Raw genomic sequence first — 60948 nt, forward strand, 5'->3', positions numbered from 1 at the left:
CCAACCGTGATGGAATTTTAAAGCCCTGTTTCTTCTTGGGTGAAGAAAACTGGAGGCATTTGAGGCTGGGATGCAGGAGGACTTTATTGAGGCAAAAGAGTGAAAATGCAGGAGCACCATGTGGAGGGGAGCTGGTGTGAGGTGCAAAGAAGGAGGTGGGAGAAGAGGAGGAGGTGGATGGGCCATGTTTCCAGGCAGCCCGGGCAGGCCCCTTCCCTGCCTTCTTGCTTGGTGCCTTGAGCGGAGGAGCTGTGGACAGCAGGTCAACGTGCCAGGAAGGGCCCGGAGGTGCATCCTCAATCCATGCCGTGGCTTCCCGGATGTGGGTGGTTGGTGTCAGGGGTAGTGGCGAGGGCCCTTAGCAGGGGTAGCAGCCTCTCCTGCCACCGAAGCAGCCCAGGCCTCCAAAGCCATAGCCGTAGCCGAAGCCGCCGGAGGAGATGGGCACTCCCTGGGAGCTGAGGATGTTGCCGACGGCAGCCGATGAGGAGGATCCGACGGCGGTGTTCTGTGGGAAGGAGCTGAGGATGGGTCCTGGCAGGGTGACGAGCACGGCGGGAGGCTGGATGACGACGCGGGAGTCCTCGCACTGCCTGACACAGGGCTCGTTGCAGCTGTCAGCCAGCGGGGTGGGTCCGCAGGGGCGGCAGAGGTCGTAGCAGGCCATGTGTGTGGTGTGGAGGGTCCCTGGAAGAGAGGGTGTTGAGGAAGCGGAGGGGAATGGGGGTGCGAGGGGTGGTGTTGCAGGAGGGCGAGGGAGTGGGGAGGCGTGGTGTGGGGCTATGGGGCGCGTGGTGGTGGGGAGACATCAGGGCTGCTGAGTGTGGAGGCAGATCGTCCTGGAAGAGGCAGGCCAGCTGCGTCTGGAGAGCAGGGGAAGGGGTTTCAGGCTCACCTTTTTGACCGCAGAGGAGAAGGTGTCAGGCGAAGTGTGTGAGGGAGAGAGGCACTGGGCCGGCTTTTATGCTGGTCCCCAAGTGCCCAAGGGGTTAAGACAGCCTTTGCGCATGACGGTATTTTTCAGCAAGCAGGCGTTGCATGCCACAGCCTGGTGTGTAATGAGGTTGGACATGTTTTCCTTCCCACAGTTCCCCCTTTTTAATGTCCTCCTCTTGATTATGTGTCCACATGGCCCTGGCGGGAGCTTTTAAGTGAGAATAGGTATTTGGGAGGATTTGCATGGAAGGTGTGTGTCAGCGTAATTGGCAGACGTGTCCAAAGCGTGGGAGAGAGGTGGGGTGTTGTCCCTGAGGTCATCCCGTGGCACTCGTGTGGTGTGGTTTGCAGGTGTGTTTTGAAGAGGGGCCTCATTTCCTTGCGGCCCTGGAAGGCTGTTCTGAAAGGGTATGGAGCAGATCATCTTGAGTGCCATCACACAGCACATACAGGACAAGGAGGCAATCAGGCCCAGTCAGGATGGCTTTGGAAAGGCAGGTCCTGCTTGCCTCACCTGATCTCCTCCTGTGACAAGGTGAGCTGCTTAGTGGATGAGGGAAAGGCTGTGGACGTTGTTTACCTGGACTGTTGTAAAGCCTTTGACACCATTTCCCAAATCCTTCCAGTGGAGAAACTGGCTGCTCGTGGCTTGGACGGGCATACTGTTTGCTGGGTAAAAAACTGTCTTGATGGCCGGGCCCAAAGAGTTGTGGTGAATGGAGTTAAATCCAGTTGGCGGCTGGTCACAAATGCTGTACCCCTGGGCTCAGTATTGGGGTCAGTTCAGTTTAAGGATCTACAGAGGGCTGTGGACAGGCTGGGTCGATGGGCCGAGGCCAGTTGTATGAGATTCAATGAGGCTCAGTGCTGGGTCCTGCACTTGAGTGAAAACAACTCCATGCAAGGCTACAGGCTTGGGGACGAGTGGCTGGAAAGCTGCCCAGCGGAAAAGGACCTGGGGGTGCTGGTTGACAGCCAGCTGAACAGGAGCCAGCAGTGTGCCCAGGTGGCCTCGAAGGCCCATGGCATCCTGGCCTGTATCAGAAATGGTGTGGCCAGCAGGAGTAGGGAAGTGGTTGTCCCCCTGTACGCTGCGATGGTGAGGCCGCACCTCGAATACTGTGTTCAGTTTTGGGCCCTTAAGTCTACAAGAAAGAGATGGAGTAGCTGGAGAGTGTCCAAGGAAGAGCAACGGAGCTGGTGAAGGGTGCATAGAAGAAGACTTATGAGGAGCGACTGAGGGAACTGGGGTTGTTTATCCTGGAGAAGAGGAGCCTCAGGGGAGACCTTATCGGTCTCTGCAACTACCTGAAAGGAGATTGTAACAAGCTGGGATTCAGTCTCTTCTCCCTAGTAAGGAGTGATAGGACAAGAGGAAACGGCCTCAGGTTGCACCAGGGGAGGTTTTCATAGGATACTTAGAATGCTTTCTTCATTAAAAGGGTTGTCAAGCCTTGGAACAGGCTGCCCAGGGAAGTGGTTGAGTCACCATCCCTGGAGGTATTTGAAAGTCATGTAGATGTGGTGCTTAGGGACATGGTTTATTGGTGGACTTGGTAGAGTTAGGTTAATGGGTGGAGTCAATGATGTTAATTGTCTTTTCCAAGGTAAAAGTTTCTGTGATTGTATATGGGGCACCCTGCAAGGGCAGATGAGTTTCTGGAGAGCCCATGAGTGTGGCAAGAGGCAGAGGAGGAGTGGAGCCCTGGTGAGCGAGGGCCTTTGGGGTTTTTACTTGAGGTGAGTGCCGAGGGGTGAGATTCTTTCCCTGCATAGTGTTTGAGACGCAGAAAGAGAATTTGGAGATTGCCGAGGGGAGTTGTAGGTGAGCATGCAGCACGTGGCCGGAGAGCCGAGGCCCTGGTGGTGGTGGGTGCATGCCAAAGGGTTGATGAATGGCCAGGCCTGCCTGGATTGAACTGAGGTGAGTGTTTTTCAGGCTGTTTGTCAGGTGAGCAGTGCTTGTTGCTGAGGAAGATGAAGGGAAGTAAGACAGAGTGCTGTGCGACTGGGTGTCCGTAAGCCCACGGGGCCTGATGGGTTGCAGCCAGGAATTCCAAGGGAGAGGGCTGATGGCCTTGGGAGGCCGGTGCTCATTGTCTTGGAATGGTGATGTGCCTTGGAGCAGTTCCTGAAGACTGGTAGAGAGCTTGTATCTTGAAGAAGGTCAAGATGGAGGATCGTGGAAAGTAGAGGCTGGTGAGCTTGACCTCATTTCTGGGGAAGGTGATTGAGGAAATCCTTCCGGAAAGCCCTGCCAAGCCCAGAAAGGGCCAGAAGGTGCTGGAGAGCAGTCAGCATGGATTTATGAAGGGAAAATGGTGTTTGACTGAACTCTGTGCCTTCAAGGTTGAAGTGACTGGGTGTTGGATGAGGGGAAAGCAGTGGCTGTTGTTGAGCTGTACTGGAATGAAGCCTTTGTCAGTGTCTCCCACTACGTGCTCCTAGAGAAGCTGAGAAAGTATGGGTTGCGTAAGTGGCCAGTGAGGGGGAGTGCAAAGTGGCTGAAGGGCTGGGCCCAGAGGCTTGTCATCAGTGTCAGGAGAAGAGGCCATGTGCACAAGCGAAAAGAGATGGGACTCCATGGCCAAAGAAGGCAAGGCTTTTCCAGAGTGAGGGTGGTCCAAGAGTAAAAGAGGTGGTGGAGTCTCTGTCCTTGGAGATACTGAAAACCCGAGTGGCCATGGCCCCAGACAACCTGCTGTAGGGGGCCGTACTTGAGCAACGGGGTTGAAGCACATGATATCCAGAGGTTCCTGCCGAACTACATGATTCTGTGATTCTGTTGGCTGGGAGGGCGGGAGAGTCATTGTAGGGAAGAGAGTTAGTCAAGGGTGTGCTGGCCCGGGTAGAGTTTGTGAGAGGCGTACGAAGGCGAGCATTACTGCGTCAAAGCCTTTGCGCAAGTGGTGGGCTTGCATAATGTTCTGGAAGCCACGGGGCACCGATGTTGGTGGTGGCATATTTCGTAGGAGAGGTCTTGTTGACCCTTTCCTTCAACCCTGATGGAATTTTATGCCCTTTTTTTTCTTAGGTGAAGTTGGAATAGCCTTGGGAGAAGAAAGGAAGTGGAGGCATTTCACGCTGGGATGCAGGAGAATTTTATTGAGGCAAAAGAGTGAAAATGCAGGAGCACCATGTGGAGGGGAGCTGGTGTGAGGTGCAAAGAAGGAGGTGAGAGAAGAGGAGGAGATCCATGACAGACCCCTTCCTTGCTTGCTGCCTTGAGAGGAGGAGCTGTGGATAGCAGGTCGATATGCCAGGAAGGGCCAGAAGTGCATCCTCAATCCATGCTGTGGCTTCCTGGGTGTCGGTGTTTGGTGTCAGGGGTAGTGGCGAGGGCCCTTAGCAGGGGTAGCAGCCTCTCCTGCCACCGAAGCAGCCCAGGCCTCCAAAGCCGAAGCCGTAGCCAAAGCCACCGGAGGAGATGGGCACTCCCTGGGAGCTGAGGATGTTGCCCACGGCAGCGGATGAGGAGGATCCGACGGCGGTGTTCTGTGGGAAGGAGCTGAGGATGGGTCCTGGCAGGGTGACGACCACGGTGGAAGGCTGGATGACGACGCGGGAGTCCTCGCACTGCCTGACACAGGGCTCGTTGCAGCTGTTAGCCAGCGGGGTGGGTCCGCAGGGGCGGCAGAGGTCGTAGCAGGCCATGTCTGTGGTGTGGAGGGTCCCTGGAAGAGAGGGTGTTGAGGAAGCGGAGGGGAATGGGGGTGCGAGGAGTGGTGTTACAGGAGGGTGAGGGATTGGGGAGGCGTGGTGTGGGACTGTGGGGAGCATGGTGTTGGGGAGGCGTCAGGACTGCTGAGTGTGGGGTCAGAGCGTGCTGGAAAAGATGGGCTAAGTGGGTGAGGAGAAGGAGGGGAAGGGGTTTCAGGCTCACCTTGTTGACTGCGGAGAAGAAGGTGTCAGGAGAAGTGTGTGAGGGAGAGAGGCTCTGGGCTGACTTTTATTCTTGTCCCCAAGGGGCGTGACCATCTTTGCGCATGACAGCATTTTTCAACAAGCAGCTGTTATATGCCATAACCTCGTGATTAATAAGTTGGGACGCGTTTTCCTTCCTGAAATTCTGCAATTTCCTGTCCTCCTCTTGAGGACATGTCTGCTTGGCCCAGGCGGCAGCTTTTAAGTGAGAGTATTAGAGGCCAAAGGCTGGTGTTGATGGCACGTGTCAGGGCAGGTAGAAGTCATGACCAAAGCATAATAGAGGTGGGGTGTCGTCAGTGATGTCATCCCGTGGCACTCGTGTGGTGTGGTTTGCAAGTGCATTGTGAAGAGGGGGCCCCATTTCCTCGCCTCTCTGTCAGGCTGGTCTGGGCTTTGGGGGTGTGCCAGGCATGAGGCGCTGCCCCTTCCAATGTGTTCGGTCACTCCACACACTGCTGCCAACTCGCTAAGCCTGTCCTTAGGCCTGGCCTTTCCCGTTGGATGTGCTCTGTGGGTGCCTTGGTGCCCCTCTTGCTTGTAGGCTTTTAGGTGGGTGTGTTGGGTTTTCATGGCAAGGTTTTGGTAGCGAAGGGGCTACAGGGGTGGCTTCTGTGAGAAGGCTCCAGAAGCTTCCCCAGTGTCTGATAGAGCCAATGCTGGGTAGGTCCAAGATGGAGCTGCTAGTGGCCAAACGTGAGCCAATCAGCAACAGTGGTAGCGCCTCTGTGCTAAACATATTTACTAAGGGGAAAAATCTGCTGCGCTATATTAACTGGATGAGAGAAGGGAGAAGGCGCTGGAGCCAAGATTCCCTGCAGCCTGTGGTGAAGACCATGGTAGAGCAGTTTGTCCCCCTGCAGCCCATGAAGGTCCATGGTGGAGCAGACATCCACCTGCAGCCCATGGAGGACCTGACACCGGAGCAGGTAGATGCATCCGAAGGAGGCTGTGACCCCATGTATAGCTCTGCTGGAGCAGGTCTTCTAACCGGACCTGTGATGCCACGGGCGATCCATGCTGGAGCAGTCCGTTCCTGAGGGTCTGCACCTCGTGGAAAGGAGCCATGCTGGAGCAGTTTGTGAATAACTGCAGCCCGTGGGAAGGAGCCATGTTGGAGAAGTTTGTGAAGGACTGTCTCCCATGGGTGGGACCCCACTTTGGACCAAGGCGGGAGTGTGAGGAGGAAGGATTGGCAGAGATGAGTGATGACCTGACCACAACCCGCATTCCCCGTCCCCCTGCGCCGCTGGGGAGGAGGTGTTAGAGAATTTGGGAGTGAAGTTGAGGCCAGAAGAAGGGAGGGATGGCAGGAAGGTCTTTTAGGTTTTATTATTAAATTTGATTTTTTTTCTCATTATCGTACTCTTAATTACTATTGGCAATACGTTAAATTAATTTTTCCCTTGACGGTAATTGGTGAGTGATCTCCCTGTCCTTATCTCGACCCACGAACCCTTGGTGTATTACTTTTCTCCCCCTGTCCAGCTGAGGAGAGTCAGTGATAGAGCAGCTTGGTGGGCACCAGGCATCCAGCCCAGGTGAACCCACCACAGAGCCCCACCTTCCCAGCAGAGCAGGGTCAGGGGCTGGTTCCTGCACCTGGTGCTCAGTGCCCCATGCTGTGCCGCATGGTCCCCACGGTGAGGAGGATGGTGAGCTCACAGAGGGGGCTCTCTGTGTGACCTCAGAGCAGAGGGATGGTGGCTTGGGGTCCCCTGCACAGGTGGTCCAGGGACCCTGCAGCAGAGGGGATGGTGGTCCGGAGACTCTTGCATGGGACCCTGCAGTGAAGAGGGGATGGTGGTGTGGGGATCCCCCCAAGGGTTCATTTGGGGACCCCACAGCAAGGTGAGACCGTGGCCTGGGGACTCCCATATCGCTGGAAGCTGGGCACGGTGACACGGGACCCTGTGTGTGTGGCCCTGGCACCCCGCCGTGAAGGAAGATGGTGTCATGGGGACTGCCAGGAGATTGGTCTGGGGAACACAGCAAGGGGGGACAGGACAGGGGACCCTGCGTGGGTGTCCCTGGCACCCTGCAGCAAGGGCAAGAAGTGCAGGGTCTGTTGATGTATTTATTGATGTCAGCTTTTTTTGTGGGGTGTTATTTAATCAGGGCATTTTCCCTCCCTCTTGCCCCTCTGAGGTCTCTAACTTCTTCCGTGTGAGGGGTTTGGGTTGGGTTTTGGCAGCATTTCTACTCATTCATTCCCTCGTTCACCTCCCACCCCTCCCAGCAGTTGTTTTGGGGGCTGTTTTGTGAAGATTATCTATTTATTGGACTGGAGGTGTTGATTTTGGGGCGCTGAGAGTGGCCTTCTGGAAGCTTCCAGGAGCTTCTGCAGCAGCTGGTGCCTGTCAGCCATCCCCTGATTGGCAGGTTGTTAGCTGCCTCCCGATTGGCAGGTTGTTAGCTGCCTCCCGATTGGCTGGTCGCTGAGGGTGCTGAGGCAGTGCCTGGCTGTGGTGAGGGAAGGCTGCGGCCGCGGGGCTGAGGCTGGTGAGCTCTGGGAGAGCTGGTGAGGCCCGTGAGAGGCCCAGGGGGAGCGGGAGCGGCAGGCAGGGGAGGCTGGGAGTGACCGCCTGTGGGGTCTTTCTTTGGGCTGGGTGCCGAGATGTGAAGGGGGCAGGGGATGAAACCAGGCTGCCTAGAGATGAGCCTGGGGGTGGCGTGCCGATGTTGGGGGCGAAATCGATAGCCCAGCTCAAGTGCATGTACTCCAGTGCACGCAGCATGGGCAGCAAACAGGAGGAGCTGGACGCCGTTCTGCAGCAGGAGAGCTATGATGTAGTCGCCATCACAGAAACATGGTGGGACGACTCGCATGACTGGGGTGCTGCAATGGATGGCTATAAGCTCTTCAGGAGGGATAGGCAAGGAAGGAGAGGTGGTGGGGTGGCTCTCTGTATGTTAGGGACTGTTTTGATTGTAGAGAGCTCAACGATTGTGACGACAAGGTTGAATGTTTATGGGTAAGGATGAGGGGGAAGGCTAACAAGGCAGATATCCTGCTGGGTGTCTCTTGTAGACCACCCAACGAGGATGAAGAAGCCAACGAAGCGTTCTACGAGCGACTGTCAGAAGTCTCACGATCGCAAGCTCTTGTTGTTGTGAGGAAGTGAACTTACCGGACACCTGCTGGAATTATAACACAGCCGAGAGAAACCAGTCGCGGAGGTTGCTGGAGTGTGTGGAAGATAACTTCCTGACACAGCTGGTAAGCGAGCCCACCAGGGGAGGTGCCCTGCTTGACCTGCTGTTTACAAACAGAGAGGGTCTGGTGGGAGAAGTGATGGTCAGAGGCCGTCTTGGGCTTAGCGACCATGAAATGATAGAGTTCTTAATTCTTGTTGAAGTAAGGAGGGGCGGTCAGCAAAACCATTACCATGGACTTCTGGAGGGCAGACTTCGGCCTGTTCTGGACACTGATTGAGAGGGTCCCTTGGGAGATGGTCCTATAGGGCAAAGGGGCCCAGGAAGTCTGGACCTTCTTCAAGAAGGAAATCTTGAAGGCGCAGGAGCAGGCAGTCCCCATGTGCTGTAAGAAGGGCCGTCGGGGAAGATGACCGGCCTGGCTGAATGGGGAGCTTTTGCTGGGACTCAGGAAAAAAAGGAGAGTTTATCACCTTTGGAAGAAGGGGCAGGCAACTGAAGAAGAGTACAAGGCCCTCGTTAGGTCATGCAGAGAGGGAATTAGAAAGGCAAAGGCACAGCTAGAGCTCAATCTGACCATGGTTGTAAAGGAATAACAAAAAATGTTTCTATAAATACTTTAACAACAAAAAAGAGCCAGGAGAATCTCCATCCTTTACTGGATGCGGAAGGGAAGATTGTGACGAAGGATGAGTAAAAGGCTGAGGTGCTTAATGCCGCCTTTGCCTCAGTCTTTATTAGCCAGACCAGGTATCCTCAGGGTATTCGTCTCCCTGAGCTGGAAGACAAGGATGGAGAGCAAAATAAACTCCCCGTGATCCAGGAGGAAGCTATTAACAACCTGCTATGCCACCTGGACACTCCCAGGTCTATGGGGCCTGATGGCATCCACCCAAGGGTACTGAGGGAGCTGGTGGAGGAGCTTGCCAAGCCACTCTCCATCATTTATCAACGGTCCTGGTTAAAAGCGAGGTCCGAACGACTGGAGGCTTGTCAACATGATGCCCATCTACAAGAAGGGCCAGAAGGATGATCCGGAGAACTACAGGCCTGTCAGCCTGACCTCGGTGCCGGGGAAGATTATGGAGAGTTTCATCCTGAGGGCACTCACAGGGCACGTGCAGGACAACCAAGGGATCAGGCCCAGCCAGCACGGGTTCATGAAGGGCAGGTCCTGCTTGACCAACCTGATCTCCTTCTATGAGCAGGTGACCCACCTAGTGGATGAGGGGAAGGCCGTCGATGTTGTCTGCCTGGACTTTAGTAAAGCCTTCGACACTGTCTCCCACAGTATTCTCCTGGAGAAGCTGGCGACTCGTGGCTGGGACATGTGCACTCTTCGCTGGGTAGAAAACTGGCTGGACGGCCGAGCCCAGAGAGTCATGGTGAATGGAGTGAAATCCAGTTTGCGGCCGGTGACAAGGGGAGTCCCCCAGGGCTCAGTTTTGGGGACGGTCTTCTTTAATCTCTCTATCGATGATCTGGATGAGGGGATCGAGTGCTCCCTTGGCATGTTTGGAGACGACACCAGGTCGGGCGGGAGTGTTGATCTCTTTGAGGGTAGGAAGGCTCTGCAGAGGGATCTGGACAGGCTGGATGGATGGTCTCAGGCCAATTGTATGAGATTCAACAAGGCCAAGTGCCGAGTCCTGCACTTGGGCCACAACAACCCCATGCAAGGCTACAGGCTTGTGGAGGAGTGGCTGGAAAGCTGCCCTGCAGAAAAGGACCTGGGGGTGTTGATTGACAGTCAGCTGAAGATGAGCCAGCAGTGTGCCCAGGTGGCCAAGAAGGCCAACGGCATCCTGGCTTGTATCAGAAATAGTGTGGCCAGCGGGAGTAGGGAGGTGATCATGTCTCTGTACTCGGCAGTGGTGAGGCCGTACCTCGAATCCTTTGTTCAGTTTTGGGCCCCTCACTCCAAGAAGGACATTGAGGTGCTGGAGCGTGTCCAGAGAAGGGCGACGAAGCTGGTGAGGGGTCTGGAGCACAAGTCTGATGAGGAGGGCCTGAGGGAGCTGGGGTTGTTCAGTCTGGAGAAGAGGAGGCTGAGGGGAGACCTTATTGCTCTCTACAACTACCTGAAAGGGGGTTGCAGAGAGGTGGGTGTTGGTCTCTTCTCCCAAGTGAGTAGCAACAGGACAAGGGGAAATGGCCTCAAGTTGTGCCAGGGGCATTTCAGGCTGGATATTAGGAAAAAGTTCTTTACTGAGAGATTGGAGAAACACTGGAAAAGGCTGCCCAGGGAGGTGGTGGAGTCACATTCATTAGAGGTGTTCAAGGAACGTGGCATTGTGGGACATGGTTTAGTGGGCATGGTGGTGTTGGTTGATGGTTGGACTTGATGATCTTACAGGTCTTTTCCAACTTTAGTGATTCTGTGTGATTCTGTAATCCCGACTGGCCATGGCCCCAGACAACCTGCTGTAGGTGGCCCTGGGGTTGAAGCACATGTTCTCCAGAGGTTCCTGCCAAACTACATGATTCTGTGATTCTCTTGGCTGGGAGAGCAGGAGAGTCATTGTAGGGAAGAGCGTTAGTTGTGTGCTGGCACGGATAGAGTTTGTGAGAGGCGTACGAAGGTGAGCGTTACTGCGTCAAAGGCTTTGAGCAAGTGGTGGGCTTGCCTAACGTTCTGGAAGCCACGATGCACCAGTGTTGGTGGTGGCATAATTCGTAGGAGAGGTCTTGTGGCCCCTTTCCACCCACCCTGATGACCTATTAGGCCCTGTTTTTTCTTGGGTGAAGTTGGAAAAGCCTTGGGAGAAGAAAGGAAGTGGAGGCATTTGAGGCTGGGATGCAGAACTTTATTGAGGCAAAAGAGTGAAAATGCAGGAGCACCATGTGGAGGGGAGCTGGCGTGAGGTGCAAAGAAGGAGGTGGGAGAAGAGGAGGAGGTACATGGGCCATGTTTCCAGGCAGCCCGGGCAGGCCCCTTCCCAGCCTCCTTGCTTGGTGCCTTGAGAGGAGGAGTTGTGGATAGTAGGTTGACATTCCAGGAAGGGCCAGAGGTGCATCTTCAATCCATGCCATGGTTTCCAGGGTGTGGGTGGTTGGTGTCAGGGGTGGTAGCGATGGCCCTTAGCAGGGGTAGCAGCCTCTTCTGCCACCGAAGCAGCCCAGGCCTCCAAAGCCGTAGCCAAAGCCCCCGGAGGAGATGGGCACTCCCTGGGAGCTGAGGATGTTGCCCACAGCAGCAGATGAGGAGGATCCTACAGCGGTTTTCTGTGGGAAGGAGCTGAGGATGGGTCCTGGCAGGGTGACGAGCACGGCGGGAGGCTGGATGACGACACGGGAGTCCTCGCACTGCCTGACACAGGGCTCGTTGCAGCTGTCAGCCAGCGGGGTGGGTCCGCAGGGGCGGCAGAGGTCGTAGCAGGCCATGTCTGTGGTGTGGAGGGTCCCTGGAAGAGAGGGTGTTGAGAAAGTGAAGGGGCGTGGTGGTGTGAGGGGTGGCGTTGCAGGAGGGTGAAGGATTGGGGATGTGTGGTGTGGGGCTGTCGGGAGTGTGGTGTTGGGGAGGCTTCAGGGCTGCTGAATGTGGAGGCAGATCGTCCTGGAAGAGGCAGGCCAGGTGGGTGAGGAGAAGGAGGGGAAGGGGTTTCAGGCTCACCTTGTTGACCGTGGAGGAGAAGTTGTCAGGAGAAGTGTGTGAGGGAGAGAGGCTCTGGGCTGACTTTTATGCTGGTCCCCGAGTGCCCCAGGGTGTGAGGCAGCCTTTGTGCATGATGGTATTTTTCAGCAAGCAGCTGTTGCATGCCACAGCCTGGTGTGTAATGAGGTTGGGCGTGTTTTCCTTCCCACAGTTCTCCCTTTTTAATGTCCTCCTCTTGATTATGTGTCCACATGGCCCTGGCGGGAGCTTTTAAGTGAGAGTAGGTATTTGGGAGGATTTGCGTGGAAGGTGTGTGTCAGCGTAATTGGCAGACGTGTCCAAAGCGTGGGAGAGAGGTGGGGTGTTGTCCCTGAGGTCATCCCGTGGCACTCGTGTGGTGTGGTTTGCAGGTGTGTTTTGAAGAGGGGCCCCATTTCCTTGTGGCCCTGGAAGGCTGGTCTGGGCTTTGTGGGTGTGCCGGTCATGAGGTGCTTCACTTCACAGAATCACTAAGGTTGGAAAAGACCTGTAAGATCATCAAGTCCAACCATCAACCCAACACCACCATGCCCACTAAACTATGTCCTGCAATGCCATGTTCACACGTTCCTTGAACACCTCCAGTGATGGTGACTCCACCACCTCCCTGGGCAGCCTGTTCCAATGCTTCACCACTCTCTCAGGGAAGAAATTTTTCCTGCTATCCAGCCTAAAGCTCCCCTGGCGCAACTTGAGGCCACTTCCATCGCATTTGCTCTTCCCCTGGCTTGCTGCCATCTTGCTTATCCTGTCTTTAGGCCTGGCTTTTCCCGTTGGGTGTGCTCTGTGGGTGTCTTGGTGCCCCTCTTGCTTTAAGGTTCTATCAAACCAAGCCAATTCCAATCATTCGTGAGTGCTCATGGGTAACTGGGGAGGTCCCAGTTGACTGGAGGTTAGCAAATGTGACGCCCATCTGCAAGAAGGGCCGAAAGGAGGGTCTGGGGAACTCCAGGCCTGTCAGTGTGAGGTCAGTTCCATGAAAGGATATGGAGCAGATCATCTTGAGTGCCATCACACAGCACAAACAGGACAAGGAGGCAATCAGGCCCAGTCAGGATGGGTTTGTGAAAGGCAGGTCCTGCTTGACTCACCTGGTCTTCTCCTGTGACAAGGTGAGCTGCTTAGTGGATGAGGGAAAGGCTGTGGATGTTGTTTAGCTCGACTGTTGTAAAGCCTTTGACACCATTTCCCAAATCATTCCGGTGGAGAAACTGGCTGCTCGTGGCTTGGACAGGCAAACTGTTTGCTGGGTAAAAAACGGTTGGATGACTGTGACCAAAGAGTTGTGGTGAATGGAGTTAAATCCAGTTGGTGGGTGGTCACAAGTGGTGTTCCCCCGGGCTCAGTTTTGGGGCCAGTTCAGTTTAATATCAGTGATCTGGATGAGGGGATGGAGTGCACCCTCAGTAAGGTTGCAGATGACACCATGTAGGGCGGAGTGTTGATCTGCTTGAGGGTAGGATGGATCTACAGAGGGCTGTGGACAGGCTGGATCGATGGGCCAAGGCCAGTTGTATGAGATTCAATGAGGCTCAGTGCTGGGTCCTGCACTTGGGTGACAACAACCGTATGCAACGCTACAGGCTTGTGGAGGAGTGGCTGGAAAGCTGGCCAGCGGAAAAGGACCTGGGGGTGCTGGTCAACAGCCGGGTGAATAGGAGCCAGCAGTGTGCCCAGGTGGCCAAGAAGTCCAACGGCATCCTGGCCTGTATCAGAAATGGTGTGGCCAGCAGGAGTAGAGAAGCGATTGTCCCCCTGTACGCTGCCATGGTGAGGCCGCACCTCGAATCCTGTGTTTGGTTTTGGGCCCTGAAATCCACAAGAAAGAGGTGGAGGGGCTGGAGAGCATCCAAAGAAGGGCAACAGAGTTGGTGAAGGGTTGATAGAAGAAGACTTATGAGGAGCAGCTGAGGGAACTGGGGTTTTTTGACCTGGAGAAGAGGAGCCTCAGGGGAGACCTTATCGGTCTCTGCAACTACCTGAAAGGAAATTGTAACGAGGCGGTTTTCACTCTCTTCTCCCTACTAAGGAGTGATAGGACGAGAGGAACGGACCTCAGGTTGCACGAGGGGAGGTGTACATTGGATATTAGGAACAATGTCTTCACGTAAAAGGGTTGTCAAGCCTTGGAACAGGCTGCCCAGGGAAGTGGTTGAGTCACCATCCCTGGAGGTATTTGAAAGACATGTAGATGTGGTGCTTAGGGACACAGTTTATTGGTGGTCTTGGTAGAGTTAGTTTAACGGTCGGAGTAGATGATATTAAAGGTCTTTTCCAAGGTAAAAGTTTCTGTGATTGTATATGGGGCACCCTGCAAGGGCAGGTGAGTTTCTGGAGAGCCCGACAGTGTGGCGAGAGGCAGAGGAGGAGTGGGGCCCTGGTGAGCGAGGGCCTTTGGGGTTTTTACTTGAGGTGAGTGCCGAGGGGTGAGATTCTTTCCCTGCATAGTGTTTGAGACGCAGAAAGAGAATTTGGAGATTGCCGAGGGGAGTTGTAGGCGAGCATGCAGCATGTGGCTGCAGAGCCGAGGCCCTGGTGGTGGTGGGTGCATGCCAAAGGGTTGATGAATGGCCAGGCCTGCCTGGATTGAACTGAGGTGAGTGTTTTTCAGGCTGTTTGTCAGGTGAGCAGTGCTTGTTGCTGAGGAAGATGAAGGGAGGTAAGACAGAGTGCTGTGCGACTGGGTGTCCGTAAGTCCATGGGGCCTGATGGGTTGCAGCCAGGAATTCCAAGGGCGACGGCTGATGTCCTTGGGAGGAGGCTGGTGCTCATTGTCTTGGAATGGTGATGTGCCTTGGAGCAGTTCCTGAAGACTGGTAGAGAGTTCGTATCTTGAAGAAGATCAAGATGGAGGATCGTGGAAAGTAGAGGCTGGTGAGCTTGATCTCATTTCTGGGGAAGGTGATTGAGGAAATCCTTCTGGAAAGCACTATCAGGCCCAGGAAGGGCAAGAAGGTGCTGGAGAGCAGTCAGCGTGGATTTACAAAGGGAAAACGGTGTTTGACCAAACTCTGTGCCTTCAAGGTTGAAGTGACTGGGTGTTGGACGAGGGGAAAGCAGTGGCTGTTGTTGAGCTGTACTGGAATGAAGCCTTTGTCAGTGTCTCCCACTATGTGCTCCTAGAGAAGCTGAGAAAGTATGGGTTGCGTAAGTGGCCAGTGAGGGGGAGTGCAAAGTGGCTGAAGGGCTGGGCCCAGAGCCTTGTGATCAGTGTCAGGAGAAGAGGCCATGTGTACAAGTGAAAAGAGATGGGACTCCATGGCCAAAGAAGGCAAGTCTTTTCCAGAGTGAGGGTGGTCCAAGAGTAAAAGAGTTGGTGGAGTCTCTGTCCTTGGAGATACTGAAAACCCGAGTGGCCATGGCCCCAGACAACCTGCTGTAGGTGGCTGTACTTGAGCAGCGGGGTTGAAGCACATGTTCTCCAGAGGTTCCTGCCGAACTACATGATTCTGTGATTCTGTTGGCTGGGAGGGCAGGAGAGTCATTGTAGGGAAGAGAGTTAGTCAAGTGTGTGCTGGCACGGGTAGAGTTTGTGAGAGGCGTACGAAGGTGAGCGTTATTGCGTCAAAGACTTTGAGCAAGTGGTGGGCTTGCTTAACGTTCTGGAAGCCACAAGGCACCAGTGTTGGTGGTGGCATATTTTGTAGGATAGGTCTTGTGGCCCCTTTCCACCCACCCTGATGACCTATTAAGCCCTGTTTTTTCTTGGGTGAAGTTGGAAAAGCCTTGTGAGAAGAAAGGAAGTGGAGGCGTTTGAGGCTGGGATGCAGGAGAATTTTATTGAGGGGAAAGAGTGAAAATGCAGGAGCACCAAGTGGAGGGGAGTTGGTGTGAGGTGCAAAGAAGGAGGTGGTAGAAGACAAGAAGGTACATGGGCCATGTTTCCAGGCAGCCCGGGCAGGCCCCTTCCCTGCTTCCTTGCTTGTTGCCTTGAGAGGAGGAGTTGTGGACGGCAGGTCGACATGCCAGGAAGAGCCAGAGGTGCATCCTCAATCCATGCTGTGGCTTCCCGGATGTGGGTGGTTGATGTCAGGGGTGGTGGCGAGGGCCCTTAGCAGGGGTAACAGCCTCTTCTGCCACCGAAGCAGCCCAGGCCTCCAAAGCCATAGCCGTAGCCGAAGCCTCCGGAGGAGATGGGCACTCCCTGGGAGCTGAGGATGTTGCCCACGGCAGCGGATGAGGAGGATCCGACAGCGGTGTTCTGTGGGAAGGAGCTGAGGATGGGTCCTGGCAGGGTGACGACCACAGTGGAAGGCTGGATGACGACGCGGGAGTCCTCGCACTGCCTGACACAGGGCTCGTTGCAGCTGTTAGCCAGCGGGGTGGGTCCGCAGGGGCGGCAGAGGTCGTAGCAGGCCATGTCTGTGGTGTGGAGGGTCCCTGGAAGAGAGGGTGTTGAGGAAGCAGAGGGTAATGGGGGTTCGAGGGGTAGGAGGGTGAGGGAGTGAGGTGGCTTGTTGTGGGGCTGTAGGGAGCATGGTGGTGGGGAGGCATCAGGGCTGCTGAGTGTGGGGTCAGAGTGTGCTGGAAGAAGGGGCCAGGTGGGTGAGGAGAAGGAGGGGAAGGGGTTTCAGGCTCACCTTGTTGACCGTGGAGGTGAAGGCGTCAGGAGAAGTGTGTGAGGGAGAGAGGCTCTGGTCTGACTTTTATTCTTGTCCCCAAGGGGCGCGACCATCTTTGCGCATGACAGCATTTTTCTAGCAAGCAGCTGTTACATGCCACAACCTCGTGAGTAATAAGGTGGGACGTGTTTTCCTTCCTGAAATTCTGCAATTTCCTGTCCTCCTCTTGAGGACATGTCCGCTTGGCCCAGGCGGCAGCTTTTAAGTGAGAGTATTAGAGGCCAAAGGCTGGTGTTGATGGCACGTGTCAGGGCAGGTAGAAGTCGTGACCAAAGCATAATAGAGGTGGGGTGTCATCAGTGATGTCATCCCGTGGCACTCGTGTGGTGTGGTTTGCGGGTGCGTTGTGAAGAGGGGACCCCATTTCCTTGCATCCCTGGCAGGCTGGTCTGGGCTTTGGAGGTGTGCCAGCCGTGAGGCACTGCCCCTTCCAATGTGTTCGGTCACTCCACACACTGCTGCCAACTCGCTAAGTCTGTCCTTAGGCCTGGCCTTTCCCGTTGGATGTGCTCTGTGGGTGCCTTGGTGCCCCTCTTGCTTGTAGGCTTTTAGGTGGGTGTGTTGGGTTTTCGTGGCAAGGTTTTGGTAGCGAAGGGGCTACAGGGGTGGCTTCTGTGAGAAGGCTCCAGAAGCTTCCCCAGTGTCTGATAGAGCCATTGCTGGCCAGCTCCAAATGGAGCTGCTAGTGGCCAAACGTGAGCCAATCAGCAACAGTGGTAGCGCCTCTGTGCTAAACATATTTACGAAGGGGAAAAATCTGCTGCGCTATATTAACTGGATGAGAGAAGGGAGAAGGTGCTGGAGCCGAGATTCCCTGCAGCCTGTGGTGAAGACCATGGTAGAGCAGTTTGTCCCCCTGCAGCCCATGAAGGTCCATGGTGGAGCAGACATCCACCTGCAGTCCTTGGAGGACCTGACACCGGAGCAGGTAGATGCATCCATGTATAGCTCTGCTGGAGCAGGTCTTCTAGCCGGACCTGTGACGCCACAGGTGATCCACGCTGGAGCAGTCCGTTCCTGAAGGTGTGCACCTCGTGGAAAGGAGCCATGCTGGAGCAGTTTGTGAAGAACTGCAGCCCGTGGGAAGGAGCCATGTTGGAGAAGTTTGTGAAGGACTGTCTCCCAGGGGTCGGACCGCACAGTGGAGTAAGGAAGAATCAGCAGAGACAACGTGTGATGACCTGACCACAACCCGCATTCCCTGTCGCCCTGCGCTGCTGGGGAGGAGGAGGTAGAGAATTTGGGCGTGAAGTTGAGGCCAGAAGAAGGGAGGGATGGCAGGAAGGTGTTTTAGGATTAGGTTTTACTTCTCATTATTCTACTCTTAATTTCAATTGGCAATACGTGAAATTAATTTTTCCCTTGACGGTAATTGGTGAGTGATCTTCCTGTCCTTATCTCGACCCAGGAGCCCTTGGTGTATTATTTTTCTCCCCCTGTCCAGCTGAGGAGAGTCAGTGATAGAGCAGCTTGGTGGGCACCGGGCATCCAGCCCAGGTGAACCCACCGCAGAGCCCCACCTTCCCAGCAGAGCAGGGTCAGGGGATTGTTCCTGCACCTGGTGCTCAGTGCCCCATGCTGTGGTGCAGGGTCCCCACGGTGAGGAGGATGGTGAGCTCACAGAGGGGGCTCTCTGTGTGACCTCAGAGCAGAGGGATGGTGGCTTGGGGTCCCCTGCACAGGTGGTCCAGGGACCCTGCAGCAGCGGGGTTGGTGGTCCGGAGACTCTTGCATGGGTCCCTGCAGTGAAGAGGGGATGGTGGTGTGGGGATCCCCCCAAGGGTTCATTTGGGGACCCCACAGCAAGGTGAGACCGTGGCCTGGGGACTCCCATATCGCTGGAAGCTGGGCACGGTGACACGGGGCCCTGTGTGTGTGGCCCTGGCACCCCGCCGTGAAGGAAGATGGTGTCATGGGGACTGCCAGGAGATTGGTCTGGGGAACACAGCAAGGGGGGACAGGACAGGGGACCCTGCGTGGGTGTCCCTGGCACCCTGCAGCAAGGACAAGAAGTGCAGGGTCTGTTGATGTATTTATTGATGTCAGCTTTTTTTGTGGGGTGTTATTTAATCAGGGCATTTTCCCTCCCTCTTGCCCCTCTGAGGTCTCTAACTTCTTCCGTGTGAGGGGTTTGGGTTGGGTTTTGGCAGCATTTCTACTCATTCATTCCCTCGTTCACCTCCCACCCCTCCCAGCAGTTGTTTTGGGGGCTGTTTTGTGAAGATTACCTATTTATTGGACTGGAGGTGTTGATTTTGGGGTGCTGAGAGTGGCCTTCTGGAAGCTTCCAGGAGCTTCTGCAGCAGCTGGTGCCTGTCAGCCATCCCCTGATTGGCAGGTTGTTAGCTGCCTCCCGATTGGCAGGTTGTTAGCTGCCTCCCGATTGGCTGGTCGCTGAGGGTGCTGAGGCAGTGCCTGGCTGTGGTGAGGGAAGGCTGCGGCCGCGGGGCTGAGGCTGGTGAGCTCTGGGAGAGCTGGTGAGGCCCGTGAGAGGCCCAGGGGGAGCGGGAGCGGCAGGCAGGGGAGGCTGGGAGTGACCGCCCGTGGGGTCTTTCTTTGGGCTGAGTGCCGAGATGTGAAGGGGGCAGGGGATGAAACCAGGCTGCCTAGAGATGAGCCTGGGGGTGGCGTGCCGATGTTGGGGGCGAAATCGATAGCCCAGCTCAAGTGCATGTACTCCAGTGTACGCAGCATGGGCAGCAAACAGGAGGAGCTGGACGCCGTTCTGCAGCAGGAGAGCTATGATGTAGTCGCCATCACAGAAACATGGTGGGATGACTCGCATGACTGGGGTGCTGCAATGGATGGCTATAAGCTCTTCAGGAGGGATAGGCAAGGAAGGAGAGGTGGTGGGGTGGCTCTCTGTAGGTTAGGGAGTGTTTTGATTGTAGAGAGCTCAATGATTGTGACAACAAGGTTGAATGTTTATGGGTAAGGATGAGGGGGAAGGCTAACAAGGCAGATATCCTGCTGGGTGTCTGTTGTAGACCACCCAATGAGGACGAAGAAGCCGACGAAGCATTCTACAAGCGACTGGCAGAAGGCTCACAGTCGCAAGCCCTTGTTCTTGTGGGGACGTCAACTTACCGGACACCTGCTGGAATTATAACACAGCGGAGAGAAACCAGTCGCGGAGGTTGCTGGAGTGTGTGGAAGATAACTTCCTGACACAGCTGGTAAGCGAGCCCACCAGGGAAGGTGTCCTGCTTGACCTGCTGTTTACAAACAGAGAGGGTCTGGTGGGAGAAGTGATGGTCAGAGGCCGTCTTGGGCTTAGCGACCATGAAATTATCGATAGAGTTCTTAATTCTTGTTGAAGTAAGGAGGGGGGGTCAGCAAAACCATTACCATGGACTTCCGGAGGGCAGACTTCGGCCTGTTCTGGACACTGATTGAGAGGGTCCCTTGGGAGACGGTCCTATAGGGCAAAGGGGCCCAGGAAGTCTGGACCTTCTTCAAGAAGGAAATCGTGAAGGCGCAGGAGCAGGCAGTCCCCATGTGCCTTAAGAAGGGCCGTCGGGGAAGATGACCGGCCTGGCTGAACGGGGAGCTTTTGCTGGGACTCAGGAAAAAAAGGAGAGTTTATCACCTTTGGAAGAAGGGGCAGGCAACTGAAGAAGAGTACAAGGCCCTCGTTAGGTCATGCAGAGAGGGAATTAGAAAGGCAAAGGCACAGCTAGAGCTCAATCTGACCATGGTTGTAAAGGAATAACAAAAAATGTTTCTATAAATACTTTAACAACAAAAAAGAGCCAAGGAGAATCTCCATCCTTTACTGGATGCGGAAGGGAACATTGTCACGAAGGATGAGTAAAAGGCTGAGGTGCTCAATGCCGCCTTTGCCTCAGTCTTTAATAGCCAGACCAGGTATCCTCAGGGTATTCGTCTCCCTGAGCTGGAAGACAAGGATGGAGAGCAAAGTAAACTCCCCGTGATCCAGGAGGAAGCTATTAAGAACCTGCTATGCCACCTGGACACTCCCAGGTCTATGGGGCCTGATGGCATCCACCCAAGGGTGTTGAGGGAGCTGGCAGAGGAGCTTGCCAAGCCACTCTCCATCATTTATCAACGGTCCTGGTTAAAAGGGGAGGTCTGAACGGCTGGAGGCTTGCCAGCGTGACGCCCATCCACAAGAAGGGCCAGAAGGATGATCCGGGGAACTACAGGCCTGTCAGACTGACCTGGGTGCCAGGGAAGATTATGGAGAGGTTCATCCTGAGGGCACTCACAGGGCACATGCAGGACAACCAAGGGATCAGGCCCAGCCAGCACGGGTTCATGAAAGGCAGGTCCTGCTTGACTAACCTGATCTCCTTCTATGAGCAGGTGACCCACCTAGTGGATGAGGGGAAGGCCATCGATGTTGTCTACCTGGACTTTAGTAAAGCCTTCGACACTGTCTCCCACAGTATTCTTCTGGAAAAGCTGGCGACTCGTGGCTGGGACATGTGCACTCTTCGCTGGGTAGAAAACTGGCTGGACGGCCGAGCCCAGAGAGTCATGGTGAATGGAGTGAAATCCAGTTGGCGGCCGGTGACAAGCGGAGTCCCCCAGACTCAGTTTTGGGGCTGGTCTTCTTTAATATCTCTATCCATGATCTGGATGAGGGGATCGAGTGCTCCCTTGGCATGTTTGGAGACAACACCAGGTCGGGCGGGAGTGTTGATCTCTTTGAGGGTAGGAAGGCTCTGCAGAGGGATCTGGACAGGCTGGATGGATGGGCTGAGGCCAATTGGATGAGGTTCAACAAGGCCAAGTGCTGAGTCCTGCACTTGGGCCACAACAACCCCATGCAAGGCTACAGGCTTGTGGAGGAGTGGCTGGAAAGCTGCCCTGCAGAAAAGGACCTGGGGGTGTTGATTGACAGTCAGCTGAATAGGAGCCAGCAGTGTGCCCAGGTGGCCAAGAAGGCCAACGGCATCCTGGCCTGTATCAGAAATGGTGTGGCCAGCAGGAGTAGGGAGGTGATCGTGCCCCTGTCCACGGTGCTGGTGAGGCCGTACCTCAAATCCTTTGTTCAGGTTTTGGGCCCTTCACTCCAAGAAGGACGTTGAAGTGCTGGAGCATGTCCAGAGAAGGGCGACGAAGCTGGTGAGGGGTCTGGAGCACAAGTCTGATGAGGAGCGGCTGAGGGAACTGGGGTTGTTTAGCCTGGAGAAGAGGAGGCTGAGGGGAGACCTCATTGGCTCTCTACAACTACCTGAAAGGAGGTTGCAGAGAGGTGGGTGTTGGTCCCTTCTCCCAAGTGACGAGTGACAGGACTAGAGGAAATGGCCTCAAGTTATGCCGGGGGAAGTTCAGGCTGGATATTAGGAAAAATTTCTTTACTGAGAGAGTGGAGAAACACTGGAAAAGGCTGCCCAGGGAGCTGGTGGAGTCACATTCATTAGAGGTGTTCAAGGAACGTGGCACTGTGGGACATGGTTTAGTGGGCATGGTGGTGTTAGTTGATGGTTGGACATGATGATCTTACAGGTCTTTTCCAACCTTAGTGATTCTGTGTGATTCTGTAATCCCGACTGGCCATGGCGCCAGACAACCTGCTGTAGGTGGCCCTGCTTGAGGAGCGGGGTTGAAGCACATGGTCTCCAGAGGTTCCTGCCAAACTACATGATTCTGTGATTCTGTTTGCTGGGAGGGCAGGAGAGTCATTGTAGGGAAGAGAGTTAGTCAAGGGTGTTCTGGCACGGGGAGACTTTGTGAGAGGCATATGAAGGTGTGCATTATTGCGCCAAAGGCTTTGAGCAAGTGGTGGGCTTGCGTAATGTTCTGGAAGCCACGAGGCACCGGTGTTGGTGGTGGCATATTTTGTACGATAGGTCTTGTGGCCCCTTTCCACCCACCCTGATGATCTATTAGGCTCTGTTTTTTCTCGGGTGAAGTTGGAAAAGCCTTGGGAGAAGAAAGGAAGTGGAGGCATTTGAGGCTGGGATGCAGGAGGACTTTATTGAGGCAAAAGAGTGAAAATGCAGGAGCACCAAGTGGAGGGGAGTCGGTGTGAGGTGCAAAGAAGGAGGTGGTAGAAGAGGAGGAGGTACATGGGCCATGTTTCCAGGCAGCCTGGGCAGGCCCCTTCCCTGCTTCCTTGCTTGGTGCCTTGAGAGGAGGAGTTGTGGATAGTAGGTTGACATTCCAGGAAGGGCCAGAGGTGCATCTTCAATCCATGCCATGGTTTCCAGGGTGTGGGTGGTTGGTGTCAGGGGTGGTGACGAGGGCCCTTAGCAGGGGTAACAGCCTCTTCCGCGGCCAAAGCAGCCCAGGCCTCCAAAGCCGTAGCCGAAGCCGCCGGAGGAGATGGGCACTCCCTGGGAGCTGAGGATGTTGCCCACGGCAGCGGATGAGGAGGATCCGACAGCGGTGTTCTGTGGGAAGGAGCTGAGGATGGGTCCTGGCAGAGTGACGACCACGGTGGAAGGCTGGATGACGACGCGGGATTCCTCGCACTGCCTGACACAGGGCTCGTTGCAGCTGTCAGCCAGCGGGGTGGGTCCGCAGGGGCGGCAGAGGTCGTAGCAGGCCATGTCTGTGGTGTGGAGGGTCCCTGGAAGAGAGGGTGTTGAGGAAGTGGAGGGGAATGGGGGTGCGAGTTTTACTGTCGCATGAGTGCGAGCGATTGTGGAGTCCTGATGTGGGGCTGTGGGCAGCGTGGTGGAGGCGTCAAAGCTGCTGAGTCTTGGGGCAGAGCGTGCTGGAAGAGAGGGGCCAGGTGGGTCAGGAGAAGGAGGGGAAGGGGTTTCAGGCTCACCTTGTTGACCGTGAAGGAGAAGGCGTCAGGAGCAGTGTGTGAGGGAGAGAGGCTCTGGGCTGACTTTTATGCTGGTCCCCAAGGGGCGTGACCATCTTTGCGCATGACAGCATTTTTCAGCAAGCAGCTGTTACATGCCACAACCTCGTGAGTAATAAGGTGGGACGTGTTTTCCTTCCTGAAATTCTGCAATTTCCTGTCCTCCTCTTGAGGACATGTCCGCTTGGCCCAGGCGGCAGCTTTTAAGTGAGAGTATTAGAGGCCAAAGGCTGGTGTTGATGGCACGTGTCAGGGCAGGTAGAAGTCATGACCAAAGCATAATAGAGGTGGGGTGTCATCGGTGAGGTCATCCCGTGGCACTTGTGTGGTGTGGTTTGCGGGTGCGTTGTGAAGAGGGGGCCTCAATTCATCTCAGCCCTGGGAGGCTGGTCTTGGTTTGGAAGTGTGCTGCGCGTGAGGGTCTGCCCCTTCCAATTGCATTTAGTCCCTCCCTGTTTTGCTGCCAGCTCGCTAAGCCTTTACTAAGGCCTGGCCTTTCCCATTGAGTGTGCCCCATGGGTGCCTTGGTGCCGCTGTTGCTTGTAAGGTTGTAGCTGGGAGAAAGGAGGCTGCCTGTTTGGGGTTGTGCCTCCTTGGTGCCCTCCCTGGGAGTGTCTGCATGCAGGCAGAGGAGGGCTAATTGCAAGAGCATGTCATTGTCCTGTCAGCTACGGTTCAGAGCTCGCAGGCCCTGTGATGTGGGGAGCCCTGCCAGGCTCTCCAAAGGCTTGTGTTGGCCCCTCCATAGCGCTCCCCTTAGCTGGGGATGGTACATGTGCAGAGTCGGCTTTGGTGTGATGCAGTGCTTGGGCTATGGCATGATACAGTGCTTGGGCTCTGGTGTGACACATCCAAAGAAGAAGAATGAGAAGAAAGAGAATTTGGAGATTGCTGAGGGGAGTTGGAGGCGAGCATGCAGCACATGGCTGCAGAGCCGAGGCCTTGGTGGTGGTGGATGCATGCCAAAGGGTTGATGAATGCAAGGCATTCCCCAGTTGAGCTGAGGTGAGTGTTTTGCAGGCTGTTTGTCAGGCAAGCAGTGCTTGTTGCTGAGGAAGATGAAGGGAGGTAGGAAGGAATGCTGTGCATCTGGAGATAAGCAAGTCCATGGGGCCTGAGGCGTCATAGCCATGAATGTGGAGGGAGCTGGCTGATGCCCTTGGGAGGCCCCTCTCCATTCTGTTGGGAAGTTGGTGGTGCCTGGGAGTGGTTTTTGATGGCTGGAAAGAAAGCTCATAGCCCTTGTATCTTGGAGAAGATCAGGAAGGAAGATCTGGGAAAGTAGAGGTTTCCTAGCCTGACCTCGTTTCTGAGAAGGTGATGTAGTAAACCCTCTTGGAAGGCACTGCCAATCCCCGGAAGGACAACGAGGTGATGGGGAGTTTTCAGCATGGATTTACAAAGGGGAAATCATGCTTGGCCAACCTGTGTGTCTTCTACTTTGAAGTGACTAGCTTTGTGGACGAGGAGAGAGCCGTGGCTGGTGTTTACGTTGACTTTTCAGTGAAGCCTTTGACGCTTTCTCCCCTTGCTTTCTCATAGACCACCCAAGAAATTACGGGGTTGCGTAAGTAGCCAGTGAGGTTGAGTGCAAACTGGTTGAAGGGCTGGGCCCAGAGGTTTGTGCTCAGTGGCCCAAAGTGCAGTTGGAGGCAAGTCTCAGGTGGTGTAGGCCAGGACTTGGATTCGTGGGGCCAGCCCTGTTCAACATCCTCATCAATGGCCTGGGCAGTTGGACAGTCTGCCCCCTCAGCAAGTTGGCAGATGATGCAATATCTGGAGATGGTTTGCTGGCAGGACTTGTGACCCCATTGGAGACCCACACTGGAGCAGTTTGTGGAGAACTGCAGCCTGTGCGAAGGACTGACATTGGAGAAGTTTGTGGAGGACTGTCTCCTGTAGGAGAGACCCCACGCTGGAGGTGGGGAAGAGTGTGAGGAGTCCTCTCCCTGAGGAGGAAGACGTGGCAGAAACAAGGTGTGATGAACTGACCACAACCAGCATTCCCCATCCCCCTGCACTCTGGTGGGGGAAGAGGTAGAGAATTCAGGACTGAAGTTTAATGCAGGAAAAAGGGAGGTGGGGAGAAGGTGTTTTAAGATTTGGGGTTTTTTCTCATTATCTTACCCTGATTTGATTGGTAATAAGTTAAACTAATTTCCCCAAGTCGAGTCTGTTTTGCCTGTTTCATTAATCAGTGAATGATCTGTCCCTGTCCTTATCTTGACCCCTGAGCCTTTCTTATGCTTTCTCTCCCCTGCCCAGCTGAGGAGGGGAGTGATGGAGAGGCTTTGGTGGGCACCTGGAGTTGAGCCAGGGTCAACCCACCACAGGTGAGTGGACCAAGCTGAAAAGATGTGCCATATCCTTAGAAGAGAAGGCAAGCCTCTTCCAGTGTGAGGGTGGTCAATCAGTGGAACCGGAAGCGCAGAGAGGTGTTGGAGTCTGCATCCTTGGAGATACGGAAAACCTGGCTGGCCGTGGTCGTGGACAGCCTGCTCGGGCTGACCGTGCCTGAGCAGGCTGGGTTGAAGTAGATGATTTCCTGAGTTTCCTTGTGCCCTCACTGATTCTGTTTGCTGTGATTCTGCTTGCTGTGCTGGGCAGGGAGTCGTGCTGGGGAAGAGAGTTGGTCAAGGACGTGGTGCCATGGGGAGGTTGCGTCAGAGGCATGGGTAGAAGTGCGTTAGCATGTCCAAGCCTTTGTTTGTGCAAGTGAAGGGCTTGTGTCATGGGCTGGAAGCCCCCGTTTAGCGGTCTGTGTTGTTGTTGTTGTTGCTGGGGACGTAGTTCCTAAGAGAGGTCTTGTAGCCCTTTTCCACCCACCCTGAGGGCCTGTTGAGCCCTGGCTTTGTGCTGTGTGAAGTTGGAGGAGCCTTGGGAGAGAAGGGAAGTGGAGGCGTGTCATGCTGGGATGCAGGACATCTTTATTGAGGCAAAAGGGTGAAAAGGTAGGAGTGAAAAGTGGAAGAGAGCCGGTATGAGGTGCAAGTAGGGTGCCCGTCAGCCGAGGTCCCTTGTGTGAGATAGATCTTGTCAGAGCCTGACAAGGCTCTGCAGAGGGATCTGGACAGGCTGGATCGATAGGCCGAGGCCAATTGGATGAAGTTTAATAAGGCCAAGTGCCGGGTTCTACACTTTGGCCACAACAACCCCATGCAATGCTACAGGCTTGGGGACGAGTGGCTGGAAAGCTCCCCCGCAGAAAAGGACCTGGGGGTGTTGATTGACAGTCAGCTGAATATGAGCCAGCAGTGTGCCCAGGTGGCCAAGAAGGCCAACGGCATCCTGGCCTGTATCAGAAATAGTGTGGCCATCAGGAGCAGGGAGGTGATCATGCCCCTGTACTCGACTCTGGTGAGGCCGCACCTCGAATCCTGTGTTCAGTGTTGGGCCCCTCATTCCAAGAAGGACATTGAGGTGCTGGAGCGTGTCCAGAGAAGGGCGACGAAGCTGGTGAGGGGTCTGGAGCACAAGTCTGATGAGGAGCGGCTGAGGGAACTGGGGTTGTTCATTCTGGAGAAGAGGAGGCTGAGGGGAGAACTTACTGCTCTCTACAACTACCTGAAAGGGTGTTGCAGAGAGGTGGGTGTTGGTCTCTTCTCCCAAGTGACTAGTGACAGGACAAGAGGAAATGGCCTCAAGTTGCACCAGGGGAGGTTCAGGCTGGATATTAGGAAAAAGTTCTTTACTGAGAGAGTAGTGAAACATTGGAACAGGCTGCCCAGGGAAGTGGTAGACTCACCCTCCCTGGAAGTATTCAAGGAGCGTGTGGATGTGGCATTGTGGGATGTGGCTTGATTGGCATGGTGGTGTGTGGTGTGGGTGGGTTGTTTTGGTGTGGGCTGTGGTTTGTTTTGTGGTTTGTGGGTGGTTTTGGTTTTTTGTGTTGGGGTTTTTTTTTTGTTTTTTTTTTTTTTTTTCTTAATGGTTGGACTTGATGATCTTACAGGTCTTTTCCAACCTTAGTGATTCTGTGATTCTGTGAAAGCCGCAAGGTCTCCCTGGTCTCGGCTGGTCGTTGGCTTGCGAGAAGGTGTTTGCAGCAGAGAGTAGTGGACATAGCAGAAGGGGTGATTCAAAGAAGGAAGTGGGAGAAGAGAAGGAGGTACATGGGCCATGTTTCCAGGCAGCCCATGCTGGTCCCTTCCCTGCTTCCTTGCTTTTTTCCTTGAGAAGAAGAGCCATGGGTGCCAGGACCATGTCCCAGTGACATCCTGGCAGAAGCGTCATTCCTATGAGAAGAGGCCGAGGAGCTGGGATTCCTAATCTAGGAGGCAAAGAATGTGCAGGGGGTCTGTCATCAATGTGTATAAATCCCAGACAGGAGGGAGTGAAGTTGAGGGAGCGAAGTTGAGGGAGCGTGGTTCTTCTGAGTAGTACGCACGACCAGGACAAGAGTCCATGGGCACAAGTGAGAACAGATGGCATTCCATGGGCGAAGAAGGCAAGTCTTTTCCAGAGTGAGGGTGGTCAGAGAGTGGAAGAGGTGGTGGAGTCTCCCTCCTGGGAGATACTGAAAACCAACCAGCCATGGTCCCAGACAACCTGCTGTGGGTGGTCATGCTTCAGCAGTGAGTTGAAGCACATGATATCCAGAGGTTCCTGCCGAACTGCATGTTTCTGTGATTCTGTTGGCTGGGAGGGCATGAGAGTCATTGTAGGGAAGAGAGTTAGTCAATGGTGTGCTGGCATGGGGAGACTTTGTGAGAGGCATACAAAGGTGAGAATTATTGCGTCAAAGCCTTTGGGTAAGTGGTGGGTGGGATTGTGTATGTTCTGGAAGAGATGAGGCACCGGCGTTGGTGGTGGCCTGTTTCATAGGAGAGGTGTTGTTGCCCCTTTCCACCAACCGTGATGGGCTTTTAAGCCCTGTTTCTTCTTGGGTGAAGAAAAGTGGAAGCATTTGAGGCTGGGATGCAGGAGAAGTTTATTGAGGCAAAAGAGTGAAAATGCAGGAGCACCATGTGGAGGGGAGCTGGTGTGAGGTGCAAAGAAGGAGGTGGGAGAAGAGGAGGAGGTACATGGGCCATGTTTCCAGGCAGCCCGGGCAGGCCCCTTCCCTGCTTCCTTGCTTGCTGCCTTGAGAGGAGGAGCTGTGGACGGCAGGTCGACGTGCCAGGAAGGGCCCGGAGGTGTGTCCTCAATCCATGCCGTGGCTTCCCGGATGTGGGTGGTTGGTGTCAGGGGTGTTGGCGAGGGCCCTTAGCAGGGGTAGCAGCCTCTCCTGCCCCTGAAGCAGCCCAGGCCTCCAAAGCCATAGCTGTAGCCGAAGCCGCCGGAGGAGATGGGCACTCCCTGGGAGCTGAGGATGTTGCCCACGGCAGCGGATGAGGAGGATCTGACGGCGGTGTTCTGTGGGAAGGAGCTGAGGATGGGTCCTGGCAGGGTGACGAGCACGGCGGGAGGCTGGATGACGACGCGGGAGTCCTCGCACTGCCTGACACAGGGCTCGTTGCAGCTGTCAGCCAGCGGGGTGGGTCCGCAGGGGCGGCAGAGGTCGTAGCAGGCCATGTCTGTGGTGTGGAGGGGCCCTGGAAGAGAGGGTGTTGAGGAAGCGGAGGGGAATGGGGGTGCGAGGGGTGGTTTTGCAGGAGGTCGAGGGAGTGGGGAGTCGTGGTGTGGAGCTATGGGGAGTGTGGTGTTGGGGAGGCATCAGGGCTGCTGAGTGTGGAGGCAGATCGTCCTGGAAGAGGCAGGCCAGCTGCGTCTGGAGATCAGGGGAAGGGGTTTCAGGCTCACCTTGTTGACCGCAGAGGAGAAGGTGTCAGGAGAAGTGTGTGAGGGAGAGAGGTGCTGGGCCGGCTTTTATGCTGGTCCCCAAGTGCCCAAGGGGGTGACACAGCCTTTGCGCATGACGGTATTTTTCAGCAAGCAGGCGTTGCATGCCACAGCCTGGTGTTTAATGAGGTTGGACATGTTTTCCTTCCCACAGTTCTCCCTTTTTAATGTCCTCCTCTTGATTATGTGTCCACATGGCCCTGGCGGGAGCTTTTAAGTGAGAGTAGGTATTTGGGAGGATTTGCATGGAAGGTGTGTGTCAGAGTAATTGGCAGATGTGTCCAAAGCGTAGGAGAGGTGGGGTGTTGTCCCCGAGGTCATCCCGTGGCACTCGTGTGGTGTGGTTTGCGGGTGCGTTGTGAAGAGGGGCCTCATTTCCTTGCGGCCGTGGAAGGCTGTTCTGGGCTTTGTGGGTGTGCCGGTCATGAGGCGCTCCACTTCACAGAATCACAGAATCATCAAGGTTGGAAAAGACCTGTAAGATCATCAAGTCCAACCATCAACCCAACACCGTCATGCCCACTAAACGATTTCCTGCAATGCCACGTCCACACATTCCTTGAACACCTCCAGTGATGGTGACTCCACCACCTCCCTGGGCAGCCTGTTCCAATGCTTCACCACTCTCTCAGGGAAGAAATTTTTCCTGCTATCCAGCCTAAAGCTCCCCTGGCGCAACTTGAGGCCACTTCTATCGCGTTTGCTCTTTCCCCGGCTTGCTGCCATCTCGCTAAGCCTGTCTTTAGGCCTGGCCTTTCCCCTTGGGTGTGCTCTGTAGGTGTCCTGGTGCCCCTCTTGCTTTAAGGTTGTATCAAACCAAGCCACTTCCAATCATTTATGAGCGCTCATGTGTAACTGGGGAGGTCCCAGTTGACTGGAGGTTAGCAAATGTGACGCCCATCTGCAAGAAGGGCCACAAGGAAAGGAGGGTCTGGGGAACTCCAGGCCTGTCATTGGTGCTCGGTTCCATGAAAGGGTATGGAGCAGATCATCTTGAGTGCCATCACACAGCACAAACAGGACAAGGAGGTGATCAGGCCCAGTCAGGATGGGTTTGTGAAAGGCAGGTCCTGCTTGACTCACCTGATCTCCTCCTGTGACAAGGTGAGCTGCTTAGTGGATGAGGGAAAGGCTGTGGATGTTGTTTACCTGGACTGTTGTAAAGCCTTTGACACCATTTCCCAAATCATTCCAGTGGAGAAACTGGCTGCTCGTTGGTTGGACGGGCATACTGTTTGCTGGGTAAAAAACTGTCTGGATGGCCGGGCCCAAAGAGTTGTGGTGAATGGAGTTAAATCCAGTTGGCGGCTGGTCACAAATGGTGTACCCCTGGGCTCAGTATTGGGACTAGTTCAGTTTAATATCAATGATCTGGACGAGGGCATCGAGTGCACCCCCGGTAAATTTGCAGATGACACCAAGTAGGGTGGAGTGTTGATCTTCTTGAGGGTAGGAAGGCTCTGCAGAGGGCTGTGGGCAGGCTGGATCGATGGGCCAATGCCAATTGTATGAGATTCAACGAGGCTCAGTGCTGGGTCCTGCAGTTGAGCGACAACCCCATGCAACGCTACAGGCTTGTGGAGGAGTGGCTGGAAAGCTGCGCAGTGGAAAAGGACCTGGGGGTGTTGGTCAACAGCTGGCTGAATAGGAGCCAGCAGTGTGCCTGCATGGCCAAGAAGTCCAACGGCATCCTGGCCTGTATCAGAAATGGTGTGGCCAGCGGGAGTAGGGAAGGGATTGTCTCCCTGTCCTCGGCGCTGGTGAAGCCGCACCTCGAATACTGCGTTCAGTTTTGCGCCCTTAAGTCTACAAGAAAGAGATGGAGGAGCTGGAGAGCATCCAAAGAAGAGCAACGGAGCTGGTGAAGAGTTGATAGAAGAAGACTGAGGAGGAGTGGCTGAGGGAACTGGGGTTGTTTGGCCTGGAGAAGAGGAGCCTCAGGTGCGACCTTATCGGTCTCTTCCACTGCCTGAAAGGAGGCTGTAACGTGGTGGGATTCAGTCTCTTATCCCTAGTAAGGAGTGATAGGATGAGAGGAAAGGGACTCAGGTTGCACCAGGGGAGGTTTTCATAGGATATTTAGAATGCTTTCTTCATTAAAAGGGTTGTCAAGCCTTGGAACAGGCTGCCCAGGGAAGTGGTTGAGTCACCATCCCTGGAGGTATTTGAAAGACATGTAGATGTGGCGCTTGGGGTGACTGTTTATTGGTGGACTTGGTAGTGTTAGGTTAATGGTTGGAGTCGATGATGTTAATTGTCTTTTCCAAGGTAAAAGTTTCTGTGATTGTATATGGGGCACCCTGCAAGGGCAGGTGAGTTTCTGGAGAGCCCATGAGTGTGGCAAGAGGCAGGGGAGGATTGGGGCCCTGGTGAGCGAGGGACTTTGGGGTTTTTACTTGAGGTGAGTACCGAGGGGTGAGATTCTTTCCCTGCATAGTGTTTGAGACGCAGAAAGAGAATTTGGAGATTGCCGAGGGGAGTTGTAGGCGAGCATGCAGCACGAGGCTGCAAAGCCATAGCCCTGGTGGTGGTGGGTGCATGCCAAAGGGTTGATGAATGGCCAGGCCTGCCTGGATTGAACTGAGGTGAGTGTTTTTCAGGCTGTTTGTCAGGCGAGCAGTGCTTGCTGAGGAAGATGAAGGGAGGTAGGACAGAGTGCTGTGCAACTGGGTGTCCGTAAGCCCACGGGGCCTGATGGGTTGCAACCAGGAATTCCAAGGGAGAGGGCTGATGGCCTTGGGAGGCCAGTGCTCATTGTCTTGGAATGGTGATGTGCCTTGGAACAGTTCCTGAAGACTGGTAGAGAGCTCGTATCTTGAAGAAGGTCAAGATGGAGGATCGTGGAAAGTAGAGGCTGGTGAGCTTGACCTCATTTCTGGGGAAGGTGATTGAGGAAATCCTTCCGGAAAGCCCTGCCAAGCCCAGAAAGGGCCAGAAGGTGCTGGAGAGCGGTCGGCATGGATTTACAAAGGGAAAGTGGTGTTTGACCAAACTCTGTGCCTTCAAGGTTGAAGTGACTGGGTGTTGGATGAGGGGAAAGCAGTGGCTGTTGTTGAGCTGTACTGGAATGAAGCCTTTGTCAGTGTCTCCCACTACGTGCTCCTAGAGAAGCTGAGAAAGTATGGGTTGCGTAAGTGGCCAGTGAGGGGGAGTGCAAAGTGGCTGAAGGGCTGGGCCCAGAGCCTCGTGATCAGCGGCAGGACAAGAGGCCATGTGCACAAGCGAAAAGAGATGGAATTCCGTGAGCAAAGAAGGCAAGGCTTTCCCAGAGTGAGGGTGGTCCAAGAGTAAAAGAGTTGGTGGAGTCTCTGTCCTTGGAGATACTGAAAACCCGAGTGGCCATGGCCCCAGACAACCTGCTGTAGGGGGCCGTACTTGAGCAGGGGGGTTGAAGCACATGTTCTCCAGAGGTTCCTGCCGAACTACATGATTCTGTGATTCTGTTGGCTGGGAGGGCGGGAGAGTCATTGTAGGGAAGAGAGTTAGTCAAGTGTGTGCTGGCATGGGGAGACTTTGTGAGAGGCGTACGAAGGCGAGCATTACTGCGTCAAAGCCTTTGCGCAAGTGGTGGGCTTGCGTAATGTTCTGGAAGCCACGGGGCACCGGTGTTGGTGGTGGCATATTTCGTAGGAGTGGTCTTGTTGACCCTTTCCTTTAACCCTGATGGAATTTTATGCCCTTTTTTTTCTTAGGTGAAGTTGGAATAGCCTTGGGAGAAGAAAGGAAGTGGAGGCATTTGAGGCTGGGATGCAGGAGAATTTTATTGAGGCAAAAGAGTGAAAATGCAGGAGCACCAAGTGGAGGGGAGCTGGTGTGAGGTGCAAAGAAGGAGGTGAGAGAAGAGGAGGAGGTCCATGACAGACCCCTTCCTTGCTTGGTGCCTTGAGAGGAGGAGCTGTGGACAGCAGGTCGATATGCCAGGAAGGGCCAGAAGTGCATCCTCAATCCATGCTGTGGCTTCCTGGGTGTCGGTGTTTGGTGTCAGGGGTAGTGGCGAGGGCCCTTAGCAGGGGTAGCAGCCTCTTCTGCCACCGAAGCAGCCCAGGCCTCCAAAGCCATAGCCGTAGCCGAAGCCTCCGGAGGAGACAGGCACTCCCTGGGAGCTGAGGATGTTGCCGACGGCAGCGGATGAGGAGGATCCGACGGCGGTGTTCTGTGGGAAGGAGCTGAGGATGGGTCCTGGCAGGGTGACGACCACGGTGGAAGGCTGGATGACGACGCGGGAGTCCTCGCACTGCCTGACACAGGGCTCGTTGCAGCTGTCAGCCAGCGGGGTGGGTCCGCAGGGGCGGCAGAGGTCGTAGCAGGCCATGTCTGTGGTGTGGAGGGTCCCTGGAAGAGAGGGTGTTGAGGAAGCGGAGGGGAATGGGTGTGCGAGGAGTGGTGTTACAGGAGGGTGAGGGATTGGGGAGTCGTGGTGTGGGACTGTGGGGAGCGTGGTGTTGGGGAGGCGTCAGGACTGCTGAGTGTGGGGTCAGAGCGTGCTGGAAAAGATGGGCTAAGTGGGTGAGGAGAAGGAGGGGAAGGGGTTTCAGGCTCACCTTGTTGACTGCAGAGAAGAAGGCGTCAGGAGAAGTGTGTGAGGGAGAGAGGCTCTGGGCTGACTTTTATGCTGGTCCCCAAGGGGCGTGACCATCTTTGCGCATGCCAACATATTTCAACAAGCAGCTGTTATATGCCATAACCTCGTGATTAATAAGTTGGGGGCTGTTTTCCTTCCTGAAATTCTGCAATTTCCTGTCCTCCTCTTGAGGACATGTCCGCTTGGCCCAGGCGGCAGCTTTTAAGTGAGAGTATTAGAGGCCAAAGGCTGGTGTTGATGGCACGTGTCAGGGCAGGTAGAAGTCATGACCAAAGCATAATAGAGATGGGGTGTCGTCAGTGATGTCATCCCGTGGCACTCGTGTGGTGTGGTTTGCGGGTGCGTTGTGAAGAGGGGACCCCATTTCCTCGCCTCTCTGTCAGGCTGGTCTGGGCTTTGGAGGTGTGCCAGGCGTGAGGCGCTGCCCCTTCCAATGTGTTCGGTCACTCCACACACTGCTGCCAACTCGCTAAGTCTGTCTTTAGGCCTGGCCTTTCCCGTTGGATGTGCTCTGTGGGTGCCTTGGTGCCCCTCTTGCTTGTAGGCTTTTAGGTGGGTGTGTTGGGTTTTCATGGCAAGGTTTTGGTAGCGAAGGGGCTACAGGGGTGGCTTCTGTGAGAAGGCTCCAGAAGCTTCCCCAGTGTCTGATAGAGCCAATGCTGGGTAGGTCCAAGATGGAGCTGCTAGTGGCCAAACGTGAGCCAATCAGCAACAGTGGTAGCGCCTCTGTGCTAAACATATTTGCTAAGGGGAAAAATCTGCTGCGCTATATTAACTGGATGAGAGAAGGGAGAAGGCGCTGGAGCAGAGATTCCCTGCAGCCTGTGGTGAAGACCATGGTAGAGCAGATTGTCCCCCTGCAGCCCATGAAGGTCCATGGTGGAGCAGACATCCACCTGCAGCCCATGGGGGACCTGACACCGGAGCAGGTAGATGCATCCGAAGGAGGCTGTGACCCCATGTATAGCTCTGCTGGAGCAGGTCTTCTAGCCGGACCCGTGACGCCACGGGCGACCCACGCTGGAGCAGTCCGTTCCTGAGTGTCTGCACCTCGTGGAAAGGAGCCATGCTGGAGCAGTTTGTGAATAACTGCAGCCTGTGGGAAGGAGCCATGTTGGAGAAGTTTGTGAAGGACTGTCTCCCATGGGTGGGACCCCACTTTGGAGCAAGGCGGGAGTGTGAGAAGGAAGGATTGGCAGAGATGAGTGATGGCCTGACCACAACCCGCATTCCCCGTCCCCCTGCGCCGCTGGGGAGGAGGAGGTAGAGAATTTGGGAGTGCAGTTGAGGCCAGAAGAAGGGAGGGATGGCAGGAAGGTCTTTTAGGTTTTATTATTAAATTTGATTTTTTTTCTCATTATCGTACTCTTAATTTCGATTGTCAATACGTTAAATTAATTTTTCCCTTGACAGTAATTGGTGAGTGATCTACCGTGTCCTTATCTCGACCCAGGAGCCCTTGGTGTATTTGTCTCCCCCTGTCCAGCTGAGGAGAGGCAGTGATAGAGCGGCTTGGTGGGCACTGGGCATCCAGCCCAGGTGAACCCACCACAGAGCCCCACCTTCCCAGCAGAGCAGGGTCAGGGGCTTGTTCCTGCACCTGGTGCTCAGTGCCCCATGCTGTGGTGCAGGGTCCCCACGGTGAGGAGGATGGTGAGCTCACAGAGGGGGCTCTCTGTGTGACCTCAGAGCAGAGGGATGGTGGCTTGGGGTCCCCTGCACAGGTGGTCCAGGGACCCTGCAGCAGAGGGGATGGTGGTCGGGAGACTCTTGCATGGGTCCCTGCAGTGAAGAGGGGATGGTGGTGTGGGGATCCCCCCAAGGGTTCATTTGGGGACCCCACAGCAAGGTGAGACCGTGGCCTGGGGACTCCCATATCGCTGGAAGCTGGGCACGGTGACACGGGACCCTGTGTGTGTGGCCCTGGCACCCCGCCGTGAAGGAAGATGGTGTCATGGGGACTGCCAGGAGATTGGTCTGGGGAACACAGCAAGGGGGGACAGGACAGGGGACCCTGCGTGGGTGTCCCTGGCACCCTGCAGCAAGGGCAAGAAGTGCAGGGTCTGTTGATGTATTTATTGATGTCAGATTTATTTGGGGGGTGTTATTTAATCAGGGCATTTTCCCTCCCTCTCGCCCCTCTGAGGTCTCTAACTTCTTCCGTGTGAGGGGTTTGGGTTGGGTTTTGGCAGCATTTCTACTCATTCATTCCCTCGTTCACCTCCCACCCCTCCCAGCAGTTGTTTTGGGGGCTGTTTTGTGAAGATTACCTATTTATTGGACTGGAGGTGTTGATTTTGGGGTGCTGAGAGTGGCCTTCTGGAAGCTTCCAGGAGCTTCTGCAGCAGCTGGTGCCTGTCAGCCATCCCCTGATTGGCAGGTTGTTAGCTGCCTCCCGATTGGCAGGTTGTTAGCTGCCTCCCGATTGGCTGGTCGCTGAGGGTGCTGAGGCAGTGCCTGGCTGTGGTGAGGGAAGGCTGCGGCCGCGGGGCTGAGGCTGGTGAGCTCTGGGAGAGCTGGTGAGGCCCGTGAGAGGCCCAGGGGGAGCGGGAGCGGCAGGCAGGGGAGGCTGGGAGTGACCGCCTGTGGGGTCTTTCTTTGGGCTGAGTGCCGAGGGCTGAGGCCATTTCTCTGCGCAGTGTTCGTGGGGCCAGAGCGGGAGTGGACATGGTGGAGGGGAAATGGGAGGGGCGCATGCTGGGCTGTGCGCCTGAGAACCTCGAGGTGCTGTTTGTGTGCGGAAGGTTTGATGGAGCAGAATAGACTAGAGTAGAGCAGTCCAGTTGGAAGGGACCTACAAGGATCATCTAGTCCAACTGCCTGACCACTTCAGGGCTGACCAAAGGTCAAAGCATGTTATTAAGGTCATTGTCCAGATGCCTCTTAAACACTGACAGGCATGGAGCATTGACTGCTTCTCTAGGAAGCCTATTCCAGTGTTTGACCACGGTCTCTGTAAAGAAATTCTTCCTAATGTCGTCTGAACCAACCCTGATGCAGCTTTGAACGATTCCCATGTGTGCTGTCGCTGGGTCCAAGGGAGAAGTGATCAGCACCTCCCTCTCCCCTTCCCCTCCTCAGGAAGCTGCAGAGAGCAATGAGGTCACCCGTCGGCCTCCTCCAAACTAGGCAAACCCAAAGTCCTCAGCCCCTCCTCACAGGACATGCCTCCCAGCCCTGTCACCACCTTTGTTGTCCTCCTCTGGATGCTTTCAAGGACCTTCAGATCCCTCTTAAATGGTGAGGCCCAGAACTGCTCACAGTACTCAAGGTGAGGCTGTACCAGCGCTGAATACAGCGGGACAATCCCCTCTTTTGACCGGCTGGTTATGGTGTGTTTGACGCACCCCAGGATGGGGTTTGCCCCCTCGGCTGCCAGGGCACACAGCTGCCTCCTGTTGAGCCTGCTGTCAGCCAGCACCCCCAGATCCCTTTCTGCGGGGCTGCTCTCCAGCCTCTCCTCTCCCAGTCTGTGCTTGTGCCCGGTGTTACTGCGTCCCAGGTGCAGAATCTGGCATTTGTTCTTGTTAAATTTCATACCGTTGGGCAATCATCAATGCTCCAATCTCTCTAGATCCGTCTGCAAAGCCTCTTGTCCCTCAAGAGAGTCAACAGCACCTCCCAGTTTGGTATCATCAGCAAACTTGCTAGTGGTGCATTCATCTCCTGCATCCAGATGGTTGATCAGAATCTTGGACAGAACTGGCCCTAGAACGGAGCCCAGAGGCACACCCCTGGTGACTGGTCGCCAGCCTGATGTAGCCCCATTCCCTACAACCCTTTGAGCTCTGCCCTTCAGCCAGTTCTTCACCCAGGGCAGCGTGTACCTGCTCATCTCACAGCTGGACATCATGTCCAGAGGGATGCTGTGAGGGACAGGATCAAAAGCCCTCCTAAAATCCAGAAAAACTACATCCACCACCTTCCCTTCATCGACAGTGCAGGTGACCTTATTGTAGAAGGCTATGAAATGAAACAGGACGTTTCCTTAGTGGACCCATACTCACTGTTGCTGATTATTGCCTTGTCCTTTGAACGCCTTTCAGTAGCACCCAGTAGGATCTTCTCCATCATTTTTCTAGGTCCTGAGTTTAGACTAAGAGGTCTGCAGTTTCCTGGCTCTTCACTGACACCCTTTTTATAAGTTGGAATAACGTTGGCTGGCTTGCAGTCAGTGAGGACCTCTCCAGAGTCCCAAGACCTGCCCAAATTCAGCGTAACTGTGTCTTGGGGGTTCTTTGCCACGTGGGATGTGCTTGTTGGTGAGGAAGGCGAGGTGAGGCAGGAAGGGTATCTGTGCATCTGTGTTGATGGGTGCTGGAGTGCCTGGCAGGGAAGAGTCACGCTGGGCCAATTCAGGGCTGGGCTAGGGGTGCCAGTGGAATCACGTCTGCCCCCCATAAAGGGAGGGTTGTGTAAGTGGATGTGCATAAGTCCATGGGGAAAGATGGTTTGAACCCACGATTGCTGCGGGCGCTACCCGATGTCCTTGCACTGGACATAGAAGAATCTGCTGGAGTTGAGTAAGGGGAGGTGCAAAGTCCTGTTCCTGGGGAGGCAACATTCCAGGTAGCAGGAGTGGCTGGGGGCATATTGGATAGAAAGCAGCTTAGCAGAGAAGGCGCTTGTGGCCCTGGTGGAAAACAAATGTAGCAAGAGGTAGAAAAGGACCCTGCTGCAAAATGGGGCCACCAGCCTCCAGTGCGTCATTAGGAAAAGCGTTGGCAGTAGGTTGAGGGAGGTGACCCTTCGTGTCTCCTCAGCACTGGTGAGGTCCCATGTGGGGTGCTGTGTGCAGTTCTGGTGTTCCCAGTGGAAGAAGGACATGAACGTAGTGGAGCAAGACCAGTGCAGGGCCACCAAGATGCTGAAGTGGCAGAAGCGTCATTCCTATGAGGAGAGGCTGAGGAGCTGGCATTCCTAATCTAGGAGGCAAAGAATGTGCAGGGGTTCTGTCATCAATGTGTATAAATCCCAGACGGGAGGGAGTGAAGTTGAGGGAGCGTGGTTCTTCTGAGTAGTACGCACGACCAGGACAAGAGTCCTTGGGCACAAGTAGAGAACACATGGCATTGCATGGGCGAAGAAGGCAAGTCTTTTCCAGAGTGAGGGTGGTCAGAGAGTGGAAGAGGTGGTGGAGTCTCCCTCCTGGGAGATACTGAAAACCAACCAGCCATGGTCCCAGACAACCTGCTGTGGGTGGTCGTGCTTCAGCAGTGGGTTGAAGCACATGATATCCAGAGGTTCCTGCCGAACTACATGTTTCTGTGATTCTGTTGGCTGGGAGGGCATGAGAGTCATTGTAGGGAAGAGAGTTAGTCAAGGGTGTGCTGGCATGGGGAGACTTTGTGAGAGGCATACGAAGGTGAGAATTATTGCGTCAAAGCCTTTGTGTAAGTGGTGGGTGGGCTTGTGTCATGTTCTGGAAGCCCTGAGGCACCGGCGTTGGTGGTGCCATGTTTCATGGGAGAGGTGGTGTTGTCCTTTTCCACCAACCGTGATGGGCTTTTAAGCCCTGTTTCTTCTTGGGTGAAGAAAAGTGGAGGCATTTGAGGCTGGGATGCAGGAGAACTTTATTGAGGCAAAAGAGTGAAAATGCAGGAGCACCATGTGGAGGGGAGCTGGTGTGAGGTGCAAAGAAGGAGGTGGGAGAAGAGGAGGAGGTACATGGGCCATGTTTCCAGGCAGCCCGGGCAGGCCCCTTCCCTGCCTTCTTGCTTGGTGCCTTGAGCGGAGGAGCTGTGGACAGCAGGTCAACGTGCCAGGAAGGGCCCGGAGGTGTGTCCTCAATCCATGCCGTGGCTTCCCGGATGTGGGTGGTTGGTGTCAGGGGTGTTGGCGAGGGCCCTTAGCAGGGGTAGCAGCCTCTCCTGCCCCTGAAGCAGCCCAGGCCTCCAAAGCCATAGCTGTAGCCGAAGCCGCCGGAGGAGATGGGCACTCCCTGGGAGCTGAGGATGTTGCCCACGGCAGCGGATGAGGAGGATCCGACGGCAGTGTTCTGTGGGAAGGAGCTGAGGATGGGTCCTGGCAGGGTGACGAGCACGGCGGGAGGCTGGATGACGACGCGGGAGTCCTCGCACTGCCTGACACAGGGCTCGTTGCAGCTGTCAGCCAGCGGGGTGGGTCCGCAGGGGCGGCAGAGGTCGTAGCAGGCCATGTGTGTGGTGTGGAGGGGCCCTGGAAGAGAGGGTGTTGAGGAAGCGGAGGGGAATGGGGGTGCGAGGGGTGGTTTTGCAGGAGGTCGAGGGAGTGGGGAGTCGTGGTGTGGGGCTGTGGGGAATGTGGTGGTGGGGAGACATCAGGGCTGCTGAGTGTGGAGGCAGATCGTCCTGGAAGAGGCAGGCCAGCTGCGTCTAGAGAAGGAGGGGAAGGGGTTTCAGGCTCACCTTGTTGACCGCAGAGGAGAAGGTGTCAGGAGAAATGTGTGAGGGAGAGAGGTGCTGGGCCGGCTTTTATGCTGGTCCCCAAGTGCCCAAGGGGGTGAGGCAGCCTTTGCGCATGACGGTATTTTTCAGCAAGCAGGCGTTGCATGCCACAGCCTGGTGTGTAATGAGGTTGGACATGTTTTCCTTCCCACAGTTCTCCCTTTTTAATGTCCTCCTCTTGATTATGTGTCCACATGGCCCTGGCGGGAGCTTTTAAGTGAGACTAGGTATTTGGGAGGATTTGCATGGAAGGTGTGTGTCAGAGTAATTGGCAGATGTGTCCAAAGTGTAGGAGAGGTGGGGTGTTGTCCCTGAGGTCATCCCGTGGCACTCGTGTGGTGTGGTTTGCGGGTGCGTTGTGAAGAGGGGCCTCATTTCCTTGCGGCCCTGGAAGGCTGTTCTGGGCTTTGTGGGTGTGCCGGTCATGAGGGTCTGCACTTCACAGAATCACAGAATCATCAAGGTTGGAAAAGACCTGTAACATGATCAAGTCCAACCATCAAACCAGCACCGCCATACCCTCTAAACGATTTCCTGCAATGCAACGTCCACACATTCCTTGAACACCTCCAGTGATGGTGACTCCACCACCTCCCTGGGCAGCCTGTTCCAATGCTTCACCACTCTCTCAGGGAAGAAATTTTTCCTGATATCCAGCGTAAAGCTCCCCTGGCGCAACTTGAGGCCACTTCCATCGCATTTGCTCTTTCCCCGGCTTGCTGCCATCTCGCTAATCCTGTCTTTAGGCCTGGCTTTTCCCCTTGGGTGTGCTCTGTGGTTGTCCTGGTCCCCTCTTGTTTTAAGGTTGTATCAAACCAAGCCACTTCCAATCATTTATGAGCGCTCATGTGTAACTGGGGAGGTCCCAGTTGACTGGAGGTTAGCAAATGTGATGCCCATCTGCAAGAAGGGCCACAAGGAGGGTCTGGGGAACTCCAGGCCTGTTAGTGTGAGGTCAGTTCCATGAAAGGGTATGGAGCAGATCATCTTGAGTGCCATCACACAGCACATACAGGACAAGGAGGCAATCAGGCCCAGTCAGGATGGGTTTGTGAAAGGCAGGTCCTGCTTGACTCACCTGATCTCCTCCTGTGACAAGGTGAGCTGCTTAGTGGATGAGGGAAAGGCTGTGGATGTTGTTTACCTGGACTGTTGTAAAGCCTTTGACACCATTTCCCGAACCATTCCGGTGGAGAAACTGGCTGCTCGTGGCTTGGACGGGCATACTGTTTGCTGGGTAAAAAACTGTCTGGATGGCCGGGCCCAAAGAGTTGTGGTGAATGGAGTTAAATCCAGTTGGCGGCTGGTCACAAATGGTGTACCCCTGGACTCACTATTGGGGTCAGTTCAGTTTAAGGATCTACAGAGGGCTGTGGACAGGCTGGGTCGATGGGCCGAGGCCAGTTGTATGAGATTCAATGAGGCTCAGTGCTGGGTCCTGCACTTGAGTGACAACAACTCCATGCAAGGCTACAGGCTTGGGGAAGAGTGGCTGGAAAGCTGCCCTGCAGAAAAGGACCTGGGGGTGCTGGTTGACAGCCAGCTGAACAGGAGCCAGCAGTGTGCCCAGGTGGCCTCGAAGGCCCATGGCATCCTGGCCTGTATCAGAAATAGTGTGGCCAGCAGGAGTAGGGAAGTGGTTGTCCCCCTGTACGCTGCGATGGTGAGGCCGCCCCTCGAATCCTGTGTTCAGTTTTGGGCCCTTAAGTCTACAAGAAAGAGATGGAGTAGCTGGAGAGTGTCCAAGGAAGAGCAACGGAGCTGGTGAAGGGTCCATAGAAGAAGACTTATGAGGAGCGGCTGAGGGAACTGGGGTTGTTTAGCCTGGAGAAGAGGAGCCTCAGGGGAGACCTTATCGGTCTCTGCAACTACCTGAAAGGAGATTGTGACAAGCTGGGATTCAGTCTCTTCTCCCTACTAAGGAGTGATAGGACGAGAGGAAACGGCTTCATGTTGCACCAGGGGAGGTTTTCATAGGATACTTAGAATGCTTTCTTCATTAAAAGGGTTGTCAAGCCTTGGAACAGGCTGCCCAGGGAAGTGGTTGAGTCACCATCCCTGGAGGTATTTGAAAGACATGTAGACGTGGCGCTTGGGGTGACTGTTTATTGGTGGACTTGGTAGTGTTAGGTTAACGGTTGGAGTCGATGATGTTAATTGTCTTTTCCAAGGTAAAAGTTTCTGTGATTGTATATGGGGCACCCTGCAAGGGCAGGTGAGTTTCTGGAGAGCCCATGAGTGTGGCAAGAGGCAGAAGAGGATTGGGGCCCTGGTGAGCGAGGGCCTTTGGGGTTTTTACTTGAGGTGAGTGCCGAGGGGTGAGCTTCTTTCCCTGCATAGTGTTTGAGACGCAGAAAGAGAATTTGGAGATCGCCGAAGGGAGTTGTAGGCGAGCATGCAGCACGTGGCTGCAGAGCCATAGCCCTGGTGGTGGTGGGTGCATGCCAAAGGGTTGATGAATGGCCAGGCCTGCCTGGATTGAGCTGAAGTGAGTGTTTTGCAGGCTGTTTGTCAGGCGAGCAGTGCTTGTTCCTGAGGAAGATGAAGGGAGGTAGGACAGAGTGCTGTGCGACTGGGTGTCCGCAAGCCCACGGGGCCTGACAGGTTGCAGCCAGGAATTCCAAGGGAGAGGGCTGATGGCCTTGTGAGGCTGGTGCTCATTGTCTTGGAATGGTGATGTGCCTTGGAGCAGTTCCTGAAGACTGGTAGAGAGCTCGTATCTTGAAGAAGGTCAAGATGGAGGATCGTGGAAAGTAGAGGCTGGTGAGCTTGACCTCATTTCTGGGGAAGGTGATTGAGGAAATCCTTCTGGAAAGCACTATCAGGCCCAGGAAGTGCAAGAAGGTGCTGGAGAGCCGTCAGCGTGGATTTCCAAAGGTAAAACGGTGTTTGACCAAACTCTGTGCCTTCAAGGTTGAAGTGACTGGGTGTTGGACGAGGGGAAAGCAGTGGCTGTTGTTGAGCTGTACTGGAATGAAGCCTTTGTCAGTGTCTCCCACTACGTGCTCCTAGAGAAGCTGAGAAAGTATGGGTTGCGTAAGTGGCCAGTGAGGGGGAGTGCAAAGTGGCTGAAGGGCTGGGCCCAGAGCCTTGTGATCAGTGTCAGGAGAAGAGGCCATGTGCACAAGCGAAAAGAGATGGAATTCCGTGAGCAAAGAAGGCAAGGCTTTCCCAGAGTGAGGGTGGTCCAGGAGTAAAAGAGGTGGTGGAGTCTCTGTCCTTGGAGATACTGAAAACCCGAGTGGCCATGGCCCCAGACAACCTGCTGTAGGGGGCCGTACTTGAGCAGCGGGTTTGAAGAACATGTTCTCCAGAGGTTCCTGCCGAACTACATGATTCTGTGATTCTGTTGGCTGGGAGGGCAGGAGAGTCATTGTAGGGAAGAGAGTTAGTCAAGGGTGTGCTGGCATGGATAGAGTTTGTGAGAGGTGTACGAAGGTGAGCGTTATTGCGTCAAAGGCTTTGAGCAAGTGGTGGGCTTGCGTAATGTTCTGGAAGCCACGGGGCACCGGTGTTGGTGGTGGCATATTTCGTAAGAGAGGTCTTGTGGCCCCTTTCCCCCCACCCTGATGACCTACTAAGCCCTGTTTTTTCTTGGGTGAAGTTGGAAAAGCCTTGTGAGAAGAAAGGAAGTGGAGGCGTTTGAGGCTGGGATGCAGGAGAAGTTTATTGAGGGGAAAGAGTGAAAATGCAGGAGCACCAAGTGGAGGGGAGTTGGTGTGAGGTGCAAAGAAGGAGGTGGTAGAAGACGAGAAGGTACATGGGCCATGTTTCCAGGCAGCCCGGGCAGGCCCCTTCCCTGCTTCCTTGCTTGGTGCCTTGAGAGGAGGAGTTGTGGACGGCCGGTCGACATGCCAGGAAGGGCCAGAGTTGCATCCTCAATCCATGCTGTGGCTTCCCGGATGTGGGTGGTTGGTGTCAGGGGTGGTGACGAGGGCCCTTAGCAGGGGTAACAGCCTCTTCTGCCACCGAAGCAGCCCAGGCCTCCAAAGCCATAGCCGTAGCCGAAGCCTCCGGAGGAGACAGGCACTCCCTGGGAGCTGAGGATGTTGCCCACGGCAGCGGATGAGGAGGATCCGACGGCGGTGTTCTGTGGGAAGGAGCTGAGGATGGGTCCTGGCAGGGTGACAACCACGGTGGAAGGCTGGATGACGACGCGGGAGTCCTCGCACTGCCTGACACAGGGCTCGTTGCAGCTGTTAGCCAGCGGGGTGGGTCCGCAGGGGCGGCAGAGGTCGTAGCAGGCCATGTCTGTGGTGTGGAGGGTCCCTGGAAGAGAGGGTGTTGAGGAAGCAGAGGGGAATGGGGGTTCGAGGGGTAGGAGGGTGAGGGAGTGAGGTGGCTTGCTGTGGGGCTGTGGGGAGCATGGTGGTGGGGAGGCATCAGGGCTGTGAGTGTGGGGTCAGAGTGTGCTGGAAGAAGGGGCCAGGTGGGTGAGGAGAAGGAGGGGAAGGGGTTTCAGGCTCACCTTGTTGACCGTGGAGGTGAAGGCGTCAGGAGAAGTGTGTGAGGGAGAGAGGCTCTGGGCTGACTTTTATGCTGGTCCCAAAGGGGCGCGACCATCTTTGCGCATGTCAGCATTTTTCAGCAAGCAGCTGTTACATGCCACAACCTCGTGAGTAATAAGTTGGGACGCATTTTCCTCCCTGAAATTCTGCAATTTCATGTCCTCCTCTTGAGGACATGTCCGCTTGGCCCAGGCGGCAGCTTTTAAGTGAGAGTATTAGAGGCCAAAGGCTGGTGTTGATGGCACGTGTCAGGGCAGGTAGAAGTCATAACCAAAGCATAATAGAGATGGGGTGTCGTCAGTGATGTCATCCCGTGGCACTCGTGTGGTGTGGTTTTCGGGTGCGTTGTGAAGAGGGGGCCCATTTCCTCGCCTCTCTGTCAGGCTGGTCTGGGCTTTGGAGGTGTGCCAGGCATGAGGCGCTGCCCCTTCCAATGTGTTCGGTTACTCCACACACTGCTGCCAACTCGCTAAGCCTGGCCTTAGGCCTGGCCTTTCCCGTTGGATGTGCTCTGTGGGTGCCTTGGTGCCCCTCTTGCTTGTAGGCTTTTAGCTGGGTGTGTTGGGTTTCCGTGGCAAGGTTTTGGTAGCGAAGGGGCTACAGGGGTGGCTTCTGTGAGAAGGCTCCAGAAGCTTCCCCAGTGTCTGATAGAGCCAATGCTGGGTAGGTCCAAGATGGAGCTGCTAGTGGCCAAACGTGAGCCAATCAGCAACGGTGGTTGCGCCTCTGTGCTAAACATATTTACAAAGGGGAAAAATCTGCTGCGCTATATTAACTGGATGAGAGAAGGGAGAAGGCGCTGGAGCCGAGATTCCCTGCAGCCTGTGGTGAAGACCATGGTAGAGCAGATTGTCCTCCTGCAGCCCATGAAGGTCCATGGTGGAGCAGACATCCACCTGCAGCCCATTGAGGACCTGACACCGGAGCAGGTAGATGCATCCGAAGGAGGCTGTGACCCCATGTATAGCTCTGCTGGAGCAGGTCTTCTAGCCGGACCTGTGACGCCACGGGCGATCCATGCTGGAGCAGTCCGTTCCTGAGGGTCTGCACCTCGTGGAAAGGAGCCATGCTGGAGCAGTTTGTGAATAACTGCAGCCCGTGGGAAGGAGCCATGTTGGAGAAGTTTGTGAAGGACTGTCTCCCATGGTTGGGACCGCACAGTGGAGCAAGGAAGAATCAGCAGAGACAACGTGTGATGAGCTGACCACAACCTGCATTCCCTGTCGCCCTGCGCTGCAGAGGAGGAGGAGGTAGAGAATTTGGGCGTGAAGTTGAGGCCAGAAGAAGGGAGGGATGGCAGGAAGGTGTTTTAGGATTAGGTTTTACTTCTCATTATTCTACTCTTAATTTCTATTGGCAATACGTTAAATTAATTTTTCCCTTGACGGTAATTGGTGAGTGATCTCCCTGTCCTTATCTCGACCCAGGAGCCCTTGGTGTATTATTTTTCTCCCCCTGTCCAGCTGAGGAGAGGCAGTGATAGAGCGGCTTGGTGGGCACCGGGCATCCAGCCCAGGTGAACCCACCACAGAGCCCCACCTTCCCAGCAGAGCAGGGTCAGGGGCTTGTTCCTGCACCTGGTGCTCAGTGCCCCATGCTGTGGTGCAGGGTCCCCACGGTGAGGAGGATGGTGAGCTCACAGAGGGGGCTCTCTGTGTGACCTCAGAGCAGAGGGATGGTGGCTTGGGGTCCCCTGCACAGGTGGTCCAGGGACCCTGCAGCAGTGGGGATGGTGGTCGGGAGACTCTCGCATGGGACCCTGCAGTGAAGAGGGGATGGTGGTGTGGGGATCCCCCCAAGGGTTCAGCTGGGGACCCCACAGCAAGGTGAGACCGTGGCCTGGGGACTCCCATATCGCTGGAAGCTGGGCACGGTGACACGGGACCCTGTGTGTGTGGCCCTGGCACCCCGCCGTGAAGGAAGATGGTGTCATGGGGACTGCCAGGAGATTGGTCTGGGGAACACAGCAAGGGGGCACAGGACAGGGGACCCTGCGTGGGTGTCCCTGGCACCCTGCAGCAAGGACAAGAAGTGCAGGGTCTGTTGATGTATTTATTGATGTCAGCTTTTTTTGTGGGGTGTTATTTAATCAGGGCCTTTTCCCTCCCTCTTGCCCCTCTGAGGTCTCTAACTTCTTCCGTGTGAGGGGTTTGGGTTGGGTTTTGGCAGCATTTCTACTCATTCATTCCCTCGTTCACCTCCCACCCCTCCCAGCAGTTGTTTTGGGGGCTGTTTTGTGAAGATTACCTATTTATTGGACTGGAGGTGTTGATTTTGGGGTGCTGAGAGTGGCCTTCTGGAAGCTTCCAGGAGCTTCTGCAGCAGCTGGTGCCTGTCAGCCATCCCCTGATTGGCAGGTTGTTAGCTGCCTCCCGATTGGCAGGTTGTTAGCTGCCTCCCGATTGGCTGGTCGCTGAGGGTGCTGAGGCAGTGCCTGGCTGTGGTGAGGGAAGGCTGCGGCCGCGGGGCTGAGGCTGGTGAGCTCTGGGAGAGCTGGTGAGGCCCGTGAGAGGCCCAGGGGGAGCGGGAGCGGCAGGCAGGGGAGGCTGGGAGTGACCGCCTGTGGGGTCTTTCTTTGGGCTGAGTGCCGAGATGTGAAGGGGGCAGGGGATGAAACCAGGCTGCCTAGAGATGAGCCTGGGGGTGGCGTGCCGATGTTGGGGGCGAAATCGATAGCCCAGCTCAAGTGCATGTACTCCTGTGCACGCAGCATGGGCAGCAAACAGGAGGAGCTGGACGCCGTTCTGCAGCAGGAGAGCTATGATGTAGTCGCCATCACAGAAACATGGTGGGACGACTCACATGACTGGGGTGCTGCAATGGATGGCTATAAGCTCTTCAGGAGGGATAGGCAAGGAAGGAGAGGTGGTGGGGTGGCTCTCTGTATGTTAGGGAGTGTTTTGATTGTAGAGAGGTCAACGATTGTGACGACAAGATTGAATGTTTATGGGTAAGGATGAGGGGGAAGGCTAACAAGGCAGATATCCTGCTGGGTGTCTGTTGTAGACCACCCAACGAGGACGAAGAAGCCGACGAAGCGTTCTACGAGCGACTGTCAGAAGTCTCACGATCGCAAGCTCTTGTTGTTGTGAGGAAGTGAACTTACCGGATGTCTGCTGGAATTATAACACAGCCGAGAGAAACCAGTCGCGGAGGTTGCTGGAGTGTGTGGAAGATAACTTCCTGACACAGCTGGTAAGCGAGTCCACCAGGGGAGGTGCCCTGCTTGACCTGCTGTTTACAAACAGAGAGGGTCTGGTGGGAGAAGTGATGGTCAGAGGCCGTCTTGGGCTTAGTGACCATGAAATGATAGAGTTCTTAATTCTTGTTGAAGTAAGGAGGGGCGGTCAGCAAAACCATTACCATGGACTTCTGGAGGGCAGACTTCGGCCTGTTCTGGACACTGATTGAGAGGGTCCCTTGGGAGACGGTCCTATAGGGCAAAGGGGCCCAGGAAGTCTGGACCTTCTTCAAGAAGGAAATCTTGAAGGCGCAGGAGCAGGCATTCCCCATGTGCCGTAAGAAGAGCCGTCGGGGAAGATGACCGGCCTGGCTGAACGGGGAGCTTTTGCTGGGACTCAGGAAAAAAAGGAGAGTTTATCACCTTTGGAAGAAGGGGCAGGCAACTGAAGAAGAGTACAAGGCCCTCGTTAGGTCATGCAGAGCTGGAATTAGAAAGGCAAAGGCACAGCTAGAGCTCAATCTGACCATGATTGTAAAGGGATAACAAAAAATGTTTCTATAAATACTTTAACAACAAAAAAGAGCCAAGGAGAATCTCCATCCTTTACTGGATGCGGAAGGGAACATTGTCACGAAGGATGAGTAAAAGGCTGAGGTGCTCAATGCCGCCTTTGCCTCAGTCTTTAATAGCCAGACCAGGTATCCTCAGGGTATTCGTCTCCCTGAGCTGGAAGACAAGGATGGAGAGCAAAGTAAACTCCCCGTGATCCAGGAGGAAGCTATTAAGAACCTGCTATGCCACCTGGACACTCCCAGGTCTATGGGGCCTGATGGCATCCACCCAAGGGTGTTGAGGGAGCTGGCAGAGGAGCTTGCCAAGCCACTCTCCATCATTTATCAACGGTCCTGGTTAAAAGGGGAGGTCTGAACGGCTGGAGGCTTGCCAGCGTGACGCCCATCCACAAGAAGGGCCAGAAGGATGATCCGGGGAACTACAGGCCTGTCAGCCTGACCTCGGTGCCAGGGAAGATTATGGAGAGGTTCATCCTGAGGGCACTCACAGGGCACATGCAGGACAACCAAGGGATCAGGCCCAGCCAGCACGGGTTCATGAAAGGCAGGTCCTGCTTGACTAACCTGATCTCCTTCTATGAGCAGGTGACCCACCTAGTGGATGAGGGGAAGGCCATCGATGTTGTCTACCTGGACTTTAGTAAAGCCTTCGACACTGTCTCCCACAGTATTCTTCTGGAAAAGCTGGCGACTCGTGGCTGGGACATGTGCACTCTTCGCTGGGTAGAAAACTGGCTGGACGGCCGAGCCCAGAGAGTCATGGTGAATGGAGTGAAATCCAGTTGGCGGCCGGTGACAAGCGGAGTCCCCCAGACTCAGTTTTGGGGCCGGTCTTCTTTAATCTCTCTATCGATGATCTGGATGAGGGGATCGAGTGCTCCCTTGGCATGTTTGGAGACGACACCAGGTCGGGCGGGAGTGTTGATCTCTTTGAGGGTAGGAAGGCTCTGCAGAGGGATCTGGACAGGCTGGATGGATGGGCTGAGGCCAATTGGATGAGGTTCAACAAGGCCAAGTGCTGAGTCCTGCACTTGGGCCACAACAACCCCATGCAAGGCTACAGGCTTGTGGAGGAGTGGCTGGAAAGCTGCCCTGCAGAAAAGGACCTGGGGGTGTTGATTGACAGTCAGCTGAATAGGAGCCAGCAGTGTGCCCAGGTGGCCAAGAAGGCCAACGGCATCCTGGCCTGTATCAGAAATGGTGTGGCCAGCAGGAGTAGGGAGGTGATCGTGCCCCTGTCCACGGTGCTGGTGAGGCCGTACCTCAAATCCTTTGTTCAGGTTTTGGGCCCTTCACTCCAAGAAGGACGTTGAAGTGCTGGAGCATGTCCAGAGAAGGGCGACGAAGCTGGTGAGGGGTCTGGAGCACAAGTCTGATGAGGAGCGGCTGAGGGAACTGGGGTTGTTTAGCCTGGAGAAGAGGAGGCTGAGGGGAGACCTCATCGGCTCTCTACAACTACCTGAAAGGAGGTTGCAGAGAGGTGGGTGTTGGTCCCTTCTCCCAAGTGACGAGTGACAGGACTAGAGGAAATGGCCTCAAGTTATGCCGGGGGAAGTTCAGGCTGGATATTAGGAAAAATTTCTTTACTGAGAGAGTGGAGAAACACTGGAAAAGGCTGCCCAGGGAGCTGGTGGAGTCACATTCATTAGAGGTGTTCAAGGAACGTGGCACTGTGGGACATGGTTTAGTGGGCATGGTGGTGTTAGTTGATGGTTGGACATGATGATCTTACAGGTCTTTTCCAACCTTAGTGATTCTGTGTGATTCTGTAATCCCGACTGGCCATGGCGCCAGACAACCTGCTGTAGGTGGCCCTGCTTGAGGAGCGGGGTTGAAGCACATGGTCTCCAGAGGTTCCTGCCAAACTACATGATTCTGTGATTCTGTTTGCTGGGAGGGCAGGAGAGTCATTGTAGGGAAGAGAGTTAGTCAAGGGTGTTCTGGCACGGGGAGACTTTGTGAGAGGCATATGAAGGTGTGCATTATTGCGCCAAAGGCTTTGAGCAACTGGTGGGCTTGCGTAATGTTCTGGAAGCCACGAGGCACCGGTGTTGGTGGTGGCATATTTTGTACGATAGGTCTTGTGGCCCCTTTCCACCCACCCTGATGATCTATTAGGCTCTGTTTTTTCTCGGGTGAAGTTGGAAAAGCCTTGGGAGAAGAAAGGAAGTGGAGGCATTTGAGGCTGGGATGCAGGAGGACTTTATTGAGGCAAAAGAGTGAAAATGCAGGAGCACCAAGTGGAGGGGAGTCGGTGTGAGGTGCAAAGAAGGAGGTGGTAGAAGAGGAGGAGGTACATGGGCCATGTTTCCAGGCAGCCTGGGCAGGCCCCTTCCCTGCTTCCTTGCTTGGTGCCTTGAGAGGAGGAGTTGTGGATAGTAGCTTGACATTCCAGGAAGGGCCAGAGGTGCATCTTCAATCCATGCCATGGTTTCCAGGGTGTGGGTGGTTGGTGTCAGGGGTGGTGACGAGGGCCCTTAGCAGGGGTAACAGCCTCTTCCGCGGCCAAAGCAGCCCAGGCCTCCAAAGCCGTAGCCGAAGCCGCCGGAGGAGATGGGCACTCCCTGGGAGCTGAGGATGTTGCCCACGGCAGCGGATGAGGAGGATCCGACGGCGGTGTTCTGTGGGAAGGAGCTGAGGATGGGTCCTGGCAGAGTGACGACCACGGTGGAAGGCTGGATGACGACGCGGGATTCCTCGCACTGCCTGACACAGGGCTCGTTGCAGCTGTCAGCCAGCGGGGTGGGTCCGCAGGGGCGGCAGAGGTCGTAGCAGGCCATGTCTGTGGTGTGGAGGGTCCCTGGAAGAGAGGGTGCTGAGGAAGTGGAGGGGAATGGGGGTGCGAGTTTTACTGTCGCATGAGTGCGAGCGATTGTGGAGTCCTGGTATGGGGCTGTGGGCAGCGTGGTGGAGGCGTCAAAGCTGCTGAGTCTTGGGGCAGAGCGTGCTGGAAGAGAGGGGCCAGGTGGGTGAGGAGGAAGAGGGGAAGGGGTTTCAGGCTCACCTTGTTGACTGCGGAGGAGAAGGTGTCAGGAGAAGTGTGTGAGGGAGAGAGGCTCTGGGCTGACTTTTATTCTTGTCCCCAAGGGGCGTGACCATCTTTGCGCATGACAGCATTTTTCAGCAAGCAGCTGTTACATGCCACAACCTCGTGAGTAATACGGTGGGACGTGTTTTCCTTCCTGAAATTCTGCAATTTCCTGTCCTCCTCTTGAGGACATGTCCGCTTGGCCCAGGCGGCAGCTTTTAAGTGAGAGTATTAGAGGCCAAAGGCTGGTGTTGATGGCACGTGTCAGGGCAGGTAGAAGTCATGACCAAAGCATAATAGAGGTGGGGTGTCGTCAGTGAGGTCATCCCGTGGCACTCGTGTGGTGTGGTCTGCGGGTGCGTTGTGAAGAGGGGGCCTCAATTCATCTCAGCCCTGGGAGGCTCGTCTTGGTTTGGAAGTGTGCTGCGCGTGAGGGTCTGCCCCTTCCAATTGCATTTAGTCCCTCCCTGTTTTGCTGCCAGCTCGCTAAGCCTTTACTAAGGCCTGTTCTTTCCCATTGAGTGTGCCCCATGGGTGCCTTGGTGCCGCTGTTGCTTGTAAGGTTGTAGCTGGGAGAAAGGAGGCTGCCTGTTTGGGGTTGTGCCTCCTTGGTGCCCTCCCTGGGAGTGTCTGCATGCAGGCAGAGGAGGGCTAATTGCAAGAGCATGTCATTGTCCTGTCAGCTACGGTTCAGAGCTCGCAGGCCCTGTGATGTGGGGAGCCCTGCCAGGCTCTCCAAAGGCTTGTGTTGGCCCCTCCATAGCGCTCCCCTTAGCTGGGGATGGTACATGTGCAGAGTCGGCTTTGGTGTGATGCAGTGCTTGGGCTATGGCATGATACGGTGCTTGGGCTCTGGTGTGACACATCCAAAGAAGAAGAATGAGAAGAAAGAGAATTTGGAGATTGCTGAGGGGAGTTGGAGGCGAGCATGCAGCACATGGCTGCAGAGGCGAGGCCTTGGTGGTGGTGGATGCATGCCAAAGGGTTGATGAATGCAAGGCATTCCCCAGTTGAGCTGAGGTGAGTGTTTTGCAGGCTGTTTGTCAGGCAAGCAGTGCTTGTTGCTGAGGAAGATGAAGGGAGGTAGGAAGGAATGCTGTGCGTCTGGAGATAAGCAAGTCCATGGGGCCTGAGGCGTCATAGCCATGAATGTGGAGGGAGCTGGCTGATGCCCTTGGGAGGCCCCTCTCCATTCTGTTGGGAAGTTGGTGGTGCCTGGGAGTGGTTTTTGATGGCTGGAAAGAGAACTCATAGCCCTTGTATCTTGGAGAAGATCAGGAAGGAAGATCTGGGAAAGTAGAGGTTTCCTAGCCTGACCTCGTTTCTGAGAAGGTGATGTAGTAAACCCTCTTGGAAGGCACTGCCAATCCCCGGAAGGACAACGAGGTGATGGGGAGTTTTCAGCATGGATTTACAAAGGGGAAATCATGCTTGGCCAACCTGTGTGTCTTCTACTTTGAAGTGACTAGCTTTGTGGACGAGGAGAGAGCCGTGGCTGGTGTTTACGTTGACTTTTCAGTAAAGCCTTTGACGTTTTCTCCCCTTGCTTTCTCATAGACCACCCAAGAAATTATGGGTTTGCATAAGTAGCCAGTGAGGTTGAGTGCAAACTGGGTGGGCACCTGGAGTTGAGCCAGGGTCAACCCACCACAGGTGAGTGGACCAAGCTGAAAAGATGTGCCATATCCTTGGAAGAGAAGGCAAGCCTCTTCCAGTGTGAGGGTGGTCAAGCAGTGGAACCGGCAGCGCAGAGAGGTGTCGGAGTCTCCATCCTTGGAGATACTGAAAACCTGGCTGGCCGTGGTCGTGGACAGTCTGCTCGGGCTGACCGTGCCTGAGCAGGTTGGGTTGAAGTAGATGATTTCCTGAGTTTCCTTGTGCCCTCACTGATTCTGTTTGCTGTGATTCTGCTTGCTGTGCTGGGCAGGGAGTCGTGCTGGGGAAGAGAGTTGGTCAAGGACGTGGTGCCATGGGGAGGTTGCGTCAGAGGCATGGGAAGAAGTGCATTAGCATGTCCGAGCCTTTGTTTGTGCAAGTGAAGGGCTTGTGTCATGGGCTGGAAGCCCCCGTTTAGCGGTCTGTGTTGTTGTTGTTGTTGCTGGGGACATAGTCCCTAAGAGAGGTCTTGTAGCCCTTTTCCACCCACCCTGAGGGCCTTTTGAGCCCTGGCTTTGTGCTGTGTGAAGTTGGAAGAGCCTTGGGAAAGAAAGGAAGTGGAGGCGTGTCATGCTGGGATGCAGGACATCTTTATTGAGGCAAAAGAGTGAAAAGGAAGGAGTGAAAAGTGGAAGAGAGCCGGTGTGAGGTGCAAGTAGGGCACCCGTCAGCCAAGGTCCCTTGTGTGAGAAAGATCTTGTCAGAGCAGCAAGATCTTCCTGGTCTCGGCTGGTTGTTGGCTTGCAAGAAGGTGTTTGCAGCAGAGAGTAGTGGACATAGCAGAAGGGGCGATTCAAAGAAGGAGGTGGGACAAGCGGAGGAGGTACATGGGCCATGTTTCCAGGCAGCCTGGGCTGGCCCCTTCCCTGCTTCCTTGCGTTTTCCCTTGAGAAGAAGAGCCACGGGCGCCAGGTCTACGTCCCAGTGACATCCTGGAGGTGCGTCCTCAATCGATTCCGTGTCCTCCCGGATGTGGGTGCTTGGTGTCAGGGGTGGTGTTGAGGGCCCTTAGCAGGGGTAGCAGCCTCTTCTGCCGCCGAAGCAGCCCAGGCCTCCAAAGCCGAAGCCGTAGCCAAAGCCACCGGAGGAGATGGGCACTCCCTGGGAGCTGAGGATGTTGCCCACGGCAGCGGATGAGGAGGATCCGACGGCGGTGTTCTGTGGGAAGGAGCTGAGGATGGGTCCTGGCAGGGTGACGACCACGGTGGAAGGCTGGATAACGACACGGGAGTCCTCGCACTGCCTGACACAGGGCTCGTTGCAGCTGTTAGCCAGCGGGGTGGGTCCGCAGGGGCGGCAGAGGTCGTAGCAGGCCATGTCTGTGGTGTGGAGGGTTCCTGGAAGAGAGGGTGTTGAGGAAGTGGAGGGGAATGGGGGTACAAGGGGTGGTGTTGCAGGAGGGCGAGGGATGGGGAGGCGTGGTGTGGGACTGTGGGGTGTGTGGTGTTGGGGAGGCATCAGGATTGCTGAGTCTGGAGTCAGAGTGTGCTGGAAGAAGGGGCCAGGTGGGTCAGGAGAAGGAGGGGAAAGGGTTTCAGGCTCACCTTGTTGACTGCAGAGAAGGCGGCGTAAGGCGAAGTGTGTGAGGGAGAGAGGCTCTGGGACGGTTTTTATTCTTGTCCTCAAGGGGCGCGACAATCTTTGCGCATGACAGCATTTTTCATCAAGCAGCTGTTGCTTGCCACAACCTCATGAGTAATAAGGTGGGACGTGTTTTCCTTCCTGAAATTCTGCAATATCATGTCCTCCTCTTGAGGACATGTCCGCTTGGCCCAGGTGGCAGCTTTTAAGTGAGAGTATTAGAGGCCAAAGGCTGGTGTTGATGGCACGTGTCAGGGCAGGTAGAAGTCATGACCAAAGCATAATAGAGGTGGGGTGTCGTCAGTGATGTCATCCTGTGGCACTCGTGTGGTGTGGTTTGCGGGTGCGTTGTGAAGAGGGTCGTGAGGCGCTGCCCCTTCCAATGTGTTCGGTCACTCCACACACTGCTGCCAACTCGCTAAGTCTGTCTTTAGGCCTGGCCTTTCCCGTTGGATGTGCTCTGTGGGTGCCTTGGTGCCCCTCTTGCTTGTAGGCTTTTAGCTGGATGTGTTGGGTTTTCGTGGCAAGGTTTTGGTAGCGAAGGGGCTACAGGGGTGGCTTCTGTGAGAAGACTCCAGAAGCTTCCCCAGTGTCTGATAGAGCCAATGCTGGGTAGGTCCAAGATGGAGCTGCTAGTGGCCAAACATGAGCCAATCAGCAACGGTGGTAGCGCCTCTGTGCTAAACATATTTACGAAGGGGAAAAATCTGCTGCGCTATATTAACTGGATGAGAGAAGGGAGAAGGCGCTGGAGCCGAGATTCCCTGCAGCCTGTGGTGAAGACCATGGTAGAGCAGATTGTCCCCCTGCAGCCCATGAAGGTCCATGGTGGAGCAGACATCCACCTGCAGCCCATGGGGGACCTGACACCGGAGCAGGTAGATGCATCCAAAGGAGGCTGTGACCCCATGTATAGCTCTGCTGGAGCAGGTCTTCTAGCCAGACCTGTGACGCCATGGGTGATCCACGCTGGAGCAGTCCGTTCCTGAGTGTCTGCACCTCGTGGAAAGGAGCCATGCTGGAGCAGTTTGTGAAGAACTGCAGCCCATGGGAAGGAGCCATGTTGGAGAAGTTTGTGAAGGACTGTCTCCCATGGGTGGGACCGCACAGTGGAGCAAGGAAGAATCAGCAGAGACAACGTGTGATGACTTGACCACAACCCGCATTCCCCGTCCCCCTGCGCCGCTGGGGAGGAGGAGGTAGAGAATTTGGGAGTGCAGTTGAGGCCAGAAGAAGGGAAGGATGGCAGGAAGATATTTTAGGATTAGGTTTTACTTCTCATTATTCTACCCTTAATTTCGATTGGCAATACGTGAAATTAATTTTTCCCTTGACGGTAATTGGTGAGTGATCTTCCTGTCCTTATCTCGACCCAGGAGCCCCTGGTGTATTTGTCTCCCCCTGTCCAGCTGAGGAGAGGCAGTGATAGAGCGGCTTGGTGGGCACCAGGCATCCAGCCCAGGTGAACCCACCACAGAGCCCCACCTTCCCAGCAGAGCAGGGTCAGGGGCTTGTTCCTGCACCTGGTGCTCAGTGCCCCATGCTGTGCCGCAGGGTCCCCACGGTGAGGAGGATGGTGAGCTCACAGAGGGGGCTCTCTGTGTGACCTCAGAGCAGAGGGATGGTGGCTTGGGGTCCCCTGCACAGGTGGTCCAGGGACCCTGCAGCAGTGGGGTTGGTGGTGTGGAGACTCTTGCATGGGACCCTGCAGTGAAGAGGGGATGGTGGTGGGGGGATCCCCCCAAGGGTTCATTTGGGGACCCCACAGCAAGGTGAGACCGTGGCCTGGGGACTCCCATATCGCTGGAAGCTGGGCACGGTGACACGGGACCCTGTGTGTGTGGCCCTGGCACCCCGCCGTGAAGGAAGATGGTGTCATGGGGACTGCCAGGAGATTGGTCTGGGGAACACAGCAAGGGGGGACAGGACAGGGGACCCTGCGTGGGTGTCCCTGGCACCCTGCAGCAAGGACAAGAAGTGCAGGGTCTGTTGATGTATTTATTGATGTCAGATTTTTTTGGGGGGGTGTTATTTAATCAGGGCCTTTTCCCTCCCTCTTGCCCCTCTGAGGTCTCTAACTTCTTCCGTGTGAGGGGTTTGGGTTGGGTTTTGGCAGCATTTCTACTCATTCATTCCCTCGTTCACCTCCCACCCCTCCCAGCAGTTGTTTTGGGGGCTGTTTTGTGAAGATTACCTATTTATTGGACTGGAGGTGTTGATTTTGGGGTGCTGAGAGTGGCCTTCTGGAAGCTTCCAGGAGCTTCTGCAGCAGCTGGTGCCTGTCAGCCATCCCCTGATTGGCAGGTTGTTAGCTGCCTCCCGATTGGCAGGTTGTTAGCTGCCTCCCGATTGGCTGGTCGCTGAGGGTGCTGAGGCAGTGCCTGGCTGTGGTGAGGGAAGGCTGCGGCCGCGGGGCTGAGGCTGGTGAGCTCTGGGAGAGCTGGTGAGGCCCGTGAGAGGCCCAGGGGGAGCGGGAGCGGCAGGCAGGGGAGGCTGGGAGTGACCGCCTGTGGGGTCTTTCTTTGGGCTGAGTGCCGAGGGCTGCGGCCATTTCTCTGCGCAGTGTTTGTGGGGCCAGAGCGGGAGTGGACATGGTGGAGGGGAAATGGGAGGGGCGCATGCTGGGCTGTGCGCCTGAGAACCTCGAGGTGCTGTTTGTGTGCGGAAGGTTTGATGGAGCAGAATAGACTAGAGTAGAGCAGTCCAGTTGGAAGGGACCTACAAGGATCATCTAGTCCAACTGCCTGACCACTTCAGGGCTGACCAAAGGTCAAAGCATGTTATTAAGGTCATTGTCCAGATGCCTCTTAAACACTGACAGGCATGGAGCATTGACTGCTTCTCTAGGAAGCCTATTCCAGTGTTTGACCACGGTCTCTGTAAAGAAATTCTTCCTAATGTCGTCTGAACCTACCCTGATGCAGCTTTGAACGATTCCCATGTGTGCTGTCGCTGGGTCCAAGGGACCCAGTGTCAGCACCTCCCTCTCCCCTTCCCCTCCTCAGGAAGCTGCAGAGAGCAATGAGGTCACCCCTTGGCCTCCTCCAAACTAGGCAAACCCAAAGTCCTCAGCCCCTCCTCACAGGACATGCCTCCCAGCCCTGTCACCACCTTTGTTGTCCTCCTCTGGATGCTTTCAAGGACTTTCACAACCTTCTTAAATGGTGAGGCCCAGAACTGCTCACAGTACTCAAGGTGAGGCTGTACCAGTGCTGAACACAGCGGGACAATCCCCTCTTTTGACCGGCTGGTTATGGTGTGTTTGACGCACCCCAGGATGGGGTTTGCCCCCTCGGCTGCCAGGGCACACAGCTGTCTCCTGTTGAGCCTGCTGTCAGCCAGCACCCCCAGATCCCTTTCTGCGGGGCTGCTCTCCAGCCTCTCCTCTCCCAGCCTGTGCTTGTGCCCGGTGTTACTGCGTCCCAGGTGCAGAATCTGGCATTTGTTCTTGTTAAATTTCATGCCGTTGGGAGTCGAGTGCAGGGCCACGAAGATGCTGAGGGGACTGGAGCATCCTTCCTATGCGGAGAAGCTGAGAGAGCTGGGTGGTTTTCCAGCCAGGAGGCAAGGCCAGGCAGGGGAGGAGGCAAGGTCATGCAGACCATCAATGTCTGTACATCCCGTACGGGAGGGAATGAGGACAGGGGAGTCAGACTCTTCTCATCGGCGCCCATGGCCAGGGCAAGGGTGAATGGAGAAAGCTGAAAAGACGTGCCATTGCCTTGGAAGAGAATGCAAGCCTTTTTCAGTATGAGGGTAGTCAAACAGTGGAACCTGTTGCACAGAGAGGTGTTGGAGTCTCCATCCTTAGAGATACTGAAACCTGGCTGGACATGGTTGTGAAGAGCCTGCTCGAGCTGACCCTGCTTGAGCAGGTTGGGTTGAAGTGGATGATCCCGAGAGGTTCCTTGTGCCCTCACTGATTCTCTTTGGTGTGACTCTGCTTGCTGTGATGGCCAGGGAGTTGTGCTGAGGAATAAAGCTGGTCAGGGGAGAGCAGAGTGAAACCCTCATACTCCAACAGAAATGGTTAGCGACCTGCTACACCACTTAGTCATACACAAGGGTATGGGGCCGAATGGGATCCTCCCAAGCGTATTGAGGGAGCTGGCAGAAGTGCTCACCAAGTCACTTTGAAGAAGGTGGGTGTTGGTCTCTTCTCCCAAGTGACTAGTGACAGGTCAAGAGGAAATGGCCTCAAGTTGCACCAGGGGAGGTTTAGGCTGGATATTAGGAAAAATTTCTTTCCTGAGAGATTGGAGAAACACTGGAACAGGCTGCCCAGGGTAGTGTTGAGTCACCATCCCTGGAGGTGTTTCAAAGATGTGGAGACATGGCGCTCAGGGACATGGTTTAGTGGTGGTTTGGCAGTGTTAGGTTAATGGTTGGACTCAATGTTCTGAAGGGTCTTCTTCAGCCTAAATGATTCTGTGATTCTAAATGCGTAAACCACGGGGAGCTTTCGTCAGAGGCATGGGTAGATGTGCATTAGTATGTCCAAGCCTTTGTTTGGGCAGGTGAAGGGCTTGCGTCATGAGCTTGCAGCTCCTCTGTGCCCGTCTGTGGTGGTGGTGTTGCTGGTTACATACTTCCTAGAAGAGGTTTTGTAGCCCCTTTCCACCCACCCCAATGGCCGCCTGAGCTCTGGCTTTGTGCTGGCTGAGGTTAGAAGTGGCTTGGGAGATGAAATGAAGAAGAGGCGACTCAGGCTGGGATGCAGAAGAACTTTATTGAAGGTAAAAAACAGGTAAAAGGGAGGACCACCGAGGGAAGGGAGACAGTCTGAGGTGTAAGTAGGGTGACCATCAGCCGAGGTTCCTTGTGTGCACTAGATTTTTCAAGAGCATCAAGGGCTTTCTTTCCTGCAGCGGTAGCTGCGAACAAGAGGTCCTCGATGGTCTTTAGCTTGTGAGAAGGTGTTTGCAGCAGAGACTAGTGGACATAGCAGAAGCGGCGATGCAAAGAAGGACTTGGGAGAAGAGGAGGAGGTGGATGGTCCATGTTTCCAGGCAGCCTGGGCTGGCCCCTTCCTTGCTTGCTTTGTGCCTTGAGAGAAAGAGCCATGAGCGGCAGGTCCACGTGCCAGGAAGAGCCCGGAGGTGCATCCTCAATCCATGCCGTGGTTTCCAGGGTGGTGTCAGGGGTGGTGGCGAGGGCCCTTAGCAGGGGTAGCAGCCTCTTCTGCCGCCGAAGCAGCCCAGGCCTCCAAAGCCATAGCCATAGCCGAAGCCACCGGAGGAGATGGGCACTCCCTGGGAGCTGAGGATGTTGCCCACGGCAGCGGATGAGGAGGATCCGACGGCGGTGTTCTGTGGGAAGGAGCTGAGGATGGGTCCTGGCAGGGTGACAAGCACGGCGGGAGGCTGGATGACGACGCGGGAGTCCTCGCACTGCCTGACACAGGGCTCGTTGCAGCTGTCAGCCAGCGGGGTGGGTCCGCAGGGGCGGCAGAGGTCGTAGCAGGCCATGTCTGTGGTGTGGAGGGGCCCTGGAAGAGAGGGTGTTGAGGAAGAAGAGGAGCGTGGAGTGCAAGGGGCTGGAGGGATTGGGGAGTCATGGTGTGGGGCTGTGGGGAGCGTGTCGTTGGGGAGGTGTCAGGGCTGCTGAGTCTGGAGTCAGAGTGTGCTGGAAGGGAGGGGCCAGGTGGGTGAGGAGGAGCAGGGGAAGGGGTTTCAGGCTCACCTTGTTGACTGCGGAGGAGAAGGTGTCAGGAGAAGTGTGTGAGGGAGAGAGGCGCTGGGCCGGCTTTTATGCTGGTCCCCGAGTGCCCCAGGGTGTGAGACAGCCTTTGCGCATGACAGCATTTTTCAGCAAGCAGCTGTTGCATGCCACAGCCAGCGAATAATGAGTTGGGGTGTTTTCTTTCCCGCAGCACTCCCTTTTAATGTTGACCTCTTGAGGACATCTCCGTCTGACCCGGGCGGCAGCTTTTAAGTGAGAGTAGGTATTTGGGAGGATTTGCATGGAAGGTGCGTGTCAGGGCATTTGGCAGACGTGGCCAAAGTGTAGGAGAGGTGGGGTGTCATCAGTGAGTTCATCCTGTGGTACTCACGTGGTGTGGTTTGTGGGTTTGCTGTGAAGAGGGGACCCCAATTCCTCGCAGCCCTGGCAGGCTGGTCGGGGATTTGCAAGTGCGCCGGGCGTGAGGCGCTACCTCTTCCAATTGCGTTCGGTCCCTCCCCGCTTTGCTGCCAGCTCGCTAAGCCTTTACTAAGGCCTGGCCTTTCCCATTGAGTGTGCCCCATGGGTGCCTTGGTGCCGCTGTTGCTTGTAAGGTTGTAGCTGGGAGAAAGGAGGCTGCCTGTTTGGGCTTGTGCCTCCTTGGTGCCCTCCCTGGGAGTGTCTGCATGCAGGCAGCGGAAGGCTAATTGCAAGAGCATGTCATTGTCCTGTCAGCTACGGTTCAGAGCTCGCAGGCCCTGTCATGTGGGGAGCCCTGCCAGGCTCTCCAAAGGCTTGTGTTGGCCCCTCCATAGCGCTCCCTTTACCTTCCTTTGGTACGCGTGTAGAGTGGGCTCTGGTGTGACACAATGCTTGGGCTAAGGCCTTACACGGTGCTTGGGCTCTGGTGTGAC

The 60948-nt window shown here is 55.3% G+C and overlaps 11 protein-coding genes and 1 pseudogene across 11 annotated transcripts; all 12 read right to left on the reverse strand.

The window, feature by feature from the left end:
• Window positions 1-358: 358 nt before the first annotated feature.
• Window positions 359-1009, reverse strand: LOC132316729 (feather keratin 1-like; annotated as a pseudogene).
• A 3272-nt stretch (window positions 1010-4281) lies between these two features.
• LOC132322101 (feather keratin-like) lies at window positions 4282-4865 on the reverse strand. Its single transcript, XM_059836323.1, has 2 exons — window positions 4831-4865; window positions 4282-4618 (listed from the first exon to the last, which is right to left on the reverse strand). The coding sequence occupies exon 2, from the start codon at window positions 4588-4590 to the stop codon at window positions 4282-4284; it is 309 nt and encodes a 102-aa protein (XP_059692306.1). The 5' UTR covers window positions 4591-4618; window positions 4831-4865.
• A 6232-nt stretch (window positions 4866-11097) lies between these two features.
• On the reverse strand, window positions 11098-11400 carry LOC132316785 (feather keratin 1-like). Its single transcript, XM_059815719.1, has one exon. The coding sequence runs from the start codon at window positions 11398-11400 to the stop codon at window positions 11098-11100; it is 303 nt and encodes a 100-aa protein (XP_059671702.1).
• Window positions 11401-15701: 4301 nt separating this feature from the next.
• Window positions 15702-16276, reverse strand: LOC132322111 (feather keratin-like). Its single transcript, XM_059836336.1, has 2 exons — window positions 16240-16276; window positions 15702-16042 (listed from the first exon to the last, which is right to left on the reverse strand). The coding sequence occupies exon 2, from the start codon at window positions 16008-16010 to the stop codon at window positions 15702-15704; it is 309 nt and encodes a 102-aa protein (XP_059692319.1). The 5' UTR covers window positions 16011-16042; window positions 16240-16276.
• Window positions 16277-22490: 6214 nt separating this feature from the next.
• LOC132322076 (feather keratin 1-like) lies at window positions 22491-22793 on the reverse strand. Its single transcript, XM_059836270.1, has one exon. The coding sequence runs from the start codon at window positions 22791-22793 to the stop codon at window positions 22491-22493; it is 303 nt and encodes a 100-aa protein (XP_059692253.1).
• Window positions 22794-28261: 5468 nt separating this feature from the next.
• Window positions 28262-28570, reverse strand: LOC132322077 (feather keratin 1-like). The gene has a single exon (XM_059836271.1). The coding sequence runs from the start codon at window positions 28568-28570 to the stop codon at window positions 28262-28264; it is 309 nt and encodes a 102-aa protein (XP_059692254.1).
• A 4270-nt stretch (window positions 28571-32840) lies between these two features.
• On the reverse strand, window positions 32841-37493 carry LOC132322078 (uncharacterized). The gene is given in 4 exon segments (XM_059836272.1): window positions 32841-33169; window positions 33379-33473; window positions 37247-37382; window positions 37427-37493. Coding segments are annotated over 4 exon segments (627 nt in total).
• Window positions 37494-39267: 1774 nt separating this feature from the next.
• LOC132316790 (feather keratin 1-like) lies at window positions 39268-39576 on the reverse strand. Its single transcript, XM_059815733.1, has one exon. It carries the CDS (start codon window positions 39574-39576, stop codon window positions 39268-39270), a length of 309 nt encoding a protein of 102 aa, XP_059671716.1.
• Window positions 39577-43784: 4208 nt separating this feature from the next.
• On the reverse strand, window positions 43785-44407 carry LOC132322079 (feather keratin-like). Its single transcript, XM_059836273.1, has 3 exons — window positions 44322-44407; window positions 44175-44198; window positions 43785-44094 (listed from the first exon to the last, which is right to left on the reverse strand). The coding sequence occupies exons 1-3, from the start codon at window positions 44405-44407 to the stop codon at window positions 43785-43787; spliced, it is 420 nt and encodes a 139-aa protein (XP_059692256.1).
• A 6178-nt stretch (window positions 44408-50585) lies between these two features.
• On the reverse strand, window positions 50586-50900 carry LOC132322080 (feather keratin 1-like). The gene has a single exon (XM_059836275.1). It carries the CDS (start codon window positions 50886-50888, stop codon window positions 50586-50588), a length of 303 nt encoding a protein of 100 aa, XP_059692258.1. The 5' UTR covers window positions 50889-50900.
• A 2900-nt stretch (window positions 50901-53800) lies between these two features.
• On the reverse strand, window positions 53801-54376 carry LOC132322115 (feather keratin-like). Its single transcript, XM_059836368.1, has 2 exons — window positions 54354-54376; window positions 53801-54146 (listed from the first exon to the last, which is right to left on the reverse strand). Exon 2 carries the CDS (start codon window positions 54107-54109, stop codon window positions 53801-53803), a length of 309 nt encoding a protein of 102 aa, XP_059692351.1. The 5' UTR covers window positions 54110-54146; window positions 54354-54376.
• Window positions 54377-59532: 5156 nt separating this feature from the next.
• Window positions 59533-59850, reverse strand: LOC132316736 (feather keratin 1-like). Its single transcript, XM_059815433.1, has one exon. The coding sequence runs from the start codon at window positions 59839-59841 to the stop codon at window positions 59533-59535; it is 309 nt and encodes a 102-aa protein (XP_059671416.1). The 5' UTR covers window positions 59842-59850.
• Window positions 59851-60948: the final 1098 nt, after the last annotated feature.

This window comes from Gavia stellata, chromosome 3 (genome assembly GCF_030936135.1).
Source record: "Gavia stellata isolate bGavSte3 chromosome 3, bGavSte3.hap2, whole genome shotgun sequence".
Classification (NCBI taxonomy): domain Eukaryota; kingdom Metazoa; phylum Chordata; class Aves; order Gaviiformes; family Gaviidae; genus Gavia; species Gavia stellata.

Bases quoted from the DNA above. Each gene is read 5' to 3' on its own strand.
- LOC132322101 (XM_059836323.1), bottom strand. From the start codon at position 4,590: ATGGCCTGCTACGACCTCTGCCGCCCCTGCGGACCCACCCCGCTGGCT.
- LOC132316785 (XM_059815719.1), bottom strand. From the start codon at position 11,400: ATGGCCTGCTACGACCTCTGCCGCCCCTGCGGACCCACCCCGCTGGCT.
- LOC132322111 (XM_059836336.1), bottom strand. From the start codon at position 16,010: ATGGCCTGCTACGACCTCTGCCGCCCCTGCGGACCCACCCCGCTGGCT.
- LOC132322076 (XM_059836270.1), bottom strand. From the start codon at position 22,793: ATGGCCTGCTACGACCTCTGCCGCCCCTGCGGACCCACCCCGCTGGCT.
- LOC132322077 (XM_059836271.1), bottom strand. From the start codon at position 28,570: ATGGCCTGCTACGACCTCTGCCGCCCCTGCGGACCCACCCCGCTGGCT.
- LOC132316790 (XM_059815733.1), bottom strand. From the start codon at position 39,576: ATGGCCTGCTACGACCTCTGCCGCCCCTGCGGACCCACCCCGCTGGCT.
- LOC132322079 (XM_059836273.1), bottom strand. From the start codon at position 44,407: ATGGTCGCGCCCCTTTGGGACCAGCATAAAAGTCAGCCCAGAGCCTCT. The intron at 44,199-44,321 runs GTCAACAAGGTG...TGCTCCCCACAG, and splicing joins CTGACGCCTTCACCTCCACG to CCCCACAGCAAGCCACCTCA. The intron at 44,095-44,174 runs CTCACCCTCCTA...CCACACCACAGA, and splicing joins ACAGCAAGCCACCTCACTCC to CATGGCCTGCTACGACCTCT.
- LOC132322080 (XM_059836275.1), bottom strand. From the start codon at position 50,888: ATGGCCTGCTACGACCTCTGCCGCCCCTGCGGACCCACCCCGCTGGCT.
- LOC132322115 (XM_059836368.1), bottom strand. From the start codon at position 54,109: ATGGCCTGCTACGACCTCTGCCGCCCCTGCGGACCCACCCCGCTGGCT.
- LOC132316736 (XM_059815433.1), bottom strand. From the start codon at position 59,841: ATGGCCTGCTACGACCTCTGCCGCCCCTGCGGACCCACCCCGCTGGCT.